Source organism: Molossus molossus, unplaced genomic scaffold, assembly GCF_014108415.1.
Source record: "Molossus molossus isolate mMolMol1 unplaced genomic scaffold, mMolMol1.p scaffold_m16_p_23, whole genome shotgun sequence".
NCBI lineage: Eukaryota > Metazoa > Chordata > Mammalia > Chiroptera > Molossidae > Molossus > Molossus molossus.
Window position 1 is genome coordinate 2,313,856 of NW_023425359.1, and position 58,135 is coordinate 2,371,990.

The window sequence follows — 58,135 nt, forward strand, 5'->3', positions numbered from 1 at the left end:
GCCCAGTGAAGTTAAGGCATTGAGAAACCAAGAGACAACGTGAGGCACAAAGACTCAATCCAGAACTGTGGATGGAGGTGGTGATACTAATGGCTGGAAAGCTTAAGAAGTGAACAAGTGGCCCAGGCCGGTTTGGTTCAGCGGTTAGGGTTATGGGTTTGAGTCCTGGTCAAGGGCACATACCTAGGTTGCAGGTTCGATCCCCAGCCCTGGTCGGGGTTGTGCGAGAGGCAACCAATTGATGTGTCTTTCTCACATGGACCTCTCTCTCTTTCTCTCCCTCCCTCTCCCTTCCTCCCTCCCTTTCTAACTAAAAATCAATGGAAAAATGTCCTCGGTTGAGGATTAACAACAACAAAAAGAAGTGAACAAGTGAACCGCAGGGTCTTGAATTCTGGTTTAAGTCTGAAAACCAGGGACTTTCACTGACTGTAAAAAGAATATCTGACCTTTTGCAACTGCACTAAACCGAAAGGGAGATCTGTGGGTTCCTGATTCACAATATCTATTAGCTTCACAACCTCCTCTTGTCCCATTGAAATTAGGGAACTGACTGGAAAAGGTGAGCATCAGGAGGCTCTGACTGGGGACATGTGAGACAGAGGACGCACAGCGTACAAAGTTTCCCTTCTCCCTGTACAGACACTGTTCCTTACTTGTTTCCAAACCTATCATGTTCTTGCCCCAGGAAGTCACTTTGCAAGGGGGAGAGCAAGTTCCTTTATACCCACCTCTTCTCTCTGTCTTCAGACCAAAGCCATTGCTAGATACTAGCATGCACTACATGTTATAAAACCAAACCTGGACAGAGGAGACTTTTATACCAGAGAAACTGCAAGATTTTGCTCTTTCTCTTGGTAAAATCTTGGGAGTACACATGGGAAACAATACTGAGGGTGCTGAACCGGGGAGAGACAAACAGGATGTTGCCTTCCCAAGACAGTGTAGCTCAGCGTACTTCCTGGAGCTGATGGCGGCGTGGTGCTGACCCCTGTCTTGCTTGATTGGTTGAATGAATCCTGGTGGCCCACACCAAGAAAACTCCAGGTGACTGAAATTTTTGGCTAATGTAGGAGCAGGAATCTAAGGAAACAGGAATGTTGGTGTGGATATATTGTGTAAGACCAATCGTCTAACCTGTCCCACGAGGGACCAGGAGATACTTCATCAAGGCATTGAGGAACACAGCGCCTCCACCTCTCAAAGGGACTGCCATGGCTATTTATGTACATCAGGGGTGCTATGGAGAGCTGCTGACATTAAATAGACCCCCTTACAGTCACCAGGATCCTAGGTGTCAGAGGCCAGCGGGGCTGCAGCCACCAAGAGAAGTGAGGTCATCTCAGTAGAAGTCATGGTGACCATGACCATTCCCAGGGCCAGTCTGGGGATCAGAATTTTCTGCACATCAGGTAGCTTTGACAAAAGAATTGATCATGAGCCCCAGGACCAAAGTAGATGGGCAGCCCTGTGTGGTCCACATAATCCATGTGATGGAAGCAGACCTAAAGCTCTCTAGGTCTGACTTAGGTCATCAACAGACAATCTGGTACCCATAGCAATTCTTACACCTAAACTTGCATGGTACAGGAGTGGAAAATTCCTACAACATCCCTACTTAACTGTCCAGTTGATGGAGAAGATTCACAGGTCTGGAAGAGTGGCCACGGGTTATCGTAAACATAATAAGGTGGTGATGCCAATATAGCCCGTCAAGGAAAATGATGTTTTCTCATTCCCAGTAAGCAACACATTGCAAAAGCTGCTTTGTCTCATCTGGCAAGGATGGCTTTCCATCCTGCTTCAGAGTTATGTCAACTCTGGCGCCAAGCCACAGTTTGATCTGTGGAAACGGTAATCACCTTGATGTTGCTTCGGACATACATCACAGTGGTGATCTCATGCTATGAAAATCTCAAGACCAAGAATAGTAGTTACTCTTGGCGTTAGTAAGAAACATGGAAATTGTGTGAGAAATGAATCTATAGGGGCTATGACCTTAGAGAGTTGTTTAGGGGTCCATAATCTAGGGGGAGAAATCGCCTCTGAAGTGAAGGATGTGCTGTTGCACCTCACACCACTGACCACAGAAAAGAGAGATACAATGCGTGGAGGTCCTCTTCATGAAAGCAGCATTTGTCATAGCCTGGGCCTCTGATGACAGACTACATTCTTTCAGTATAATGAGATAGAAAGATAGTTGTGGATGTCCAAGCAAGCACAGGGAAGACATTGGTAAACAACACACAGTTTCTATCCTAAGAAAACGTCCAAACAAGGGGAGTGACTGACAATTATGCCAGGATGCTTTGTAAGTACACAGTGCCGCACCTAGCAGAGGCCTGAGTGGGTGATGGGTGGCATCGTCTGGGAAGAGTTCCTGGAGGAAGTGACTCCCTTACAGACGAGGATTTGTTCGGTATTTGGAGGGTAGTGTGGAGAGAGTCTTCTCGGTGTGGGGAGTTAGAGGTCAGGTGGGTAAGCTAAGGTAGGAGTTTGGACTTCATCCTCAGCACAAGGGGGCAGGTGAAAGGGATGTAAGCACAGGAGTGACATGGTCAGATTTCTTCTTTAGAAAGAGCATTCCAGTTGCTCTGTGCAGAATGGACTGAGGGAACAAAATCGGAGGTGGGAAGACCAATTCCATCCTTTTTCTTTAAATAGTGATAGGGAGAGAGGGGACAGGTAGAGGAACTAGAAAAGGAACTTGATACTCAAGGCACACTTGGCCCTCATGAAGCACCGGAAACATACTTGGAGGGTGTAAATAATCGGGAGGAAAAGTGGGGCTGTGTCCAGGCTCCCAGAGGCCCCTTTTAGGAAAAAGACCAGTCAGGTAGGAAGTTGACTACAGATATATTTTCTTTTACTGAGCTTCGCTTTATCAGGCTTCACAGGTTTTGTTTTCTACAGTCTGAAAGTAAGACTCTCCGCAAGCTAAAAGATTAGCACTGGAGCCAAACCGGCAGTATCTCCAAGGTCGGCCTTTCTTCATCTAACACGACAAACGAAATCACAGGACTCGGGCCCCTTTCTTCTGTATCCCCGAACTGCTCACCTGGAACTGCTTTCAGAAGCAGCTCAGCGACCCCTCCTTGCGCAGAGCGCTCTACCCCAGTACCCCCAGGGTAAGGCTAGAGAAGCGCCCTGGGGCGTAAATGCAGCCAACCTCACCACCTCTGAGCAGCCACCCACTCCACAGCCAATGAGGGGTTCGTTGGTTGGGCGGAGGGCCCATGGGCGGGTTGGATTGAAATGGGAGGCAGGACCGGAGAGCGGTGCCACTTCCCTCGGAAGTCCTGTGGCTCAGGCCGCAGACGCCCTGCGCTCTTGGGGTCCCCGCTGCGCTGTGGGAGGTGAGGGGAGCTGCGTCCCGGCCACCCGCACTTTGCGCTAGGGCGCGCGGCGCGGGTCCGGGAGCAAACGGGCGCCAGCGGGACCAGGTCTTCCTTCCGAGTTCACAAACTTGACCTCAAAAACACAACTGTGTTTGGCATTTCTGGATTTGGAAATACACATCACCCCAGCATGAGCAGCCACGGAGTCCTAAAGTTCTATTTTTAAAGGAGGGGACTTGCAAAGTGTGTTTCAGAAATAAAATATTTCACTTCTGCAAAACAAGTAATTATAAGAAAGCGCGAGGCGCGGACTTCTGCCTCCGAAGAGGACAAGGCCGGGAGGTCTAGGGGACCTCGGGGACTAGGGGCGCGGAACCGGGGGCTTCGGGGGCACGCGAGGCGGAGACGCGCAGGGCCAGACGCGCGGCACCTGGGGACGCGCGGGGCGGAGACGCCAAGTGCGGGGGGGCGGGGCGCACGGGGCGGAGACGCGCAGTGTGGGGCGGGGCCGGGGCGCACGGGGCGGGGCGCGCAGTGTGGGGCACGTCGGTGGGCGCACAGAGCTGGCCGTGGGGCGCGCATTGCAGGGCGCGCGCGGGGCGGGGGCGCGCAGTGCGTGCGGGGGCGCGCGGGGCGGGGGTGCGGCGCCGCCAATCCCAGACAAAGGCCGCCCCGTAAATCATGTGGTGCCGGGAGGAAGTCAGCTTGTTGTTTTTCCTCCCGCAGCAGGCCCGGGCGGAGCGATGCGCGGAGACCCCCACGGGGGCGGCCAACCCAGATGAGGACCGACCTCCTGGTCGCGCCTCTGCGCCCCCGGCCCGATGGCGGCTCCGCGCTGGGACCCGCTCCGAAACGACTCGCTGCCGCCCACGCTGACCCCCGCTGTGCCCCCCTACGTGAAGCTCGGCCTCACCAGCGTCTACACCGCGTTCTACTCGCTGCTCTTCGTGTTCATCTACTTGCAGCTCTGGCTGGTGCTGCGCTACGGCCACAAACGGCTCAGCTACCAGAGCGTCTTCCTCTTCCTCTGCCTCCTCTGGGCCTCCCTCCGGACGGTCCTCTTCTCCTTCTACTTCAGGGACTTCGTGGCGGCCAATGCGCTCAGCCCCTTCGTCTTCTGGCTTCTCTACTGCTTCCCCGTGTGTCTCCAGTTCTTCACCCTCACACTCATGAACTTGTACTTCACGCAGGTGAGCTGGGCGGGCGGGAGGCACCTGAGAGGACTCGCCTGGCAGGTGGCCCCACGCGGCACTTGGTGCGGGGGCGATGGCAACGCGGGGGCGGGTCGCAGAACCACAGGGCTGAGTGGCGGAAAGGTTCTGGGGTCGTCCGAGCCTGCAGGCCTTTCTCAGGTAACGCCCTCCCATCCTCAAAACTGTTGGAGGACAAGGAGGGTGGAGGCCACCCGTAACTCTGTGCCCTTAGCGAAACGCCATCCGACTGGTGTGGGTCCTCTCCGCGCCGGGCGTGCGCAGCATCTTCGTGCAAGTGTCAGAATAGGTACTGATGGCAGGTGTGCCCACTGGAAGACTTGAACTCTAAAACTCCCCTCCATCCTTTCACCCCGGCCTGGAAAGGTAATCTGCACGTTTGGACGAGACTGACTTTTTTTGAGTGGTAGCAGGTGGAACCGTCCTTGTTTGGATGAGCAGTTTAGAACGCCCCCCCCCCCCCCCCCCCCCCCCCCCCGCGCTACAACTTACTAACTCACTCCCCAGAAGTGCTAAAGAGCAGTCCTGGTGACACCCAGCTCCCTGAGCTGCTGCACGGGGCAGACCCCAAGCACAAGCCTAGAGCTTACTGGGGCGCTTTTACAGGAGTCATTTTATGGGGAGTATTGTTAATAAGCTAATGGGAGAACATGCAGATTGGCTTGGCTGCTGTCACCTTTGAGTTAATGAAAGTAGAGTAATTGTAAAGTACTTTGCAAATGCTGTGTTAAGCACTGCATAAAGTTTAATAACACTGCCACCATTACCATCCTTGTACTCTCTGACTCATGAGCTTTCCAAGCACTGATATGTCCCTTTTCACTAGGACTCTGCCCAAAGGGAAGGCAGCAAGCATGTCACCTGATGAGGGTCATTTAAGAGCTGTCTCATGGGCAGAGACTTGGTGCAAGCAGGCATTCCATTCCTTTTAACAGTGTCTATTTGTCTAGAGAAAGTGTCATTGATTAAAAAAGAACAATAAGCCCTGGCTGCTTTGGCTCAGCAGTTAGAGCATCTATCCATGGACCAAAGAGTCAGGGGTTCAATTCCCAGTAAAGGGCATGTACCTGGGTTGTAGGTTCAATCCCCCGTCCCTTGTCAGGGTCGTTTGGGAGGCAGCCAGTCGATGTGCCTCTCTCACATCGATGTTTCTCTCCCCACCTGCCCCTTCCACTCTGTCTGAAAATTAATGAAAAAATATCAGTGAAAAAATTTGGAGGAAATACTTGTGGCTAAAAAACAGCATATGTACTATTTAGTAGCTGTTATGTAAAAATGGATATACACTAAAGCCTTCTTACTAGTCCTGTGTATCAGCATATTTTCCAGTCCATGAGTAATGTGTGTTATCTCTCCAAATACTACTGTTAAGCCCGAAAACCAGTTCAGGCAGCAGGACCCTGTGCAGACACTCCAGCTTTTTAATTGGATTGAAAGGGTTGGTTCCAGCAAGACACAAAGGCAGGTGGGCTGATGTTACTTCAAGAACTGTGACAACGGTCATACTGCACACTGAGATCTTAATTTGTGTCCCTTTGTGAGGCTGCCATGGCTCTGGTAACCACATGCAGATTCTGCTGGATGAGGGCCAGGCTGCACATTTTTTGCACCATCTGCTCGTTGGGGAGTAAATGCTGATCTAGGGAAAGAGTGACCAGGCAGACAGCGCTCAAGCCCGGAGGCCTCAAGCCATGGCCCTGCCTTCTCTGTGTCTCCTGGTCCCTTGTTCTGTCTCCAGGTGGCTGGAGGACAAGGTGGTGGTACCTTATGTGCTGGCGTCTCGGATGCTGGCAGGACAAAGCCATTCCCAGGCTCCCTGACAAAACTGATGCTCTGGGAAGTCACAAAGGAGTCGCCCTTTGGCTACCAGCTGTGACACCACTCTGTCCCTCTCCCCCCACACCTGCTGTTAGACTTACACAGGTTTCCACCACCAGAAGTGCCAGGGGAGCTTAGGAATTACTGTTGCCAGGCCAGTCTCATAGCAGGTAAATCAGATTTTGGAGGGAGGGGGTAGTAGCTACCAATTAGGAAGCAGGTACCATGTGGTAGACACAGTTCTAAGTGGAATGTCTTATTTATTCTTTACAACAACCCTGTGAAGAAAGTAAGTACAGTGTCCCTATTTTATAGAGGAGGGCCAGAGAAATTAAATGATTTGCTCAAAGTCACAGAGTCCATGCATGGTGGAGCTGTGGTCACCCACGTCTGTGACATCTGAGTGTCAGGCTTATCCCTTATGGTACAGTATTTGAAACCTCTTACTACAGAAAACATACCCTCCTCTGATGTAATACCTGGTTCGTCAGGAGCTGGTTACCAGGGTAGGAATGCAGTTCAGGAATAACTCTAGGGATTTCCAGGGGTCATCCAAGCTTTGGGAGACCTGAGTGGGACCTGCGTCCTCAGGGAAGAGGGGGATTTGCACTAGGTCCTGAGGCCGGAGGACAAGGCATGGAATGAATTGGAAGGGAGTCCCGAGAGGTGGAGGAAGGTTCTTTCTGTGATGGTGACACCCTTCCACTTCCCAGCACCTGGGCCTACCCGCTCACCTCCCTCACGGCCCTGAAGGAGGGTATTGGCACTCTCTGAAGTCTGGAGCCTGGAGACTGCGTGCCCACAGAGCAGCCCGAGTGGCACTGCTGTGAGGCGGCCATGCGTGCCTGTCTGCCATTGCAGCCGCAGTCCAGCCCGTCCAGGGCCTGCGTGCAGGGTGTGTCTTGTGCTCTTAGCCTCTCCCCGTCGTCATCTTTGGAATCTGGCTCTTCTGGGACTGGCCCAGGGAGGGGCAGGATTGTCTCACGTGACTGCCTGTCCATCTCCGGGTCGTGGCTCTGTCTGTGTGTGCCTCTGCTATGTGGCCGTGTGTACATCATGGGGCCGACTTCACCCTCGCTGCCTCCCTCTGTCTGTGTCTCCCTTCCATCCCCACCCCTTTTTCAGGTGGGGCCACACAGGTGATGGGCTGCTGTCCATCCAGTGTCTGCTCCTAGGCTGCCACCTGCCCCTTTTCATTCTCTGCCTGCCCAGGGGCCTTGCCACCTGCAGATCCCAGGCGGAAACAGGTGACACCCTCCAAGTTCTGGGACCCTCATACCTGCCTGGCACAGGTTGGCCTCTGCCAGGACCCTCTGCTTTGCTCTGATGTCTGCACGTGTTGGGCAGCACGTTCCCGGCTGAGCAAGGATCTGCCTGGGGAGCGGAGACCAGGCCCTCCGTCTTCGTAACCCCTGCGTCGGCCTATGGTGCCTTCTCCTCCGTGGCCCGAGGCAAGGGCCAGCATTTCCCACCTGAACACGGCCGCCTGCCCACAGGCTGACGACTTCTCCGCTCTCCTCCTCAGACAGGCTGTGAAGGAGGGAGGTGGTGGCTGGACTGGTTCTGCTGAGTCTCAGCAGGCCCTGTGCACGCGTATGTGTGTGTGCGTGTGTGTGTACGTGTGCATACGTCTGGCCCAAAGGCTTGCAGCTCTCCGGGGAACATAGAGCGTGAGGACCCGTTGTTGCCAGCTCGGCCCTCGTGCCAGTTCCAGGGGACACTTGGCTCCCTGCTGCCCCAGCCGTGGTTGGGCCGAGGCTTGCACCGGCCTTTCCTCCAGGGTCTGACCCTCCCAGCATCGTGTTAATGTGCTTCTTTGATGGGGTTTTGCGTGGGGCAGGACCTGGGGGCCTGAGCATGAGGTACGTGGTGCCCTCTGCCCCAGCCCGTGCCGTGGATGCTGCTCTGTGCCTGGCAGCCCCGGGCAAGCAGGTCTGTGGAGCTGGGCAGAGGGCTGTGGGGTGGCGGGCCATGGGGTGGCGGGCTTGGTGATGCCAGGCAGTGCGTCCCCTGCTGTTCTCAGGATCGAAGGTCGGCCCCAGACTCTTGGGTTCCTGAGTTTGGTTGAATGGAGCGGCCCAGCTTCTCCTTTGCTCAGCCTCGCCTTGAAACCCATGACAGACTCCTGCCGTCACCGAGGGTAGTTTGGGGAAGGGAAGGAGAAGTGAACCCTCTTGACAGGAAGAGGACTGACGGACGTGGTGCAGGAGCCGGGCCTGTGCCCTCCTTAGAGGGCGAGTGGGAAGCCCGAGGGGTTGCTGTGCGGGCTGGGGTGTGTGGTGGGTGCTGGGGCTCACTGTGGGGCTTGGGTTATGATGTGCCAGAGAAGGCCTGTGACTCAGGAGGTGGCCTGGGAATGGAAGAAGCAGGGACCTTGTGGGCAGAGCTGGGTTCAAATCCTGACCTGGTCCCCAGGGTGGCTCCCAGGCCTGTGTCAACCTTCCTCGCCAGGAATATGGCATCCATGGTGCTCACGCTAGCTGGAGTCGGTGAAGGGGATACTTCTGCTTCTCCTCCCCCAGTTAGGCCGCAGCTTCGACTCCTCCCCCTTGGTTACACCATAGCCTCCCCCCCCCCCCTTTAGGCCACAGCCTCGGCTCCCCCCTCCTTGGTTACACCGCAGCCTCGCACCCCCTCCCCCCGTTAGGCTGCAGCCTCGGCTCCCCCCTTGGTTACACCGCAGCCTCGCACCCCCTCCCCCCGTTAGGCTGCAGCCTCGGCTCCCCCCCCCCGTTACACCGCCGCCTCGTTCCCCCCTCCCCCCCGTTAGGCTACAACCTCGGCTCCCCCCCCCCCCCAGTTAGGCTGCTCTTTCTGCATCTGTAGCAGGAGCCCAGGCTCCTGCTCTGACCATCCTGAGGCCCAGTGCCCTGCCTGCCCCACCCCCGTCCTCGGAGCGGCTCTCACCACCACGGGGCCCTGGTGTGAGGCAGTGAGGACGCTGGCCTTCCCGAGGGGGTGAGGTGCCAGCGCCTCGCAGCGCAGCCCGCAGGTCGGGAGTGGAACGGATCAGGAGGTCCAGCAGCCGAGCCTCCAGGGCCTGGAGGATTCTGCCCAAGTCACCAGCCAGGTGGGCAGAGCCAGGCCAGGGCCGGCGCCTTGCTGCCCTCGACACCCCCCTCTTGAACCCCATCTTGAAGTGGGTGCCGGTCCTCACCCTGCTGACTGAGAACTGGGTGGCAGCCGCACATCTAGGCCGCAGCCCTCTCTCCACCCACCGGGAAGGGGCAGTGGGTGTCGTGGTGGCTGTTTTTTCGGGGATGTTCACTGAACACCTGTTGTGGGCCAGCCTGGGGGCTGTGAAGGGGACCTTAGGCCTCTTGGAGATTATGAGGAGAGAAGTTTAGAAATTCACGAGCCTTGCCAGCCCCAGGTGCCTGGCTTCAGAGCTGGGACCCCACGGTCGTACAGGACCAGGGTGTAGGCTCTGTGCTCACGCCATGGCCTCCCAGCAGGCCCTGGCTCCTTTTGGTCACTTGGTGGGCTTACAGCCACCAGAGCTGTGGATGCAGGGTGGGCAAAAGTAGGTTTACAGTTGTTCGTATGGAAAATAATAATAAATAATACAAGAATAAACTGTTTCGCATACAACTGTAAACCTGCTTTTGCCCCATAACTGTGTACCTGTGTGCATACCTCTGTGTACCTGTGTGTGTGCCTCAGTGTGTGTACCTGTGTGCATGCCAGAGTACATGACTGTTGAGCACCTGTGTGTCTGTGTACACCCTGTGTGATACACCTGTGCACATGTGTGTGAGTACACACTCACAGGACTAGGAAAAGTTTCCTTATTAGCATTCAGTCTTCCATCTGCCTTCCCGAGGGGGTGGAGGTGCCAGCACCCTGAGGAAGCAGCTTCCTAATTTCCCTTCTAATTCTAAAACTTCTCTCCAAGAAGAAGCTTTCTGATTTGCAACCCACTTTTCCAAGACCTCTCCTCAAACACTGGCTTCTCTCTGCCCACTGTCGCGGCTGCAGTGCCGGGGTCCCTGTCAACCTGCGGTGGCCAGATTTTATGAATGTCCTCAGGGCTCTTGGGGACAGTTAGACTCTCACAGTGTAACTGAAGTCCAACCCGACTGACCATGAAGCCTGGGTTTCCCACCAGCAGAGGCTAAGCTGGTGCTGCCGCGTCGTCCTGTGCGGGGCCACCGCCAGCCCTGGACCTGCCGGCAGCCTGCTCTGGGCCCCACACACCCTGGTACCTGCCCGGTTTTGCTCCCCAGCCTTCCCCACAAGCAGGGACTAGCAGAATGTTGGGGACAGAGCCCAGTGCTGAGGCCGGCCTCATTCCTCCGGGGGCTCTCTGTGGCTGTGTCTATTGGCAGAGGCCCCTCCCGAGCAGGGGGCTGTGCTGTGTTCTTCAGGGCACACCCAAGGCTGCCAGTCCCGGGAGGGCATCATCTAGAGGTGGTGTGTGAGGCGGTGAGAGACAGGCTGACCAGAGAACATGACAAAACTGAAACCTACTCTTCCAAAACATCACATGATGTGATCCCCAGTATGGCTTTGTCTATCGGCTCCTGGTTACCTTGTCCAGTGAGAGGGGACAACGTCTTCCTGGTTTGTGGGGCTGCCTCAGCAGACAGGTCAGACGCCTGGCACAGAGGTCGCCTGGACAGAGGTCGCCTCAGCAGACAATTCAGAGGCCTGGCACCCAGCACCACGGAAGTCTGCGAAGGCCCTAAGTCAAGGGTGGGGAATGTCTGGCCCACAGGCCATGGAAGGCCCTCGAAATCATTTGTTCTGGCCCTGCCAAGGCGACTGTAGGCGGGACTCAAAATTCAATAAATCTAGGAGCTTTTTTCATAGCAACATAAATTTATGTTTAGTGAATCATAATACTAATGTAATTTTGAGGGACAAGCAAGAAACGTCCATTACGGGATGGACAGGACACATATGAGTATGTGACGACACAGACACGCATACTTCTCGTTGGCTCCCCGCGGCCCGTCTGCCTGCACCGCAGGGACTCAGAGGACAGACAGTCAGTGCAAGGCAGGCAGGGAGTGTCCACGTTGGGAAAGTGCTAACACGGTGGCCAAACTATGGTGGTCTGGTGACGATGAGACGAGGTGTGATGAGATGATCCCTCGAGACATCGATGACCTTGCCTCCGATGACTGACCACGATGTTGTCGACTTCTCTGTTGACACAGACAATAACGCCAACCCAGCCTTTATCCACACGTCCATGATCAACAATCCTCACAAAAACTGAATCTCAGATGAAGATGAAGGGAATTATAGTACACAGAAAAGACCTCAAGAGTCGATGATACAAATGTTGGTTATGTTCCAAATCCAAGGTGCAGGACTAGAACAGCGATCCAAGCAAAATAATCATGTCGCTGGCGACACATGCTGGACAGTTATTACAACTTAAGTGATGTGACATCCCACAGAGAACAGCCAATGCAGAGAGTGGGTCTTCCGAGAGAGATGGAGTCACAGGCAACCCTGTGGCCTAGTGTGTGGCGGTGCATCAGCAGTGCTGAAAAAGCCCCTCTGGAGCGTCGTGACAGCTCGAAACATGCTGGCTCAGTGCATTGGGAGGCCAGATGCCTCTGGATGAAATCAGTGCCCCTCAGTGGAGTTTGGAATCACAACAAGCCGATTTCACTAGGCCTCCTTGTGACGGGGACAGCAGTACTCAGATGAATTGTGTAGTGAGCGAGCTAATGGCAAAGAAGCTGAGGCCTCTGTAGGGAGTCTGTGGGAGTGCGTGGTGGCTGCTGCGGAGTTGTTGGCACCAGACAGAGTAACATTGTTCAGTGTTAGTTTGTCTCGGAGACCATCTCAGATCGGATTCCTGACTTAGCACAAGACACGGAAAAAACACAAGGATTCTGCAGGAGAGTTCCAGGTTTTCTCTCTGGCCTGTGACAAGACAACAGACATAACAAATGCTGCCGAACTGGCCATTTTTGTTCGTGGGATAACTGCAGAGTTTGACACGCGAGAGGAGCTGCTGTCCCTGGAAGCCATGCATGGCCCTGCAGGACGCGAGGACTTCTTTGAGGGACTCGTTTTATCAATGAAAAAATGAGCCAGCATTTGAGAAGTTAGGTGGCCTTGCTACAGATGGAGCTCAGCCATGGCTGGCTCACGAAAAGGGTTAATTACATTTGTCAAGAAGAACTGAATCTCTCAGTGTTGATCCAAGTGATGTAATTTGATGCTACCGCATCCTACACCAAGACAGTCTCTGTGCCCAGTCGTGCGGCTCAATAACGTGATGTCAACAGTGTGTCATGCATACATTTTGTCAAAAGCAGAGGGTTTAACAGCCGCCAGTTTGAGGAGTTACTGAATGATCTTGACTCTGAGTGCGGTGATCGTTTATCACTGTGAAGTGCGGTGGCTGAGTCCCGGGCACATGCTCATGAGGGTTCACAAACTGGGATGAAGTCCAGCAGTCCATGGAGATGAAGGGGAAACCTGTCAGGGAACCCAGTGACAGCAAGTGACTGTGTGACTGAGTGTTCACGGTGGACATCACCAAGTCCCTCTCAGCTGAACGTCCAGCTGTGGGCCCCAGCCAGCTTCTCCGCTCCCTGCTTCAAACATGAAATCATCTGAAGCTAAATTACAGCTGTGGGAAGTGCGACTGGGAAGGAATAACACGGTGCATGTCCCACTCTGGAAGGACAGAAGCCTCTGCGACACTGGACATGCCGGTGAATGTACTGAACTAATGGAGGCATTTAATGGAAGATTCAGGGAGGTGAAAAGTGAACGGATGGAACTGAACCTCTTTGCTGCACCATGCAGTGTGGAACCGGCTGCTGTGCCTGATGACCTGCAGCACAGCATTCAGCTGCAGAGCGATGATGAGCTGAAAGCTGGTCCAGCCGCCTCCCGCGGCCTGGGTCCTGTCGGTGTTACACAAGCAGTGATGAACTCCCACTTGGAGGAGACACGCGCTGAAATGTGCGTCTGTGTTCGGAACAACCTCCTGCTGCGAGCAGTCTTTTCAGAGTCCACTGCGCTCCAGACCGACGGACGCAAACCTGAAGAGCATTGCAGTAGCAGCGCCACCAGTACCAGCTGACATCACAGCCTCACCACAGAGAAGCAGGTCCGGCCGTCACCTTAGGGTGAGTTAAATGTTTGGCCAAACATAGCGGGCTAATTTTTACGTTGATGATTTTGTCTGGCCCAAAGATGATGTTTTAAATATCCAAAGAGCCCTTGGCAGAAGAAGGTTCCCCACCCCTGCTGTAAATCTTTCACTTCGTTTTATCTACGGCTGAGGCTTGGAGGACAGAGGAAGTTGCTGGTTTCACTGTCCAGCGGGTTTACTTCCTCAGGCGTGGGTGCGGGGCTTCCAGAGAGGACATCTGGTCGGGTTGAGTCAGGAGTCAGACCTGGGGAGCCCTGTATGGAGCCTGTTGCATATTTTTGTAGCATCTTTTTGAAAAGGTAAAAACCTTTTTTTTTTTTTTTAATTTTTAAATTTTTAAATTTTTAAATTTTTTAATCTTTATTGTTGAATATATTACAGATGTTCCTCATTTTTCCCCTGTTGACCCCTCCTCCCCACTCCCACCCCCCTCCTGCTTTTCCCCACACTGTTGTCTGTGTCCATTGGTTATGCATATAAGTTCTTTGGTTTATTTCTTCCCACCCCCCAGCCCCTTCCCTTTGAGGTTTGTCAGTCTAGCAACCAATTTGTACTTCTCAATCCCTTCACCTTTTTCACCCATTTCCCCAACCCCCCTCCTATCTGGCAACCAACAAAATGTCTGTATCTATGAGAATGTTTCTGTTCTGCCTGTTCATTTTGTTTGTAGATTTGTCGATAGATATGTATTCGTTGCCATTTTGTTTGTTCATATATTTTATCTTTTTCTTCAAAAAGACCCTTCAACATATCATATAATAATGGTTTGGTGGTGATGAACTCCTTTAACTTTTTCTTGTCTGGGAAACTCTCTATATGGCCATCGATTCTAAATGACAGCTTTGCAGGATAGAGTAATCTTGGTTGTAGGTTCTTGCTTTTCATCACTCTGAATATTTCTTGCCACTCCCTTCTGGCCTGCAAAGTTTCTTTTGAGAAATCAGCTGACAGTCTTATGGGAACTCCCTTGTAGGTAATTATCTGCTTTTTTCTTGCTGCTTTAAGATTCTCTCTTTGTCTTGAACCTTTTGCATTTTGATGATGATGTGTCTTGGTGTGGGCCTCTTGGGGTTCACCTTGTTTGGGAGTCTCTGTGCTTCCTGGATGTATGTCTGTTTTCCTTCACCAAGTTAGGGAAGTTTTCTGCCATTATTGTTTCAAATAGGTTTTCGATTTCTTGTTCTCTCTCTTCTCCTTCTGGCACCCCCAAGATGCGAATGTTGGCACGCTTGAAATTGTCCCAGAGGCTCCTTACACTCTCCTCATTTTTTTTTGATTCTTTTTTCTTTTTGCTGTTCTGATTGGGTGTTTTTTGCTGCCTTATATTCCAAATTGATGGTTTGCTTCTTGGCTTTACCTACTATTGAAAATGTGTAAATTATTCTTTATTTCAGTTAATGCCTCCTTCATTTCTGACTGTGCATCCTTTATTTCTGATTGGTCCTTTTTTTATGCTCTTGAGGCCCTCACTAAGTTCACTGAGGTTCTCACTAAGTTCATTGAGCATCTTTATAAGCAGTATTTTGAACTCAGCATCTGTTAGGTTGCTTATCTCCATTTTGCTTAGTTCTTTTCCTGAGGTTTTGTTCTGTTCTTTCATTTGGAACCTGTTTCTTTGTCTCCTCATTTTGGCTGCCTCCCTGTGTTTGTTTCTCTGTATTAACGAGAGGTTTGGGGATAGTTGAGACCAGATGCTGCTTGTTTGAAACAATTTAGGAAAACCTGAAGCAGGATCCAAGACAGGCCAATCCTATGGTTAAGCAACTGGCAACAGCTTGGGTGGGCCTGAAAGTTGGGTGGGGCGGGGCCTCAGGGAATCACCAGGGCGGGGCTACCAGTGTGAGCCAGGTTGCTGGAGTCCCAGATATGGCGGCTGTCTGCCACCCCAGGGAAGGGCTCACCAAAGGAACAAAGGCCTCTGACAGCACGTTTGTCCCCGAGGAAGCTCCCTCTCCAGCCCCAAACAGCTCAGTTCTTCCCTGTGTGTCTCTGGTGCCCCTCGAGCTGCCTCCCCTCCAAGCTTAGAGGAAGTGAGTCCGATAAGTCCATGCGCGGGCCCTTTAAGGAGCTGCATGGGGCTCGAGCTGCCTGGGGCTCCAGCCGCCTCAGCCTCCCTGAGCCTCATCCCACTGCTTTTTCCAGCCAGAAGTGATGGGGATTCCTTTCCTGGCACTGGAACCCTGAGCGGGGCGCTTGGTGTGGGACGAGGACCCCCCAGTCCTCAGGGAGGACCTTCCCAGCCGAGGTGTCCTCCTGATTTTTATCCGCCACACGTGGGTGTGGGACCAGCCCGCCCCCTCCGCCCCTCCTACCAGTCTCGATGCTGCTTCTCCTTTAATCTCGTGGTTGTAGGACTTCCATTCAGCTTGATGTCAGGCGGTTCTGAATGATGATTGTTCTGTAGTTTAGTTGTAACTTTGATGTGGCTGTGGGAGGACGGATACCGCATTTACCTACCCGCCATCCTGACCGGAAGTCAGTAAAAACCGTTTTAAGTTCACAGTTTGTACAAACACCAGCTGCGTGTGGACTTGGTCCTTGGAATGAGGTTCGGACAAGCCCGGCATTTGTCTCGAGCTGTCCCACCTTTGCCCTGTGACTTTCACTGGGACACGTTGGAAACAGGCTCTGGAGTCTCTCCTGGTCAGGGAGTGTCATTGAGCACGTCTGGCCTGTCACCCATCCACCGGTGTCTGGGGTCAGACAGTAAGCTGGGATTTCTGCCCTGAAGGGCCACCTTCTCTTGTGAAGGACAGACGGAAGCAGAAACAAGAGTGCCCTGGGCCATGCACCCACCACGGCACACGAGGGAGCCTCTCCCCGCTGCCAGGGGCTCAGGACCTGCAGGCCGGGGCCCAGATGGGCTGACGTCTTTCGATGGTTTCAGCAGCCCCGTCAGTGGCAGACACACCTGCTGGGCTCTGCAGCCAGCAGAGCACCAAGTAAGAGTCTGCACACCGTGAAACCACTCCTGGCCACCCCAGCTCAAACTCCGCTCTCCCTGCCCCCACACCGCAGAGGGCCAGGGTGGTGGCCAGTCGGATGATGTGGCGGTTCCTTTGTCTTGTGTGGCCTGAGGCAGACGGGGAGAGTGGGCAGGACTGCCTCCCCATCCTGCCCAGGCGCACGCAGCTGTCCCTGCAAAGTTCCCGGGCCTCCTGGCTTCCACACAGTGACATGGTTTCCATCAGAACATGGAGCTTCATTCATTCAACAAGCGTGTTTTTTAAATTGGGGTGAAATTCATATAAAATCAACCTTTAAGTAAATACAGCTTAGTAGCATTTTGTATATTCATAGTATTACGAAACTGTCACTTCTATTTAGTTACAGAACATTTTCGTCACGCCTGAGCGCTCACTCCCCAGCCCCTCACCGGCCCCTGGCAGCCACCAACCTGCTGGTCTCTGTGGGGTTGCCAGTCCGGATATTTCACACTGAAGGAATCATACACTGTGCTACCCCTCGTGTCTTCACGCCTGGCGCGAAGCCTCGAGGTCCCTCTGGGTTGTGCACGTCAGTCCCCAGCGTGCTGTGAGCCGGTTTGCCTACCCGGCCGTCGCAGCTCTGAGCAGACTGGGTGAGGTCATGTGTGCACCCTGCCGTCCTGGACCTCAGCACAGGCAGGACGCAGGGCACCTGTACTTGAGGGACGTGCCGTCCAGTGCCACTTAGTGACCGTCTTTCAGTGGTGACGAGAAGTGTGCACATTTCCAGGTGAAGGTTGGGGGCTTCCTTCACCCCTTTAGTCCTGTGTGAATCTCCCCCTGGGATATGTGTTTCAGAAAGAACCAGCGGTTTGGCTCAGTGGTCAGAGCGTCAGCCCATGGACCAGAGGCCTGGGTTCCGTTCCCGCTAAGGGCACGTACATCAGTTGCAGCTGTGCTTTCTCAGAGAGTGGGCCCGACAGGCTGCGCACAGGGAGGAGGCTGCATGTGGGTGTCAGACGCAGATTGGGCAGCTGATGAATGACGGTCACCAGGACAGTAGGCCCCTAGGTTTGCGGAACTTCTGCAATTTGTCTGGAAGTGGCAGCACAGGAGAAAATAGCGAATTGTCAGTGGCGCCTGGCTGTTTGGATGTGGAGGTCCCTTTCGTGGTCCAGAAAGCGTCTGTGCTCACAGTTCAGCAGCTGAGCACCTAGCACCATGTTTGGGAACAGACACGAGACACTGGCGGCAGGGGTGGCAGACGCAGTGTCCACATCCTAACCCACCTAATGCTCACAAACCCCACAAGGTGGGTGCTGTTCTTCATCCCACTCTACAGATGAGGGACTTGAGGCACAGAGAGGTTAGGTAATGGTTCCAGAGTCACACAGCTGCTCATTGGTGGAGCAGGATTCAAAGCCAGGTAAATGAGCTCCAGAGTCCACACTTGACCATCTCTGGATGTCCCTGTGCCCTAGGTGGACACAGCTGTGGCCTGTAGAGGGTGGGACACCACGCCTCAGTGAGGATGTGTGCCCTAGAGCTGTGTTTCGGCATCCACATGTGCAAACCTGTCGCGATGGCTGAGCAGACAGGTTGCAGAGGGCATGGAGATCATGCACAGTGTGACCGGATGCTGTTTGTGCACACGCAGTAAGAGTGGACGCCTGCCTGGTGTAGCAGCGCTGAGTCCAGCTACTGATGACCGTGGCGGAGGAGGGAGCATTAGGGCCTCGGAGGGGCTTGCTGGGGCTTGGAGGGTGCCCACGGCTGTACTACGGCTGCCTGAGCGGCGTGGTGGGTACAGGAGTATTTGCCATGTTATTTCTTTGTGTGACTTGACATATTTTATAGTAAAGTTTAAACCTACCATAAATTTGTAACATTTCAAATAAATTTGCATGGATACTGATTTAAAAGTTTCGTGAGAGAGAGACTGGTTTCTTTTTTTAAAATGTTGCCCAATATTCTCCTTTTCCTTCAGCAATGGGCACTGCTCCCCACCTGGTCTCCCCACCCCACCCCCCGCCTCCGGCAACCATCGGCTTATTCCCTATATCCACGGGCTGGTTTCTGATCGTTTGGCTTATTCATTTGTTTTATTTTTATTTTTTGGATTCCACTTATAAGTGAGATCATATAGTATTTGTCTTTCTCCGTCTGGCTTATCATTTGGCCTGGTACTCATGTCCTTCGATTTGTCGCAGATGGCGAGATGCCACTCTGTCGTACCGTTGTGTACGTTCACCACATCTCGACCGTCGTCAGTCAGTGGCTCCGAGGCTGCTTCCGTGCCTCGGCTCAGTAATAACACACTGGTTTCTCCAGATTCTGGTCTGTACTCGGGGCATTGTATTCCCAGGGTTCCCCAGTCCTCAGTCCACATGGGGTCGGGCTCCAGCTTTGGGGCCTGGAGCCTGTTAAGGAGGGAGGCTGTGAGTGTACAGGGGGCATCACTTCAGGGAGGGCCAGCAGTGGGGACCCGGAGACACAGGTCGTGTCTGTTGGGGTGTTTGTAGACCAGAATGGCTACATAGCGGGTCTGAATCAAGCCCGTGTCTGGACACACAGAGCTTCATTCAGTCGTCACACGCCGCCTCGGGACCGACGCGGTTACTTTTGTTAGTGTGCTGAATGCACAAGGAACACTCACACCCACAAAGCGCCTTGGGACTTCATGACGTCAGGAGCAGTGAGAGATGGTGCATGCCAACTCGAGCTGGCAGGAGGAAACAGGCCGGCTTCCAGGGCCTGCTTTACCCGGGGCGGGGGCAGAAGTCAGCGGCTGCCTCTCCACCCTTCTGCTCAAGTGCGTCACACTGACCCCTGGGACTCCTCGTCTGGAAGGTGGTGTGAAGGTCCGGGGTCACCAAGGGCTCCGAGCGAGCGGGGGCCTGGGCCCCCAGAGGAGGGAGTGGGGCAAGCGAGGGCCTGCCTGGGGCCTAGTCCTGAGCTACACCTGGGGGTGTCACTGGCTTTCCTCTCCTCTCCTTGACGGTAGTTCTAGGTAGGACCTCAGCCGCAGGAGAAATGACGCTGACACCGAAGGGATGTGTGATCTGGGGAAAATGCTTTATTTCCACAAGGTGATGGCGTTTCCTATGGAAGCTGCTGCCCCCCCCCACACCCAGCCCTCCCATCCCTTCAACACGGGGGACCCTACAAACGCTGCTGTTTTCACAGACGGTGTAGATGAGGGGAGGGGAGGGGAGCCTGGGCCCTCCTCTACTCTCTCTGGGGTCCTCCTCCGGTTTCCCTGAGAAGCTGGGCTTTCCCTCCACATCGGGGTTCCAGCCCCACCTCACTGTCCAGGAGCAAGCGGCCACCCCCCACTGCTCCCACCTTCCTGCCTCAGTTTCCAGCTTGTCTGTCTCCCCCACAGGCCCCTCCACTGCGCCTCTGCTCTGCCGTTCAGGGGCCCTCCTCACACGGGTCTCCCAGTGCCCTTGGAGAACCGTCCATGTGGCAAACACATTTTCACTGAGCAGCTGGTGCGGGAATGGACGCATTGTGCCCACTTCCCCCTGCCCACGTCCATGCGGCCCTCTGCCTCTCCAGGCACCCCGTCTGCAGACCAGTGGCCAGTTGCCAGGGTGACGCTGTCAAGCCCTGGTCAGCAGGGGCACCCCGAGCGTCCCCCTCCTGGGGTCTCTCGGGGCTGACCACCAGGCGGCGCCCTGCCGCTGGCCTGCTCCCCGCCGTCCTCTGCACGACTGGACGCAGTGCCCATTGCACGCATCCCCACTCCGTGTGCTGTGTTCCCTGCCACACCGTCCGCGTTAGGGCATTCGGCCCGGAAGAAACCGGAGCATCAGCTGTCACTTCCCCCATCCAGGCTGCTGGAACTTGCCTGCACCGCGCTCCTGTGGTCCCCGCTCCTGTGCTTCCCGCCCCGCCCTTGCCTTGTCTGAAAGCCCGCGGCGCCCAGTCCTGAAACCCAGCGAACTGTGGGCTCCCGAACTCGGGGAGCTGGTCCTTGCCTGACCTCAGGCTTTTCCTCCACACAGACCTGCCCCCCAGCCTTTCGCTGCAGGCACGGCCCCAGGGCTGGGAGGCTCCTCGGGTTCTAGCTCCACTTTCCTCACCTCCATGCACCTCCAAACACCTCCCCACATCACATCACATCTCCCCACACCTCCCCACGTCTCCCCACGTCTCCCACGTCTCCCCACGTCTCCCCACTCCCCACTCTCTCTGGACCACTGGCATGTCTGTCTGGCTGTGAGCTCCTCAAGTCAGGGACCAGCTTCCTCATTTTCACAATTCTTGAATCCAGATTTGGTCTCATTTTTAGCTGAACCATTGTGACCCCCCCAGTGTGCATAAGGGAACATTTGAGTTTTTGTCTGGTTTCACGTGTCCCCTGTCTGCCCCCCCCCCCCCCCTTGGGCCTGGTTTTACAGCCGGCAGCACTGCAGTGGTCTTTCCCTCCCCCAGGAGCCTGCTCCGCCCGCCAGGTCCCGGTGGGCAGCCCATCCAGGTCCCAGGCCCTGGCTGGGAAGTTGGCTCCAGCTCTGCCTCTCGCCTCTCAGAGCACAGAGGGGTGGGGGTGGGGGGATGGGCGAGGTTGGATTTGGTTTGCAAACTTGGTCCAGACATTTTTGCACTTTAATTACTGAGGACAAAAGTTGTACTGTAATTAATATATATCAGTTTCATGTGCCAGGGACCTAAGTACAACTTTGAGGAACTTAAGTTTAAAGATTAGTTTGAAGGATAAAGGAAGTGTTTCCCAGCACAGCCTGGATAGGCCCAGCTGAAGTGGAAGCATTTCGTTGCCAGGGCGACAGAAGGTTCAGACCAGGGTCAAGGCCTCTGCGGTCCTGCTGTACCACCTTTGCGTGTAGCTGGCCTGTTGAGTTTTCAGCTGTTCTTTCAGGGATGACCGTCTCCCTCAGGGCAGGGAGGGACGGAATGATTTGAGTTTGAATTTTGCAGGGTCGCCCCATCTTTTGCGCAAATCATTCTAAGGGGTGGGGTTCTGCGGCCCTTTCGAGTCCCTCACCCCTTGGACCCTCAGCGGTTGATTGGTGCCCATGTTCATGGGACATGCGCTCAGTGTCATCTTAAAGTTGTTACTGCTTCTCATTTGTTGTGGTGGCTTTATTATTATTGTCAGTGTCACTACTAAGGCTGCAGTGACCATTCCACCCGTGCTCAGCACCACAGGGCAGTGTTTCCCAAACTCTGTTCCTGGAACATTGCCGGGAAGACCAGTCTGGGAACTGCCACGACCCCATGCTTCGCTGGAAGGGTCACAGCACATGAGCCTTTCCGAGGCCCGGGGGTCACTGCAGGGAAAGGCTGGTTAGCCCACCAGCTCTAAGTAAGTTTGATCACAACACTTATTTCCAGTAACATTTGAAAAGAGATTTTAAATAGATTTTTAGAGAGAAAGAAGGGGAGAGAGAAGCATCAGCTGCCTCCTGCACACCCCCTACCCAGGATCAAGCCTGAAACTGGGCATGTGCCCTGACCAGGAAGCGAACCGGGACCTGTCAGTCCATGGGACGACGCTCAATCCACTGAGCCACACTGACCTACAGTATATTTTTTTTGTGTGTTTATTTTTGTTTTGTTTTTTTAATCCTCACCCAAGGATATTTTTCCATTGCTTTCTTGACAGAGTGGAAGGGGGAGAGAGAGAAACATTGATGTGAGAGAGACTCACCGATTGGCTGTCTCCTGCATGACTCCCACCAGGGCCAGGGATCAAACCTGCAACCTGGGTATGTGCCCTTGACCAGGAATCGAACCCATGACCCCTCAGTCTGCAGGCTGATGCTCCAACCGCTGAACTAAACTGGCTAGGGCTCCAGTAGCATTTTAAATTCCAATTTCTGTGAGAAGCCCTGCCCCTGAATGGTTTCTTACAAGTGGAATTGTTGAGGCAAAGAGTCTGATTATTTATGGGGCTTAATTACTGGACCAAGTATTTGACAGTCCTGGAGGGACTGCTGTCCTTCACCATGTTCTGGGGGGGTGTTCTGGGGCCCAGGCCGACCTTCCAGGTAGTCTGCTGCACTTGACTTCGGTCAGTCCACCTGCCCCCAGCGTGTGGAGGGAGCTGCAGGGTGGGACTGGGGCCGGCAAGAGCATCCTTCTGTTTATAAGGGGGATGGCGGGTGGGACGGTGCTTCCAGTTGGGCGTGTCACCTGCCTTTGCAGCCCTTTGCTGCTGGGCGTGTCATTCTTCGGGTCCCAGGTCCCAAAGACCCAGCCCTGGCTGAGGGATGGGAGCCAGCCCGGAGCCGAGTAACCTTGAGTTGACCCTGATCCACCCACCGCTCGCTGACCTCGGGTGACCAGGAGCTGCATGTGGGAGCTGGGGCAGCGTGTGGCCAAGGCGCAGAGACGGGCTGGCGTCTCCACGGGGCTGAGCCCAAGACCTGCAACTGGGCTGAGCTCCCAGGAGCGGAGGCTGGAGCCTCGTCTGTCCGTCTGACCTCCTCACTTCACCTCCGAGCCTGTGGAAGGCAGGACTGGTCATGTTTTTCTTCTGCTCCTGACAACACTTTGCACAGAGCCGAGTCCGTAGGCGGAGGGTACTGTGGGGGGGGGTGGGGGCGTTGTGATAGGTGGTGGCGGGTGAGAGTACACAGCCACTCCGGTGGAAGTTACTTGTCACTGACTGAGTATACCTAAGTGCGCAAACTTAACGTTTGCATATTCCCTTGACAAGGTCAAACACGTGCTAAATACTGGAGTTTCTTCTCACTTTGATATCTATGAAGAATACTCCTGGTTATTGAAAGTGAGGCCCCAGCGCCGTTCAGCAGGAGCGTGTTCCTGAGACCTGTGTCCTGCGGTGCATGAGTCGGGGTTGTATTTGCAACAGCACTTCTGAGACATGTATTCATCTATTCCTTGTTCCCAAGAGAGGTGGATTTGTGACGTTTCTCCTCCTCATGGGCTGCAGAGAAATAGCAGAGGTGGTGTGAGCCCCAGGGAGGCGTTCAGACAAACCTGACCTCACACTCCTTTCAAGTAAGGGCCCCGTGCTCACGTCCTCTGTTGTATTACTAGATACTTTAATTTGTTTATGATGTAACCCCTGCCTCCTACCTGCTTCCAACAAGAATTTGGGGCAGAGATAAAACTCATGTCAGAGACCAGGTAATTCTCCCATCAGTTTGGAAAGCTTAGCTGGGAGGCTCTGCACAGGGGTTTTTCTAAGGGAGGGTGGGTTTGCTTATTGTAACGTCTGTGGGAACCCCCCTGGGGCAGTAACCCTGTGGGTTAGTCCTCCCTGGTGGCACATAATTGGAAGTGGGGGTGTGAGTGTGTGGGTGGGGCTGCCTGAGGACCTTGAGCTTTTAATCTCTGTCTTCACTGTCTGCCTCCGGTGTCGTCTGGTTACTGCGCTTGCCTGCTACACCCATGTGTTTTTATGTTAGCGATTGCAAAGCTATTCCAGCATGGTAGGGCAGGCAGTTTCCTCCTCCATCCGTCGGTATTTCTCAGGAGGTGGGCCTTGGGCTGGCTGTCAGTCACTCACGGGGGCAGCTTATTAAAATGCACATTCCTGAGCCCTGCCCTAGACCCACAGGGTTGGCATCTCTGAAGGTCAGATTTGCCTCTTTAACAAGGTCCCCATGAAAGTCCAAGAATCACAACTGAAGGTTCTCAGAAGAATGCCTCTGAAAGGCTCCGAGGGGTGGGGCTTCTCCTGCAGGTGTGCAGTGTGTTCTGGGAGTCTGCTGTAGGTTTGAGGGGCGGGGCTTCTCCTGCAGGTGTGCAGTGTGTTCTGGGAGTCTGCTGTAGGCTCGAGGGGCGGGGCTTCTCCTGCAGGTGTGCAGTGTGTTCTGGGAGTCTGCTGTAGGCTCGAGGGGCGGGGCTTCTCCTGCAGGTGTGCAGTGTGTTCTGGGAGTCTGCTGTAGGCTCGAGGGGCGGGGCTTCTCCTGCAGGTGTGCAGTGTGTTCTGGGAGTCTGCTGTAGGCTCGAGGGGCGGGGCTTCTCCTGCAGGTGTGCAGTGTGTTCTGGGAGTCTGCTGTAGGCTCGAGGGGCGGGGCTTCTCCTGTAGATGTGCGGTGTGTTCTGGGAGTCTGCTGTAGGCTCGAGGGGCGGGGCTTCTCCTGCAGGTGTGCAGTGTGTTCTGGGAGTCTGCTGTAGGCTCCGAGGGGCGGGGCTTCTCCTGTAGATGTGCGGTGTGTTCTGGGAGTCTCCTGTAGGCTCCGAGGGGCGGGGCTTCTCCTGTAGATGTGCGGTGTGTTCTGGGAGTCTGCTGTAGGCTCCGAGGAGCGGGGCTTCTCCTGTAGATGTGCGGTGTGTTCTGGGAGTCTCCTGTAGGCTCCGAGGGGCGGGGCTTCTCCTGTAGATGTGCGGTGTGTTCTGGGAGTCTCCTGTAGGCTCTGAGGGGCGGGGCTTCTCCTGCAGGTGTGCAGTGTGTTCTGGGAGTCTCCTGTAGGCTCTGAGGGGCGGGGCTTCTCCTGCAGGTGTGCAGTGTGTTCTGGGAGTCTGCTGTAGGCTCGAGGGGCGGGGCTTCTCCTGTAGATGTGCAGTGTGTTCTGGGAATCTCCTGTAGGCTCGAGGGGCGGGGCTTCTCCTGCAGGTGTGCAGTGTGTTCTGGGAGTCTCCTGTAGGCTCCGAGGGGCGGGGCTTCTCCTGTAGATGTGCAGTGTGTTCTGGGAGTCTGCTGTAGGCTCGAGGGGCGGGGCTTCTCCTGTAGATGTGCAGTGTGTTCTGGGAGTCTCCTGTAGGCTCTGAGGGGCGGGGCTTCTCCTGCAGGTGTGCAGTGTGTTCTGGGAGTCTCCTGTAGGCTCTGAGGGGCGGGGCTTCTCCTGCAGGTGTGCAGTGTGTTCTGGGAGTCTCCTGTAGGCTCCGAGGGGCGGGGCTTCTCCTGCATGTGTGCAGGTGTGTTCTGGGAGTCCACCAGCAGTGTCAGGCGGAGTGTCCCCACCCCTTGTGACAGCTGCTGCAGCTGACTTGGCCAGACCCTAGGGATGCACCGGGTGATTTCTGGGGTTACTTTCCAGTATTCCTGGAAGGAGCTGATTTCTCACTGCTTCCTCCCCAGCCAAAGGGTCCAGAATATCTGACCCCCATGTGCCTCCACCGGTCCCAGAGTGTCTTGTCCCTGCCTCCACTCCCACCAGGACCAGGCTCCTGCTCCCCACCCTGTTTTTCACTGTCCTGCACTCCCTGCAACTTGGGTAATCACACCTCAAGCAACATCTTTTTCCTCTTAGATATTTGCAGACTGAGCAGAACCCGGAGAAGTTCCAAGAGAGCTGAGCAGCAGGGAGGGCGGTGGGGGGTCACTGAGCAGACACCAGAACAGGTTGTGGCCCCGGGGCATGTGGGGGAGCTCTGCGCAGACTTCACTTGGAAGCAGGGCTGCAGGTCTTGTAACACTCACCAGATCTTCTCTGAAAAATGTCCCCTTCTCTGCTTTTCCAAGCCTTTACCTCTCTCCCCCAGTGCTTCCCACCCTCCCTCCAGGACCCAGGATGGCAAATGCAGGAGCATGTACCCTGCTGCCCCACCTCCCCTCCAGCTCTCAGCCAGCCCCCCACCCTGTGGTCTACCTGGACAGACCAGCCCGTGGGCTGGGGCCAGAGCCCCCTCTCTGCCTTCTCAGTGCCCTGCCAGGTGGGAGCCGTCTGCGGGCAGGGGGCCGGCTGTGGGCACAGGGCCGTCTGCGGGCAGGGGGCCGTCTGTGGCACGTTGGCGGTGTGCAGGCTGAATATCCGGCACATGTTTCTCCTGCAGAGAGCAGTTGAGCTTAACTCATCTATCGTCCAGAGACAGCTCCATGTGCCGCCAAGTGTGGTGCCTGGGGAGGTGGACACCTCCAGTCCAACTACATGGAGTTGGTGCCCGTGAGACTTCTAGTGACATGTGAGGGTGGGTGGTTCCTCTCTGGGGGTGGGAGAAAAGGAGAGAGAAACATCGACGTAAGAGGGACACATTGACTGCTTGCCTCCTGTATGATCCTAACCAGGGTCGGGGATGAACTGCAACTGAGGTACGTGCCCTTGGCCGGAATCGAACCCATGACGCATTGGTCTGTGGGCCAACCTCTAACCGCTGAGCCAAACCAGCCAGGGCTTGCAGGCAAGTCTTAAAGTAGGGGAAGACCAGTGATGCCGTTACCTTATTTTTCTCTTTTACCATTTTAAATACCTTTATTTTAAAGTTGTATGCACGGCCTAAAAAGCAGTTTGTTAGGAGCAAGCTGAATCACGGAGGACCGCCAGCGCAGGGTCCTGAGGAGGGTCGGGGAGGGTCCTGAGCAGTGACGTCAGCTCCTCCGGGTCAGCTTGCTGCGTCCCCAACCTGCCATGTTCTTCTGTCATTGCAGGTGATTTTCAAAGCCAAGTCAAAATACTCTCCAGAATTACTCAGATATCGGTAAGTACCGGGGTGTTTTCCCGAGGAAGCAGGTGAAAGGCCCACAGGTGAGCCGCCCCGACAGCAGCAGGACCTTCTGGGTCTCACAGCATGTCCACCTGGTGTAGGACTGAGAGCCCAGTGCCTTTCGGAACCAGGGAGAACGGGGCGGGGAGTGAACCCGAAGCCCGAGGTCCGAGCCTGTGGGAGGTGCTGGGAGTGCAGGCTCGGCAGAGGCAGAGGGTCCCTGAGGCCGCATGGGCCAGGCGTCCCCCCTGCCTCCTGTCCCCTCCCCCCTCCAGTGCAGCAGCGGTACAGTCCGAGCCCTGTCTGGCCACCACCTGCCAGTGGGCTCTGTTCTCGAAAGCAGCAGGCTGGGCACCGTGCTGACTCCGCACTTGGCGAACAGCGTGGCCCCTTAGTGCTCGGCTGGGGCCTGGGGCGAGCGCTGACGGTAGAGGTGTCCTAAGCGCGGACACACTCAGGATCGGCCGTGCCATCCACGGTGGGTCGGCTGCGTGGGCGATCTGTGCTGTGGCCTCTGGGGTCGTGGGGTCACAGGAGTGTGGTGGAAGAAGCCAGGCCTGTGCGGGGTGAAAGGGGACTCGCAGGCTGGAAGAGAAGGCCCACGCCCACCCCACGTTCCTGTGTGTGTGTGTGGGGGGGGGGCGGTGCCTGGGGCGGCCGCAGCTCTCCCAAGTTTGCAGAGAGCTCGGACTCCCAGCAGAGGGCCGGGCTGGGAGGACCCACTTGGGCAGAGGGGAAGGGAGACCAGGCGTCCCCGGACTTGAGGTGGGTGCTGCATGAGTCAGGGTGTCCTGCTGTCCCTGCCCAGGAGACCTGCACCCTGAGGGCAGACATTTCTGGAAAGACAACTGTGGCCACTGATTTTCTTGAATCAAAATGAAAAGTTCATTATTTTGTTACTTTAAAAATATGAAAACGTATACATGTTATGTTTTATTTAAATATATATCTTAAATTTATAAAGACTTTTTAGTTAAAATTCTGAAAGCGTATATTTTAATCCTCATTTTATATCCAAAGAAGCGGAGTTTAGGAAGTTAAGAGACAGTATGCACCGAGGTCCACGCGAGGAGACTGCCGGCATCATGTCCGTTGTCTCCGATCTTGGTGCTCCCTTCATCGGGTGGTTTGGTTCATGTTTCTACCAGACTGTCTGGCTAGGATTTCGGAGTGCGCCCTGCAGTGACTCGGGTCCCAAGGAGGGAGTTTGAAGTGTCGGGTCCTAGTAGACAGTCCCTCCTCTGCCCCCACCCACAGTGCAGGCCGCTGGGGTGGGGGCTGGGAGCAGAGAGTGAGTGGAGGTTGTAGTTGGAGGATGGGGTCTTTCAGGTGAGAAGGTGGGGTGCAGAGACGGGCTGCCCTGGGGAGGGGTTTGCAGAGTCAAGGGAGAAATGCACTAGGAGTCCGATTGTCAGAGGTGAGACCTTGGGCCGGGAAGGGCGTGTCCTCGGCCAGGAGGCTCAGGTCTCACAGAGGGGAGCCCGGCAACTTGGAGCTGCTCATCCCGGCCAAGCGTGAAGAAGTCCTGGGAGCTCTGACTGCCCGTCTCTAACCCTGTTCCGCTTAAGCCAGGTGCACTGCGGCAGACGCTTAGACTTGTCAGCTTACCTGGTCACAGGCCATGAGTCTCGAGCTGCGTGAAACCCCCCCCGCACGCTGCCCCATGCAGTCCGTGTGTCTGAGGGCAGTACCCGTCCCAGGCCCGGCCCGTCCCACTCGCCATCTGCCAGCTCTTAGATTTGGAAAGTCGTTGCCCATTTAATTTGGTCTCTTTCTCCGTCCATGTGTTTTTAATCTTTGGATCAGGAGACGTGAGCACTGGGTGTGGGCGTGCACAAGACTACGTTAATTGTAAACACATTCAACTGTTTTCCCTCCACCTTTCACTTTTGTAAAATGCCCAGCTGGTGTGGCGCAGTGGATTGAGTGTCGTCCCTGCACCAAGAAGTCACTGATTTGATTCCCAGCCAGGGCTCGATCCCCAGTAGGGGGCGTGCAAGAAGCTGCCAAAGGATGTTTCTGTCTCACATCGATGTTTCTCTCTCTCCCCCCCCTTCGTCTCTGTCTAAAAAATCAATAGAAACATAATAATATCTATCTATCTGTCTATCTATCTATCCATGTATCTGTCTATCATCTATCTATCTACCTATGTATCTATCTATGTATTTATCTATGTATGTTTGTATGTATTTATATATCTATCTGTCTGTCTATCTATCTATCTATCTATCTATCTATCTATCTATCTATGTATCTATACCTGTAAAACACTCCAGGCTTTGCTTTTCGCTCTCTGTAAAAAATTAAAAGTATTGAAATTTGTTCATACTGTCCCCTCATGGTAGGAGGAGGTGAGGTACCCAAGTCTGGCAGTTCCTGTCCCCAGGACAAGAGGGTCAGAGCAGGGTCCATGGGGCTGTCTTGAGGACTCGCCTGGGCTCTGCCTGCTCCCCTGTTAGAAGCAGAGTCTTCTGGTCTACAAGCGAAGTGGTCTTCCCAGATGCCGGGTCCCCTTGACTGTCTTATCCTTTGGCCTTCTCTGTCATCGTGGGCTGTTTATCCTGACCCTGTGGTTTGGGTTGAAAGGAAGTTGCTTCTAGGCAGTGTCCAGAGTGTGGCTCCCGGGGAAGCCCTGTGGTGCGTCTGCCCGCCCCTGTGGAAGGCGCTCACACTGCGGACCGCTCCTTCCTCCATAGCTGCAGGCCTGGGGGAAGTTAAGTTCTTAAGGGACTTTTTTCATTATAAAAGTTATGTAAATACAAGCTCATTAGAAAAAAGTATAAAATAGAAAAAAGTAAACGTACACACGTGGAATGATGTGGAGCAAATCTACTGAGCTCCTACCCTTGTCAACCCCTCGGAACCCAAGGGAGTGAAGAGACATCTTTCCTTGTAGGTTTTCATGATACGGACTGTGTTGGTGTTTTATCTCATTTTCAGTGTTGCTTTCTGACTTGTATTTTAATGCTAGGTCATAAGTCCTTTTCCACGTTGTCTCAGGTCTCACAACACAGCCTGTTTCTTTAAGACAATAGGCCCTTGTTTAGCAGGTGGTCCTAGGGGCACTGCGTGTTGGGTTACACAGAAGTCAAAAGGCAGGAAGGTTTTAGGTGAAAAAATTGGCTTGTGTAAGGACAGGAGGCAGGGACGCAGGACAGATTTAGGGACAGCGAGTAGACTGGTTTCATTAGTACTCCAGGTGCCCATAGTTGATCTGGCTCTGGACTGGAGGGTGGAGGGTTGGATGGAGGTGAATTAGGACATGTGGGTTCTGGTCAGAAGGCGTGAGGCACGACTGTGGTGGCAAGGATGGCAAAGGGGCAGCGATGGGAGCAGGAGTGAGGAGTCTGCGCAACTTGACTGTGTGCATGAGTGTGAGTGTACATGAGTGTGTGTGTGCATGAGTATGTGTGACTGTGAGTGCATGTGTGTATATGAGTGTGTGCCTGTTTATATTGGACTCCATGAGTGAGTGTATGAGTGTGCATGAATGTGTGTGTTTGTGCGTGACTGCATGAGTATGAGTGTGTGTGCATGAGTGAGTGTGTATGTGAGTGTGCTTATGTGAGTGACTGCATGAGTGTGTGTACATGTGTGAGTGCATGAGTGTGAGTGTATGTATGTGCGTGAGTGTATGAGTGTGAGCACGAGTGTGTTTATGTGCGTGACTGCATGAGTGTGTGAGTATGTGCGTGACTGCATGAGTGCGTGTGTGTGTATATGAGTGAGATCAAAGAAGATCTTTACAGTGAGGAGTCTGAAAAGTCGCTCGAAGTGATGGTGGCGTGTGGTCATTTGGAACACTGCAGGAGGAACACGAGCAGCTAAGTGTGGACATGGTCTGAGGTGACCTCGCTGGCAGGCCAGCTGGAACGTGACAGAGGCAGCGGCTTGAGACAGTTTTCATACCGTGGCGGTACAGAAGCTCTCACTGAAGAAAGAGGGTGTCGAGGAGAGAGCCCAGGGCGTGGTCATCACTCCGGGAAAGAAGAGGAAGAGGAAGCAGGGGCTCCCCAGGGCAGGCTCAGAAGAGGAGGAGGGGGGGAGCTCAGGAAGGTTGGGGAGATGGTGCCCGAGAGTTAACCTTTGAGTTAGCGAGCTGGTCATGGGGCCTGAGAGCGTGGGGTTGGCAAAGGAGGCTTGCACCCCGTGGAGGGAGTCCTTTTCTAGAACTTGCTGTTGATGAAAGAAGGGGCCCCGTGGGTGAGGATACAGGGGGCGGCAGGAGCAGAGGACCAGGACCCCTGAATCCTCCAGCAGCTCTGAGGTGGAGAGGAGAGTTCTCTGCATTTCACAAGTGAGGACGCAAGCCCCGAGTGGCCAGGAGCTCCCGTCTGTGCCACATCATCTCGCACGCCAGGCGGACGAGCGGGAGGGGCACCAGGCGGCAGGGCCTGGGGGGCGGGGGGCACACAGAGTGGTGGAGCCACGTTGGGGTGCGGTGACCCCTGGTTCCTGGCCCGTCCTCTCTCGGAGTCTCCCAGTGTCCTGCAGTGGCTGTGGACTGCTTTCAACACAGAGGAAGAGGACTGAGAGTTTCTCCCCAGTCGTCTGCACGGCCACACCCACGGGGAGACATCTGGAAAAGCCAGGCATCCGGGGTGCTTGTTCCAGAGGCTGGCGTGTGGGTGGGAGTGCACACGAGCCAGGACCACCTGTCACAAAGGCGGGCAGGTGGTACTGGAACAATAAAAAAGAGGGCTTTCAAGGAACCAGAATGCAGATTTTTGGTGACCCTGCCTCTACTCTCTCCACTGCCCCTGACTCCACGCGAACACGGTGAGAGCAGATAACCCGTGAGCCGCGCTGCCGGCTGCCTCGACATCCTGTGCGCGGCCTCCTGCAGCCCTGCGTGACCGCACGGGTCAGTAAGGGAGGAAGCAGAAGCTTGGCCTGGTTGGGCACCTGGCCCAAGGTCACCCGCAGATTTTATGTTTCCCTGACTCCGTTGGACACTCTCCCCTAAGGCACACCATGGGCCTTAGGGAGCCTTTAGGAAGAGAGGAAAGATTTCCGCATCGATGTGCAGGGTTCCACGTGGCAGGAGGAGCCTGACCTACGGGGAATGTGCAGCGGTGTCCTGAGCTGAACTAGGGACCGTACACCGAGCACTCGCCGGGGCCCGGCCTGACCTTACGGGGAATGTGCAGCGGTGTCCTGAGCTGAACTAGGGACCGTACACCGAGCACTCGCCGGGGCCCGGCCTGACCTTACGGGGAATGTGCAGCGGTGTCCTGAGCTGAACTAGGGACCGTACACCGAGCACTCGCCGGGGCCCAGCCTGACCTTACGGGGAATGTGCAGCGGTGTCCTGAGCTGAACTAGGGACCGTACGCCGAACACTCGCCAGGGCCCAGCCTGACCTTACGGGGAATGTGCAGCGGTGTCCCTGAGCTGAACTAGGGACCGTACACCGAGCACATCCGCCGGGGCCCAGCCTGGACTCTTCGGGGAATGTGCAGCGGTGTCCTGAGCTGAACTAGGGGCCGTACACCGAGCACTCGCCGGGGCCCGGCCTGACCTTACGGGGAATGTGCAGCGGTGTCCTGAGCTGAACTAGGGACCGTACACCGAGCACTCGCCGGGGCCCAGCCTGACCTACGGGGAATGTGCAGCGGTGTCCTGAGCTGAACTAGGGGCCGTACACCGAGCACTCGCCGGGGCCCGGCCTGACCTTACGGGGAATGTGCAGCGGTGTCCTGAGCTGAACTAGGGGCCGTACACCGAGCACTCGCCGGGGCCCGGCCTGACTCTACGGGGAATGTGCAGCGGTGTCCTGAGCTGAACTAGGGGCCGTACACCGAGCACTCGCCGGGGCCCAGCCTGACCTTACGGGGAATGTGCAGCGGTGTCCTGAGCTGAACTAGGGACCGTACGCCGAACACTCGCCAGGGCCCAGCCTGACCTTACGGGGAATGTGCAGCGGTGTCCTGAGCTGAACTAGGGACCGTACACCGAGCACTCGCCGGGGCCCGGCCTGACTCTACGGGGAATGTGCAGCGGTGTCCTGAGCTGAACTAGGGACCGTACACCGAGCACTCGCCGGGGCCCAGCCTGACCTACGGGGAATGTGCAGCGGTGTCCTGAGCTGAACTAGGGACCGTACACCGAGCACTCGCCGGGGCCCGGCCTGACTCTACGGGGAATGTGCAGCGGTGTCCTGAGCTGAACTAGGGACCGTACACCGAGCACTCGCCGGGGCCCAGCCTGACTCTACGGGGAATGTGCAGCGGTGTCCTGAGCTGAACTAGGGGCCGTACACCGAGCACTCGCCGGGGCCCGGCCTGACCTTACGGGGAATGTGCAGCGGTGTCCTGAGCTGAACTAGGGGCCGTACACCGAACACTCGCCAGGGCCCAGCCTGACCTTACGGGGAATGTGCAGCGGTGTCCTGAGCTGAACTAGGGGCCGTACACCGAGCACTCGCCGGGGCCCGGCCTGACCTTACGGGGAATGTGCAGCGGTGTCCTGAGCTGAACTAGGGACCGTACACCGAGCACTCGCCGGGGCCCAGCCTGACCTTACGGGGAATGTGCAGCGGTGTCCTGAGCTGAACTAGGGACCGTACACCGAGCACTCGCCGGGGCCCAGCCTGACCTTACGGGGAATGTGCAGCGGTGTCCTGAGCTGAACTAGGGGCCGTACACCGAGCACTCGCCGGGGCCCGGCCTGACCTTACGGGGAATGTGCAGCGGTGTCCTGAGCTGAACTAGGGACCGTACACCGAGCACTCGCCAGGGCCCAGCCTGACCTTACGGGGAATGTGCAGCGGTGTCCTGAGCTGAACTAGGGACCGTACGCCGAGCACTCGCCGGGGCCCAGCCTGACTCTACGGGGAATGTGCAGCGGTGTCCTGAGCTGAACTAGGGACCGTACACCGAGCACTCGCCAGGGCCCAGCCTGACCTTACGGGGAATGTGCAGCGATGTCCTGAGCTGAACTAGGGACCGTACACCGAGCACTCGCCGGGGCCCAGCCTGACCTATGGGGAATGTGCAGCGATGTCCTGAGCTGAACTAGGGACCGTACACCGAGCACTCGCCGGGGCCCAGCCTGACCTTACGGGGAATGTGCAGCGATGTCCTGAGCTGAACTAGGGACCGTACACCGAGCACTCGCCGGGGCCCAGCCTGACCTTACGGGGAATGTGCAGCGGTGTCCTGACCTGAACTAGGGACCGTACACCGAGCACTCGCCGGGGCCCAGCCTGGTGTTTGGTGCTGGGGACCCAGTGGGGGAGCGTGCGTTCCTGAGCTGTCTGCTGGGGGAGATGGTGGCCCCAGATCTGAGCACCTGTGCCAGTGTGCCCCTGGCGATGGGACAGTGGACAGCTCGAGGGCCTGCTGGCCGTGAGGAGCTGGGGCACCCCACGCGGAGGGCCCAGCAGGGACTGTGAGAGTCCGGGAGAGACGTGGATTGGAGGGGCCTTGACCAGTGATCACATCCTGGGAAAGAACCTGACTAGCAACTAACTCATATTCCTTTTCCCAAAAACATTTGTTGCCGCTTGAAAAGCTTTCAGTGCGTAACTGCACGTGAACTGGAATCTCTGAGACAGCAAACGACCCCCGGTGGGCTGCCCCCTCCCAGCACCACTGCAGACAGCGGTCCTGGGACCCGGGGTGGGGGTGGGGTGTGTGTGTGGCTCTGAGTCCTGGCCCCTCCTGCACTGCTTCTATCTCTTAGCACAGCCTGTGGGCCGCGACCCGGTTGGGGCTCGAACGACCCTTTCACAGGGGTCGCCTAAGACATAACAGAAAAATTACAGTTATGAAGTAGCAACGAAAATAATTTTATGGTTGGGGGTCAGCACAACAGTGGGAACTGGATTGAAGGGCCGCGGCACCAGGAAGGTTGAGAACCACTGTTTCAGTGGCACCGCCTGTCCAGGGCCCGCTGGTCACGCTCCCCCGTCAGCTCTGGGGTTGTCTTCTGACTGGAGTCCCTCCGTCCTGTCCCAGCTTCTCCCCCCACCTGCCCCTGCAGTTGTGACCAGGCCCAGCAAACGTGCCAGCTCAGACCCAGTGTGGTCCCTCCTGCCTCCCCAACGTCACGAGTCGCACCCCCTCTCTCCCGGGGGCGAGGTCCACCCCTCCAGCATCCTTCCCTCCGCCCCGGGCGCCGGGCTCAGGCCACATATTTCTACTGGCACCGCTGCACCAGCCTGCGGAGTGAGCACCCCGCACGGGGCTGCAGAGGGAAGGGCCTCCGTCCTCCTCTCCACCTTGAACGATGCAGCTGCGCACGTTCGGGTTGTTTCCCCGAGAAGGGACTGTGCCATGGGGCTGCAGTGGCGTGTGTGCGGGAAAGGGCCTGGCGTGCTTCTGACTCAGATGCTCGTCTTCACCCACACTCACCCTTCCCTCCCTCCCTCCCTCCCTCTCAAGCATGTATTGAGCTCCTACTGTCTGCAGTGTGGACAGAGGGGTGACGGAAAGAGCCAAAGTCTCCATCTTCCTGGAGCTCACCACCCAGATAGGAGGCGCATTGGTCAAACCGAGTCCAGGTGCTTTAGTGTGAACTCTGAGCAGTCTGTGAAGTTCAGGTGCAGGGATCAGGAAGACATGTCAGACCTGATGGTGTGCGTGTGTGCATGCGTCTGCGTGCAAGGGGTGCAGGAGTCAGGAGTCTTCTGGGAAGAAGTGATATTGGAGCTGGGACTAGGTGAGGAGTGGATTTGCAATGTTCCTTTGGTAGAATGTGGGTTCTGAAAAACTAGGTGAGAAAACTTGCCAGTGGGCCGTCAATTATTAATTGCAAGATGAAACCACATTCAGGTTAGCTGGGGTACGTGGGGGGTTTATTATACGGCCCTGACACCTGCGAGGGAAAGACAGCTGCAGCTGCACCTCTGTCTCTCTGTCTCCCCCTTCCCCGTCGTTACCCAGCTCCTGTCAGCGATGAGGTGTCTGGAGCTGGGACTAGAACCCAGATTTTCATGTCCTGGTCAGTGATGGCTTTGAAAACACTGTCACTGTGTGGCTTCAGAACCACTTTGGGTCGATGGTTTTCTGCTTTTGGACTCGCAGTCAGCTGAAACCAGTCTGGGTTGGAGCGCAGCGAGCCTGCGCCTTGTCTGCGTGTCTGTTGAGTGATGTCTGCCCCAGGACACGTGATGGGGACAGGCTGCTGACTGGTTTCAGCAAGTCTGAGCACTCTTCGTGCAGACCTTACACAGGCCACTGAGGAAGTGTGTAGCTCCGAGGAGCTGCAAGTTCAAAGTGGCCGGCAACCAGGACAGCCGGTAGCATTCAGCCTTGGGCAAGGTGCTGTGACCGCTTTTTTTTTTTAATTTTTTAAATTTTTTCTTTATTGATTTTAGAGAGGAAGGGAGAGGGAGAGAGAGAAACATCCATGAAGGAGGACATTGACTGGCCACCTCCTGCACGCCCCCCACTGGGGATTGGGTGCACAACCTGGGCATGTGCCCTGACCAGGAATCGAACCGGCGACCTCTTAGTGCATGGGTCGACGTTCAACCCCTGAGCCACCCCAGCCAGGCTCTGGCTGCTTGTTTTTTTTTTTTTTTTTATCCTCACCCGAGGACATTTTTCCATTTTTTGTTCAGCTAGAGCGGGAGGGAGAGAGAGGAAGAGAGAGAGAGAGAAACATCAATGTGAAGGGACACATCGAGTGGCTGCCACCCGCACGACCAACCAGGGCCGGGGACAAACTGCAACCGAGGTACATGCCCTTAGCGGGAACCGAACCCGGGTCTCTCTGTACTGCAGGCTGATGCTCCAACCACTGAGCCAAACCGGTCAGGGCTGTGGCTGCTTTTTAATCCGAGCATCCAGGAGTGAGGGTTCCCAGGCACAAGTGCTACCGGACTCCCACTTCGTCAGTGACTTCTTAGGGCAAAACCCTTTATAAACATGATCTCAGTCCTCAGAGGCAACCTGCGAGGTAGAGGTTGTTGGGTGTGTTCAGTCGAGGACTCCGAGGCTCCTGCAGGTTCATTGCCCCGGTTTGCGGAGCACAGGGTAGTGCGCGTGCTCGAACTCGGGCAAGTCTGCGTGGGCAGTGAGTGAGCCCTCCCGTCCCCTCCAGTCCTCAGACCACCCGGGCACCGAGGAGCGGGGCTCCGACAGCTCAGGCGCCCTCCTGAAGCACCGTGTGCTGTCAGTCTGTAATTCGAGTCCTGGACCAGCCACCTCCCAAGTCCACCTCTGAAGTGTTCATTAACTTTGGCACCTTCTACTTTAGCACTTCACCAAAAACCATCAGTTTTCTTCTAGATTGACCCAAAATATGCAGCCAGTGTGCAGGTCACGGTGCCTTGACCTTCTCTCTCGCCCGCAGGTTCCCCCTCTACCTGGCCTCACTCTTCGTCAGCCTCATTTTCCTGTTGGTGAATCTCACCTGCGCCGTGTTGGTGAGGACAGGGAGTTGGGAGAGGAAGGCCATTGTCTCCGTGCGAGTGGCCATCAATGACACACTCTTCGTGCTGTGTGCCGTCTCGCTCTCCATCTGCCTTTACAAAATCTCGAAGATGTCCCTGGCCAACATTTACTTGGAGTCCAAGGTAAGGGACACATGTGTCCAAGAGCCCTCATTCACCTGGTTCTAAAAACAGTTTCCTGGTTTGCACCTTTCACGCCTGACCTGCAGGTGATTAGCCACACTGGTGGCCAACGGAGGGGCGTAGGTCACTGGCTTTGTGTGCGCCAAGCCTTCCGTCTGGGTGGTCGGTGCATCGGGGTGAGCGGGGTTCGCGCCTGCGTTACACCTGCTGTGGCCCGACCGCTGTTCGAAAGGACGCGTGCGGTTGATTGTGCTAAAACGGAGATGAGACGACTCCCAGTCCTGGGGCTACACGTGCTGAGTGCTTAGAACAGTGCCCACGAGGTCTCTGTCTCGGTGGGAGCTGCCCCTGGACTTCAGGACTTTTAATCCCAGCATCCAGGAGTTCCTGTCGGGACTGTTCAGGGTGGAGCCAGACAAGCCCCCTCCCCCGCTCTCATCACTGTCGCACCCCACACCCCAGAATGTTTTGCCCGTGTCTTTCCCACAGGCACAGGGGGGCTGATGCGCTGCCCTGGCTGCGGCGCAAGAGCTCCAAGCAGCCCCCCCCGCCCCCCCCCACAGGCAGCCTCGCTGAGCGGAGGGCGGGAGCAGACCGCGCTGCTGCTGGGGACCCCAGCCCCTTGTCTCGGGGCCTCTGGCCTTGCTTCCCTCACGTGGTTTCTGGGGCACTTCTGCCCCTAGAATTTCGGGGTGCTGTCCTGGGGCATACCCTGGCCTCCGCCACATGGCCTTGCCGGCCGTGAGACCGCTGTCTCCCAGGGTCTTGTCTTCAGTGGCCAGTAACTCAGACCTGCCTCTCACTGCAGAATACAAGGCCTTAGTCAGCGTCCTGTGAATTGGCTGAACTCTTGCGAAGTCCTGAAGGTCAGTGCAGCAGGCTGGTTTTCATCTGTAGATGTCGATGGGCTTTACACTTGGTTTTGCCTTAACTCTCTCTGGTACATTGTCTCACACACAGGGGCTCTGCAAGGCTTTTAAAAACAGAACTGAGGTTTTAAGAGCAGGGTTAAGTTTTAAATGGTCAGACAGATAATGTTGAGGTCGCTCCCTCAGCAAACAAGCTGACACAGCACTACTGGCGGAACGAAATGCCTCCGATTGAGTTAGTGATTTCCAAATGCAAAACTTAGATGAGAATTTTAGCTTTTTCATTAACTGTGTTGTTTTTTTTTTATCCTCACCCGAGGATATTTTTCCATTTTTTGTACAGATAGAGTGGGAGGGAGAGAGAGGAAGGGAGAGAGAGAGAGAAACATCGACGTGAAGAGACACATCGAGTGGCTGCCACCCGCACGACCAACCAGGGCCCGGGACAAACTGCAACCGAGGTACATGCCCTTAGCGGGAACCGAACCCGGGTCTCTCCGGACCGCAGGCCGACGCTCTAACCGCTGAGCCAAACTGGCCAGGGCTATTAACTGTGTTTTAACTGACTTTGGAAATTGACTGCTTCAGAATTTGGGTCACAAATCGCTGATTTCCACCTAACTCCAAGCCCAGAGTCACATTGGAACCCCATTCTCCCAGCCTGGAAGGCACTGGGTTCTGGGGTCACGCTCCCTGCCCGGAGCCACTGCCTCAGCTCGGCCCTCTCCAGGCTGCCAGCCCTTGAGCCTGTTCGGGTGACCCCCCGCAACAGCCGGGTGCTGGGCTCACAGGCCGAGAGGGTCCTCGGGGGCTGTTCTCACACGCCTAGGCCTCAGGCAAATGGCCCACACTTGAACCCTGTTACAGGCACCTCCAGATCAGCTCCCAGGCTTTGAAGCGTCTCTGTGCAGATAATTTGACATTTTAGGAGGGATGTGAGGTCTGAGGCCTGAGGGTTAGGGATCTGACAGGGGTCAGAACACAGGTGGTGTTCTGGGAGGAGGTGGTGTCAGCACCTGGAATGGGCGTGCCCCTCATAGCTCCTGATTTTCCAGGGCTCCTCCGTGTGTCAAGTGACCGCCGTCGGGGTGACCGTCATCCTGCTGTACACCTCCCGAGCCTGCTACAACCTGTTCATCTTAACATTTTCTCAGAGCAAGAACATCCATTCCTTCGACTACGACTGGTACAACGTGTCAGACCAGGTCAGCGGGTGCGAGGGGGTGTCCCCTGAATGCGACTCTGCAGCACCCCATGTGGCAGAGTTCGAAGCTGTGCGCTTTTGCTGTAAAGTAGCTGGGTGACCTTGAGAGTCACCTCTGTGGTAGCTGCGTCCTCGACTGTAAATGGGATTGTAGCACCTGGCAACCAGGACACACGCACACACACACGCACACACACACACACACACACACACACAGTGCTTCCATGTAAAGGTACATGAACTTATTGAAGGGTGAAATTTGCACAGATGAAACAAATTATATTTAGGTTTTAGAAAATACACAAAACTACCAAGTTATGAGAATTTGTTTCTTGTGGGTTTTTTTTTTTCGGTACATGCCCCTAGCGGGAACCGAACCCGGGACTCTCTAGTCCGCAGGCCGACGCTCCAACCGCTGAGCCAAACCGGCCAGGGCATGAGAATTTGTTTAATGGGATATGACTACCAGCAGCACCTGGGGAAGTCTAGACGAAGTGATTGAGGACGTTGAGGTGCTAGTAAAAGCTCATTTTACCAGTGGTCTCATATGATACTCTCTCTTTGTAATCTGTTCTGGAAATTCATAAATTATAAAGCAAATGAACAAAGACAGCAAAATACTGTCAGGCATCCATGTTCACAAAAGTTCAAAATACAAAAGGATGAGAATAAGTCTGCATTCTTCGTCTCCAGCCCTGGACACGAGGTCTCCTCCCCCCTGCAGGAGTCGATGCCCACGAGGAAGAGAGACAGAGAAGCCATCACAGCAAAGAGATAGAACCTCTGGAAAAGACTATTGGATTAGATCGCAAAAACTCCTTAGCTTTTCTTGGAAAAATACTGAATACCCAATGGTACACAAGCTGACGTCTAAAATCCCGGCAGTGCTCAGAGCCTGTATTACATTAGGACTGGGAATGAAATGACCATGACAGGTTAACCTGTGAGGACAAGATGTCCTCAGGAGAGGCACGAGCAAGGTGTTACAGTTAGAAAGGACTGAAGCAACAGTACAACCACCACCACCCCAGCTCAGGCAGTGCCACAGACGCAGGGAGGGAGGATGGGCAAGGCCCTGCCGACGGGGTGCCCCATTTGGAGAGTAGCAACTATATTAAAATATATAAAAATCTAAACTTTAGCCCTGGCCAGTTTGGCTCAGCGGTTAGAGTGTCGGCCTGTGGTCTGGAGAGACCCGGGTTCGGTTCCCGCTAAGGGCACGTACTTCGGTTGCAGTTTGTCCCCGGCCCTGGTTGGTCGTGCGGGTGGCAGCCACTCGATGTGTCCCTTCACGTCGATGTTTCTCTCTCTCTCCCTTCCTCTCTCTCCCTCCCACTCTATCTGTACAAAAAATGGAAAAATATCCTCGGGTGAGGATAAAAAAAAAAAATCTAAACTTTAAATAATGATAGAGACTTACTCATACCGTACAAAATATTTTTGTAGTAAAATATGAAATTTACTTTTCTAGCCCTTTGTGAACGTGCAGCTCAGTGGCATTAGGGACAGTGACATTGCGCTGCTTCAACGACACCATCACCTCCAGAACGTCGTCTGCCCAGCTGACACTCCCAGCCCTTCAACACAGAGATTTGGCTTTAACAAAATAATTATTTCAATTTTTCTTTCAAGTAAGAGCTTATAATAAGTTTAAAGTATCACAGTTTTTAAAATTCTGTTGTTTTCAGGGCATGTTTAGTTGTAGATGTCGCAGCCAGTAGAATCCAGGAACAAAACAAAGGGCCACAAGTTGCACGTGTCATTTGTGTAGGATGGGAAAAGAACACTGCTATCGAGACCTGTTATACATGGAATGCGAGATGCGAAATTTCTGACAAGTACATGATTCGTTTTGGTCACTGTACGTAAATATGATGTCATAGAGAAGGAAAAGGATTCAGTTTAGGTGATTGGCCCTTTCAGTGCGTGGGATGTCCTTCCGACCAGCTGAGCCACACAGGCCCAGGTGATTGGCCTTTTAGGACTTGATTTTGGTAACACTGTCTTTCTTTGGGACGATGCCTGCCTGGTAGTTGCTCAAACACTGACTCTTTTTAGGCGCCTTCCACCTGCCCCCCAGGGAGAGAAACTCCACACCAAGGCCACTCAGCCGTCTCTGATCCAGACGCCCAGCATCCTGGACTCAGATTGTTTTCTAGACAGTCTCACCTGCAATGAGCTTTACAGGGTAACGAACAGAATGAAGTTTCTGTGACAAGGAGTTTAAAAACGATGTTTATCCCAAGGCTGAGACTAAGGGTCACAGTTACCTGCTGCTCGCAAGAATTTGGGCAAAGGCAACATATTCTCATTATTCAATTGTGGAAGAAAAGAAAATCCGCTTCAGTTTGATACTCAGTCTGGACATAAGGAAGATTTTGGAGGTGAAGTCGTAAAACACCAGAGAGCAGCAGTTTCTGAAGAGGAGGACCTATGGTCTGGACCATTAGCGTTATCGTTTCAGTATGCACGTCTTCGGGGAAAGGGGTGCACTGTCTCAGAGGGGTCTCTGTTCACTTAGAAAGACTCGGGTCCCACTCATTTCCTCTGCCCTCGGTCCGTGACCACCTCCTCCCTCTCAACAGGCGGATCTGAAGAGCCAGCTGGGAGATGCTGGCTACGTCGTGTTCGGGGTGGTCCTGTTCGTGTGGGAGCTCTTGCCCACCACCTTAGTCGTTTACTTCTTCCGTGTTAGAAATCCTGCCAAGGACCTTGTAAGTAAACCGTTTTATATTTGCAGAAAATATCACCTCATTCTAATCACAAACATACCATGACATTTTTTTTCTTAGATTTTCATTAGAAAGCCTCTTCCCTCCTGTTTGTGATGTAAAACGTTCCCTTATTTAATCGAGCCTTTTTTTTACCCTTGATTCTCTTCCGAGGGAAATGTGTTTTTCAGCTTAGCTTTATTTCACAAGAGGAATGGAAGTGAGTTGCACCTGCGGGTCCGGAGAGACCGTGTCCTTTGCGGCAGCAGGCCCGCTGTGTCTGAGCCTTGGCTTGCTGCGGCCAAGCCGGCTTTCCTTTACCAAGGGAACTAGAGAATGGTCAGTTCAGTTCTTCATCCCCGTCTTATGCTGAATGGGGTGCTAGGGAATTAAGAGCATCGGAAAGGATGCTCGAGCCCCTCCCCCAGTCTGGTCACATCTCTGCTGACAGACTTCACATGAATGTCCTCATGAGGGCAGCGCAGAAGACAGAACCCTTTGCTGCACAAATGAGCCCAACCACATTAACTAGCAGTAGAATTTTGAATCACTAGTATATGAAACCCATAAAGAGTGGCTTTTGTCCCCTGTGAGCAAAATGTGGGTGGTAAGGAAAACAAAGATCTAGCAACCAATCTGTTGTGTTTTGTTTCTCTTACTCATCTCTGGATAGTCACTGATGAGCCAGGAATAGAAAAAACATGAGACTGGAGTGGGGCAGGGCAGGTGGTGAAGCCAGCCTGATGGATGGGCCCTTGAGAGAGAATGCACCCTCCTTGGATTGTTTGGTAAACTTGTCCTGTGAAGCCACCTGGGCAGTTTCCGAGACCTCAGGATCCGTTTCTGCCCTTTCGTTATTGCTATCTGACCTTAATGTGCCTGGGGACCCCTGGAGGCTTCTGTAAAGTCAGACTCTGAACACTTCCTCGTTGGATCTGTAGATTGCTTTGGGTAGTGTGGACATTTTAACAATGTTAATTCGTCCTATTCATTAGGACGGTATGTGCCTCCATTTATTTGTATCTTCAATTTGTGTTATAGTTTTCTGAATACAGGTCTTTTACTTCCTTGGTTAAATATATTCGTAGGTGCTTTACGCTTTTTGAGGCAGTTGTAAAGGGCATTATTTTCTTAATTTCTCTTTCTGATCGTTTGTATTGGTGTATAAAAATGCAGCCAAGTTCTGAATATTAATTTTGTATCCGGTTACTTTACTGAATTTGTTTACTAGTGGAATCTTTAGTGTTCTCTCTATATAGGATCATGTCATCTGCAAATAATGAGTTTTGCTTCTTCCTTTCCAATTTCGATGCCTTTTGTTTCTTCTTCTGGTCCGATCCGTGGCCAGCACTGTGTTGAGTGAGTGGTGAAAGTGGACGTCCTTGTCGTGTTGCTGATACAAGGAAAACGCTTTTAGCTTTTCCCCACTGAGTACGATGTTGGCTGTAGGTTTGTCATAATGTTGAGATAAGTTCCCTCTGTCCCCACTTTGCTGAGAGTTTTTATATAAAAGGATGTAAGATTTGGTCAAATGCCTTTTTGTATCTATTGATATAATCATATGATTTTTATCTTTCTTTTTTTAATACTTAATTTATTATTATTTTTTTTTTATTACAGATGTCCTTCCTTTTTCCCCCTCTGACAGCTACCTCCCTGCTCCTGCCCCCCCTTCACCTTACTGTTGTCTGCATCCATTGGTTATGCATATATGCATGTAAGTTGTTTATCTCCTGTCCCCCACCCCCTTCCCTCTGAGGTTTGTCAGTCTGTTCCCTACTTCCATGTCTCTGGATCTATTTTGATTGACAGCTTATTTTGTTCATTATATTCCATTAATAAGTGAGATTGTGTGGTACTTGTCTTTCTCTGACTGGCTTATTTCACTCAGCATAATACTCTCCAGGTCCGTCAATGTCATTTCAAAGGGTAAGAGATCTTTCTTACAGCTGCATAGTACTCCATTGTGTATATGTACCACAGCTTTTTTATCCACTCATCTACTGATGGACACTTTGGCTGTTTCCATGTCTTAGCTATTGTAAATAGCGCTGCTGTGAACATAGGGGTGTATATATTCCTTCTGATTGGTGTTTCAGGCTTCTTAGGATGTATTCCTAGAAGTGGAATCCCTGGGTCAGATGGCAGTTCCATTTTTAATTTTTTTAGGAAACACCATATTGTTTTCCATAGTGGCTGCACCAGTCTGCATTCCCACCAGCAGTGTACTAGGGTCCCCTTTTCTCCACACCCTAACCAGCACTTGTTTGAGGATTTGTTGATGACAGCCATTCTGGCAGGTGTGAGGTGATACCTCATAGTTGTTTTAATTTGCATCTCTCTGATGATTAGTGATGTTAAGCATTTTTTCATATGCCTCTTGGCCATTGGTATGTCCTGTTTGGAAAAGTGTCTATTCAGGTCCCAATTTTTTAATTGGGTTATCTGTCTTCCTTTTGTTGAGTTGTATGAATACTCTATATATGTTGGAAATTAACTCATTATCCGATATATCATTGGCAGATATGTTCTCCCATACAGTGAGTTCCCTTTTCATTTTGATGCCAGTTTCTTTTGCATTTTAGTTTGATGTAGTCCCAGTTATTAATTTTTTTTCTTTGTTTATCTTATCCTAGGCAATGTATCAGTGAAAATTCTGCTACATGTGATGTCTGAGATTTTGCTGCCTTCATTTTCTTCTAGGATTTTTATGGCTTCACAAGTGACATTTAAGCCTTCTATCCATTTTGAATTTATTCTTGTGTGTGGTATAAGTTGGTGGTCTAGTTTCTTTATTTTTTGCATGTAGCTGTCTAATTTTCCCAACACCATTTATTGAAGAAGCTGTGTTTACTCTATTGTATGCTCTTGCCTCCTTTGTCAAATATTAATTGAGCATGTCTTGGATTGATTTTTGGGTTCTCTGTTCTGTTCCACTGGTCTATCTGCCTGTTCTTGTGCCAGTACCAGGCAGTTTTGATTACAATGGCTTTGTAGTATAACCTGATATCCGGTATTATGATCCCTCCTACTTTGCTCTTTTCAAGATTGCTGTGGCTTTTCAGGGTCTTTTTTGGTTCCATATAAACTCTTGTAGTATTTGTTCTAGATCTGTGAAGTATGCAATTGGTATTTTAGTAGGGATTCCATTGGGTCTATAGATTGCTTTGGGTAGCATGGACATTTTAATGATGTTGATTCTTCCAATCCATGAATATGGTATGTGCTTTCACTTTTATATCTTCCTATATTTCTTTTTTCAATGTCCTGTAGTTTTCTAGAACAGGTCTTTTACCTCCTTGGTTAGATTTATTTCTAGGTATCTTAATTTTTTTGTTGTTGCAATGGTAAATGGGTTTGTGTGTGTGTGTTTTAGTTTCTCTTTCTGTGTGTTCATTATTGGTGTATAAAAATGCCAGTGATTTCTGGGTGTTGATTTTGTATCCTGCTATTTTGCCAAATTCACTTATTAAATCTAGTAGTTTTTTTTTTTTTTGGTGGAGTCCTTAGGATTGTCTACGTATAATACCATATCATCTGCAAGTAATGATCGTTCTACTTCCTCCTTTCTAATTTGGATGCCTTCTACTTTTTCTTCTTGTCTGATTGCTGTGGCTAAGACTTCCAGTACTATGTTGAATGAGAGTGGCAAAAGCAGACATCCCTGTTTTATTCCTGTTCTTAAGGGAAATAAAAGCTTTTAGGTATTGCCCTATATTGGTATTGCCCTATGAGTATGATGTTGGTTATAGGTTTGTCATACGTGGCCTTTATTATGTTGAGGTATGATCCTTCTGTTCCCTCTTTGCTGAGAATTTTTATCAAAAATGGGTGCTGGGTTTTGTCAAATGCTTTTTTAGCACTTATTGATATGATCATATGATTTTTATGTTTAATTCTATTTATGTGGTGTATCTCATTTATTGATTTGTGAATATTGTAACCAGCCTTGCATCACTGAGATAAATCCCACTTGGTCATGGGATTTATAGTTTTTTCATTGTATTGCTGGATTTGATTTGCTAAGATTTTATTTTATCCTCATCTGAGGTCATTTTGCATTTACCTGAGGTCATTTTTGCATTTATCTTCAAACAGAGTGGGAGGGAGAGAGGAGGGAACAGAGAGAGAGAGAAACATTGATGTGAGAGAGACACATCAAGTGGTTTCCACCCATACAACCCCAACCGAAGCCAGGGACAAATTGCAACCGAGGTACCTTAGCGGTAACCGAACCCGGGACTCTCTGGTCCATGGGCCGACGCTCTAACCGCTGAGCCAAACCAACCAGGGCCGATTTGCTAAGATTTTGTTGAGGATTTTGGCACCTATATTCATCAGGGATATTGGCCTGTAATTTCCTTTCTTTGTTGTATCTTTAGCTGGTTTTGGGACTAGGATTATGCTGGCCTCATAAAAAAAGCTTGGAAGTCTTCCTTCCTCTTGAGTTTTTTGGAATAATTTGAAAATAGGTGTTAGTTCTTTTTAGAATGTTTGGTAAGACTCCCCTCTGAAGGTGTTGGACCAGGGCTTTTGTTTGCGGGAGTTTATTGATTACTGTTTCTATTTCTTTAATTGTAATTGGTCTGTTCAGGTTTTCTGAGTTTGTCGTTTTTTCTTACAATCCTTTGTATTTCTGCAGTGTCAGTTGTTACTTCACCTCTTTCATTTCTGATTGTATTAATTTGGGTCCTCTTTGTTTCTTGGAGAGTTATGACTAAAGTTTGATCAATCTTGTTTATCTTTTCAAAGAAGCAGCTCTTGGTTTCATTGCTCTTTTGGTTTTTTAAGTCTCTATGTTGTCTATTGCTGCTCTGGTCTTTATTATTTCCTTCCTTCTACTAACTATGGGTTTTTCTTTTTGTTCGCCTTCTAACTCTTTAAGTTGTAGGGTTAATTTGTTAGAAATTTTTCTTGTTTCTTGAGAAAATTTTCTTTTTTCTGTAGTGCTATGAACTTCCTTCTCAGGACTGCTTTTGCTGTGTCCCATAGATTTTGTGTTGTTGTGTGTTCATTTTCATTAGTTTCCTGGAAGTTTATTTCTTTCTTGATCTCATTGGTAATCCATTTATTGTTTAATAACATGCTGTTTAGCTTCCAAGTGTTTGAATGTTTTTGAGTGTTTTTATTGTAATTTATTTCTAGTTTCATGGCATTGTGATCTGAGAAGATGCTTGATATGATTTCAGTCTTCTTGAACTTGTAGAGACTTAGTGTATGTCCTAACGTGGTCTGTCTTTGAGAATGTCTTGTGTGCACTTGAGAAAAATGTATATTCTGCAGCTTTAGGGTGAAATGTTCTGTAAATATCAATTACATGCAGTTGATCTAGTGTGTCATTTAGAGTCTCTGTTTCCTTGTTAATTTTTTGTCTAGAAGATCTATCCAGTGATGTCATTGGGGTGTTAAAGTCCCCTACTATGATTGTACTGCTGTTAATTTCTCCCTTGAAGTCCTCCAGAAGTTTAAAAATATATTTTGGTGCATACATGTTTACCAGGGTTATATTTTCTTGTTGGATTGATTTTTTTAATACTATGTAGTGACCTTCTTTGTTTGTCTCTTATTGTGGCCTTTATTTTGAAATCTATCTATACCAGCCTTTTTTCGTTTCCATTTGCATGGAAAATTTTTTTCCATCCCTTCACTTTCATCCTGTGTGAGTCTTTTGTTCTGAGTGAGTCTCTTGTAGACAGCATATATATGGGTCATGTTTTCTTATCCAATCTGCTACCCTATGTCTTTTGATTGGAGCATTTAAGCCATTTACATTTAAGGTTATTATCGATAGGTATTTATTTGTTGCCATTTTTATTCTTTTTTTTTTTTTTTTTTTTATCCTCACCCGAGGACATTTTTCCATTTTTTGTACAGACATAGTGGGAGAGAGAGAGAGGAAGAGAAAGAGAGGGAAACATCGATGTGAAAGGGACACATCGAGTGGCTGCCACCCGCACGATCAACCAGGGCTGGGGACAAACTGCAACCGAGGTACATGCCCTTAGCGGGAACCGAACCCGGGTCTCTCCTGACCGCAGGCGGACGCTCTAACCGCTGAGCCAAACTGGCCAGGGCCATTTTTATTCTTTATGCCTGTGTTCCTCTTTCTCTCTTTCTTCTTTTTCTTCCAACAGTCCCTTTAGCATTTCTTGCAGTAATGGTTTGGTGGTAGTTGATTCTTTTAGCCTTTTTTTTTGTCTGTGAAGCTCTTTATTTCACCTTCAATTTTGAATGTTAGCCTTGCTGGAAAGAGTAGTCTTGGATTCAGACCCTTGCTTTTCGTTACTTTGAATACTTCATGCCACTCCCTTCTGGCCTGCAGTGTTTGTATTGAGAAATCAGCTGACAGTCTAATGGGAGCTTCCTTGTTGGTAACTTTCTGTCTCTCTCTTTTTGCCTCTAAGGTTCTTTGTCTTTAATGTTTGCCATTTTAATTATGTCATGTCCGGATGTGGGTCTTTTTTGGTTCATCTTGATTGGACTCTGTGTTTCCTGGACTTGTGTGACTTTTTCCTTCACCAGGTTAGGGAGGTTTTCTATTGTTATTTCTTCAAACAGGTTCTCTATTACTTTCTCTGATTCTTCTCCTTCTGGTACCCCTATGATTTGAATATTGTTATGTTTCATATTGTCCCAGAGCTCCCTTAAACTCTCCTCTTGCTTTTTAATTTGTTTTCCATATGCTGCTCCAATTGGGTGTTTTTTTCCTACCTTGTCTTCAATTTTACTGATTTGGCCTTCAGCTTCTTCTAATCTACTATTGAATTCTTCCAAGGTATTTTATTATATCAGCTATGCCATTCTTAATTTCTACTTGATTTTTATTCATAGCTTCTATCTCTTTTATGCTGGTGTAGTTCTCATTCAGTTGCTTATAATTCTCACTGAGTTGTTTGAGCACCCTTAAAACCACTGCTTTGAATTGTTTATTTGACGAACTGCTTGCCTCTGTTTCATGTAGTTCCTTTTCTGGTGATTCCTCCTTTTCTATCATTTGGGAGTTATTTCTTTGTCTCACCATTTTAGTAGTCTGGTAGTTTGGGGCCAGGTGAGGCGTGTTGGGCCATGTAGGCAGGTTGGTGCAGATCAGATAAGACTGCTGTGCCTCCCAGTCTGTTCTGGTGCATGGCCCTCCAGCTGGCGCCTCTCATCTGCTGTGAGCCTGGGAGGATTGACAGCTGGTGGCTCATGTTTGTTTGTTTTTGTAGGTGCTGCTGGGATGTGGGTGTGGCTGGTACGCTGCTGGGGTGCAAGGGTCCCCAGGCACTGCTGCTGCCTGGTGGAGCTCAGCGCCCAATCTTTGTTGCTGCTGTTGCCAGGGGATGGGTCTCAGCTCCCAAGCCTCTGTTGCTGCTGGGCACAGGGGTGGTGCTTGGCTCCAGAGCCTCAGCTGCTCCTGGGGGTGGTGCTCGGCTCCCGAGCCCTGCCGCTCTGCTGGGAGCAATTGCCTTCACAGCACCAACACTGTGCACTGGCCCCCATCGGCACAGCGGGGGCCACTGGTCCGATGGTGCAAGGCACATTGGTGGCCATGAGTCGCTAGGCCTTAGCCACTCTCTGCTGCCTCCTCCCAGAGGACCCAGTGGATCTTCCAAAATGGCAGGGTCTTCCAGCCCTGAGCAGGGAGAAGGCCCGGCCAAGCAGTGCACAGCTGTAGCAGGCTGCTCCCCCATCCACAGCACAGGAACCCTCAGCCCTAAGTTTCCACACTGCTGCATGGTTGCTCATCCACACTCAAATCCACTCACACTCTCTCACACTTGCTCACACCCTCACACACTCACCCTGGCTCTGGTCCTGCCCAATGCCATGTTCCTTTTTTATCTGTCTTTCATTTTGTTTATGCGGTATACCATGTTAATTTATCTGTGAATATTATCCAACCTTGCATCCCAGGAATACATCCCACTTGATATTGGTATATGATCTTTATAATGTACTGAATTCAGTTTGCAAATATTTTGTTGAGGATGTTTGCATCTATGTTCATCTAAGATATTGGCCTGTAATTTTATTTTTTTGTAATTAGTCTGGTTTTGGTGTCAGGGTACTGCTGGCCTCAGAAAATGGGTTTTGGAGCCTTCCCTCCTCTTGAATTTTCTAGAATAGTTTGAGAGGATAAATATTAATTCTTCTTTGAATGTTTGGTAAAATTCACCTGGTCTTTTGTCTGTTGGGAGTTTTTATTATTGCTTCAACTTTGTTAGCAGTTATTGGTCTGTTCAGATTTTGTTTCTTCCTGATTTGGCCCTGGGAGATTGTATGTTTCTAGGAATGTATCCATTTCTTCCAGGTTGTTTATTTTGTTGACATATACTTTTTAGGGGTATTTTCTGATAATCCATGTACTAGACCCAAGTCAGAGTTTCTGGGGTAAAGTTTGAGATTCTCCATATATATTTTTTGTTTAAACAGCTTTGAGATATAATTTTCATACCATATAATTCACCTATTCCACGTGTACAAGCCAGTGGCTTTTTGGATATTCAGACACGTACAACCATAACCAGTTTTTAGAACATCTTATCACCTCACAGAGAAACCCTGTACCCTTTGTCTATCACTCCCATCCCCTCCGCAACCCCAGCTCACCCTCAGGGTACTTTCTGTCTATAGATTTCCCTTTCTTGACTTTCATACAAGTGGTTTATATCGTATGTGGTTTTCTGTCAGGGTTCATCCATGTTGTAGTATGTATCAGGACTTCATTCCTTTTTATGACAATAATATTTCATTGTATGGATATACCATATCTTGTTTATCCATTCATCTGCTGGTGGACATTTGGGTTGTTTCCATCTTTTGGCTATTGTGAATAATGCTGCTATAAATAGTCACGTACAGGTTTCGCCCTGGCCGGTTTGGCTTAGCAGTTAGAGCGTCGTCCCACGGACCAGAGAGTCCCGGGTTTGGTTCCCGCTAAGGGCACATACCTCGGTTGCAATTTGTCCCTGGCTCTGGTTGGGGTTGTGTGGGTGGCAACCACTTGATATGTCTCTCTCACATCGATGTTTCTCTCTCTCTCTCTCTCTCTCTCTCTCTCTCTCTTAAAAAAAAAAGTCACGTACAGGTTTCTGTGTGAAAATGAATGTCTTCATTTCTCTTGGGATTATATCTCGGAGTACAAATTGCTGGGTCATATGGTAACTGTGTTTAACTTTTTGAAAAATTGCCCCTCTTTTCCACAGAGGGCATACCATCTTACATTCACAGAGGCTGGTCGGATGGCCTGGCTCCCCCACATCCTCCCCAGCACTTCTCTGACTCTTTGATGCCAGACTCTGCGGGTGTGCGTGCCGCCTCCCTGTGGCTTTCGCGTTGCCGTTCCGATGCCGGGTGATGTCAGGCAGCGTTTCATGTGCTCATTGGCTTTCCTGGAGAAATGCCTCTTCAGATCCTTTGCCCATTTTTAAATTGAGTTGCCTTTTTTTTATTGAGTTATAAGAGTTCTTTATATATTTTAGATGTTCCTTGTCAAATACATGATTTGCAAATATTTTCTCCTTTTCTGTGGGTTTTTATGCTTCAAAGGACACCATTGAGAAATTTAAAAAGTTTTAATTTTGATGCGAAGCAGTGTATGTTTTTTCTTTTGTCACTCATGCTTTTGGTGTCATATCTGAGGTTTCTTTGTCAAAGTCTGGGTCATGAAGATTTGCCCGTGTTTTCTTCTAAGAGTTTTATGGTTTTTACTTTAACATTTAGGTCCTTGGTCCATTTTGAGTTACTTTTTATATGAGGTCAGGGTCCAACTTCAATCTTTTGCGTAGACATTCTTGAGCCGCTACAGCAGTTCATTGTCGGGCACCACCTTGTAGGATCCACTTTGCCCCTGGATTTGGTACATTAGCCGTGGAAACGCAGGAATTCACGTATAGATACCCTCGTGTGACAGCTGTGTTTCATCCTCTTCGGTTAACCTTGAGCTAGACCACTGATGACATGTACAAGGATGTCAGGCAAGTACGGGCTGCGAAGCCAGGTGAGGTTTGCCGAGCCGGGCAGGTCTCATCTGCTCACCTGAAACCAGGCATTTGAAACTTTCTGAGAGGCAAACTCAGCTTGGGGACAGAAACAGGATGAAATAATTACAGAGTCAGGGTATAGAAATGGGATAAGAAACTTTTTCAAAATTATTTCATCATTATTTTATTATTTAAAATTGCTCTGAATGCCCACATTGTCATATAGGTTTATATCCAGTTTGGGACCATCTAGTGTGGCTGATTTGAGCATTGTCCGGTTTTCTGTTATGATTAATACTATGGTAGTTCATTGTTGAAAGCAGAACTCTGAAAGATTTTGTCCATACTGATAAAAGAAACAGAACTTCTTAAAAATATAGGCAAGAGAAATGACCACTGTGGCTGACGGAGAGCCTCTGTCCAGAGGGGCAGGACGTCTTTTGTCTCCCGCAGGACATCTTGTTTTCCTGTCGTGGGAGACCCGGTGTCTGAGCACGCACTGAACGGTAACTGTCTTTCTAGACCAGCCCTGGAATGGTCCCTGGCCATGGGTTCAGTCCCAGGTCCTACTTCTTTGACAACCCTCGAAGATACGACAGTGATGACGACCTTGCCTGGAACATCGCCCCTCAGGGCCTTCAGGGAAGGTGAGCCCCTCTTCATGGAGGCATGGGTAGGAGGGGAGGGCAGCCCTGGTGCATGGATTCCAGCGGGAACAAAGCGCCCTGTGGAAACCCTGCAGCTGCAGGTAGGGTGAGAAGCAGAGAGGATGCACCTGTGTGTGAGACTAACTGCAGCCAGAGCACAGACCCGCTCCCGGGGTTATGTGCCTCTCACCTGGGCCAGGCCACCAGCACAGTCTGAGGACAGGAGAGCGGATTCCCTTCCCCTGTCCGCAGCCCTGATGTTTCAGCCACACACCACTGTGCATCTGGGACTGGGAGGCCAGCGGGCCAGAGGAGGACACTGGCTGCCCTGTGCTTGTCCCAGGACCCTGCACTGTTCCTGGGAAGGGGAAGCTTCAGGCCCAGTGCTTCTTAGAAGTGAGAGCTTATTGGACGCGATCCTTTGTGGACTTAAAGACCTGTCATTAGCATTTTACCCCAAGGCGCACCCCTTCCACAGCTACCCCACCATTACCCCCGCCCAGGAGGAAATGAAAAAGATGTGCAAGTCCTTAGAAAACCTTAAAAGAGCTTGAAGGGAGCCCTTGTTTAGGGGCAAGGAACTGAGGAAGAGCTGGGAGAACAGCCTTCCCGGTGGATTGGGAGGCAGACATCCGTCAGATGAAATAGAAGATGGTGCTGGGAAAGCGGCCGCAGACCAGCCCGCAGATGCAGGCAGCACAGCCCGTCTGCCAGCGAGCAGGGGGCAAGGGCGTCCTGAGGTCCAGCGCTGTCCTAACCTAACCCTGAAACTGGCCCCTGACCCCGCCGCATTTCGCACGGCGTGTGTGTTCTCTGTGGATGCGCCCTCCCCCTCCCCTGCCGGAAGCCAGAGCCGCGGGAGTCCCCCCTGCCTCCGTGGGGAAGACCCGTCCCCTACACAGAGGAAAATAACAATAAGTGTACACTGTGAGTGCTAACTCTGTATTGATACTGTTCTAAGCAATTTATAGGTATTAACTCAAAAAAGCCCAACAAGGTAGTCGCAGATGATGAAGCAGGGCACAGAGGTGCCTGTCCAAAGACTCACAGGCATGAATGATACGCACTCTGCGTTAGGGTCCACGTACAGGTTGTTGCGAGGACATTTTGTTACATGTTGTCACTGGTTTATGGTTCTAGTAATTCTGTGCTGTGGGCTCTAAAAGTTCAGCAGACTTTTGTGAGTGGACTTTTGGCTGCTGTGCAGAGCACTGTCTGATGGAAAAATGGGCTTTAAGAAGCTGCCTTAAAAAACCTTGGAACTGCCTGGCTGGTGTGGCTCAGCGGTTGAGCGTGGACCCGTGCACCAAGAGGTCGCCGGTTCAGTTCCCAGTTAGGTTGTGGGCCCGGTCCCCAGTCGGGGGCTTGCAGGAGGAGGCCAGTCATTGTTCTCTCTCATCGATGTTTCTATCTCTTCCTCTTTCTCTAAAAATTAATAAAGAAAAAAAATTAAAAAAGAACACCTTGGAATTGTGGGTAGTTTATACAAAGTCATCAGTAATAAGAATGATGTTCGAGTCACCGAAATGCGTCTTTTTCTTTGCAGTGTTCCTCCGGACTACTGCGACTGGGCACAGGCCAGCGGCCTCCTGGCACACGCGGCAGCCTCACCGCCGGACTCGCTCGGGTCCTGACACACCAGGCCGTGGGCAGCACCGTTCAGGTTTATGGAAGATTCTCCTTTGAAAGGCCTCGGAAGGACTAACTTAGACAGCTGAATCTAGGGCACTTTTCCTTAGGAAATAGGACTTGATCTTATTTTTCACAGGTTTCTGATGGCTCCATAGGACTAAGCAATAAGTTAGACTGATAAAACCTTATTTTAGTACTAAAAAGGGAGCCTGGCAGCCTGTTTCAGTGGGTATAATTTAAACTTTAAAAATTCCGTGCTTTGATAAAAATGTATTTTATATAACTTAAATAATAATGCTAAAATATACTAGGGGTTTTTGAGAATGTTACTGCAATACATGTTATAGTTTGCACAGACTTTTATGCATAATTCACTTTAAAAGTATACAGTCTGTGGTCTGAGGGTTCTTTAAGGGTTTTGGGCCAAAGCGCTCCTCAGACCCCTACCTCGCGGCCGCTCAGTCTGAGTGCTGGGGCTGCGTGCGCTCGGGGCCAGAGCGGAGCCGTGTCAGCAGGCTCCCGGCCAGGGCCCTGGCTCCTTCGCGCTCACCGCGGCCGGGTGGTGGGTCCCTCCAGGAACCTCGGTGCTGCCAGAAGTTCGGTGCTCCTGTTCAGGAGGGCGCTCACCCGCACGCTCAGATGACAGTGTCGGAACGTCGGCAGAGCTCGCTCACGTTCGCAAGCTCCTCTGCTCTGGGCAGGTTTCGCAGTGTTCAGCCCCATGAAATGTGTCCGTTACCCCAGGGCTGTGGCAGGAATGCGCGTTCCCAACTCTGGACGTCCGTGATGTTGAAGGAGGGATCTCAGAGGGGTCACTAACAAGTACCCTGGCCCCGAGCCCCCAGACTGGGGAATCCTAACAGTGTTCCTTTAATTTCCAACCATATTTAAAACCTCTTTCTGAGTCGCTCCGAAAGCAGCTGCCGGAAGCTGCGCGCTGCCCGGGGACGCCCTCGACACCGCACGGCCCTCGTCCCAGTCCCACAGGAGGGAGGCACGTCCCAGACACCTGCTTCTGCGTCTTTCCTTTGGTGAAACGTCATGAAATTCTGGTTCTCCAACCACAAGGGCCCCCAGGACCTCCGAGACGCTCCTCGGTGCAGCGTGTCCGTGCTTCTGCGCAGGGAGACTGCCTGCTCCGGAGCCCCGGAGCCCCGGAGGTGCGTGCTGACTGCCGCAGAGCAGGGCTGCGGCCCTAGAGCAGCGCTTCTCAGCCTGGGGGTCGCACGACCCTTTCACAGGGGTCGCCTAAGACCATCGGAAAACACACATTCCCGATGGTCTTAGGAACGGAGACACCGCTCCTGCACCGTCTGCAGGCGGCCGCCCACCCGCAGGTGCGCCCACGGACAGCAGGAGCTGTGCGGAAGGGTCCGGCCTAGGGAGGAAGCTCCCCTGCTCTGGAGGAAGTACTGTCCCCCAGGCGGGCCCTGCCTCCCAGGGAGTTCACTCAGGACGGGGAAAGGCGCTCTGACCCTTCAGAGGTCTCTCCCCGCCCTGGGCTTCAGGAAGTTTATCTCGGGCGCTGACTGCACAGCGATCACGTCTACTCTCTGACCCCGGAGGGATTTCAGACGGGGTCTCACGTCTTACCTCGGTCGTGACGGTTTTCATGCGTCCGGAACACCTTCCCCTGCGTAATCCCACTGGACAGTCCCACCCTGCAGTGTAGGGAAGCATCTGGGTCCCACATCATTTAAAATCGTCACTTCAGGGGAAATTTTACACTGAAGCAAACTTTGCACTGATCATTCAGACTGCCTTAAGACATACGCTGTTCATCTAAATAGCTCCAAGAACACCCTTGTCGCCTGTCACACCATCTTTGTCACTGGTACTTAGGATCTCAGGCAGGTTCATATGCTCAGCGCCAAGTCAGCTTTCAGAAAAGCGCTGCAGCTGTTCATGTCAGCTCATCCAAGGGTAGATGTATTCTTACATTTTTAAAAATGTTTTAAAATTTAATTTATTGATTTTAGGGAGAAACATTGATTTGCTGTTCCACCCATTCACTGGTGCTTCCGGGGATGGAGCCGCAGAGTGCTGCCCCGACCAGCTAAGCCTCCCGGCCAGGGCAAGGGTAGATACATTTCTTAAAACAGTAATAAAAAAATCACTAAAATCATGTAATTATTATACTCATCTTATGATGTGTATAAATACTTTATTACTGTTATTACTGGTAGAGAAATTGAAGTACCCAGCATTAATTGGAAAAAGCCATAATCTGTTTTTGTGATAAAGCTGCTAGTACTTATTTGAACTGTTATTTTTTATTAGAAAGGATAAAAATGTTCTAGATGCCTATTTTTCTCTTATTCCCCTTTTTAAAAAGTAATGTTAAAGCACAAGTGTTAGAAACATCCAGAATATTAACAACTGTATCAAACTTTTTCTCTTGTAGTATATAATCATATATACCCTGTGAAATGTTGCAGATTTGGATGGAAAGGAAAATTAAAATTTCCTTTGGTTTCCTGATTTACGTGTGCTAAGTACACTAATAAAGAACTTATGTGGCCCTGGCCAGTTTGGCTCAGCAGTTAGAGCGTCGGCCTGCGGTCCAGAGAGACCCGGGTTCAGTACCCGCTAAGGGCACATACCTCGGTTGCAGTTTGCGGCCCTGGTTGGTCATGTGGGTGGCAGCCACTTGATGTGTCCCTTTCACGTCTATGTTTCTCTCTCTCTCTTCCTCCCACTCTATCTGAACAAAAAATGGAAAAATGTCCTCGGGTGAGGATAAAAACAAAAACAAACTCCTTATGTGAAATATTAAAGGCTAAGAGAAGGCAAGGAATGGCGGTTACTGGTTCTGATGTACCCAAATGTATCTTAAGGACATACAATGTAATTAAAGTTAAAAACACATGGGCAGAGTCTCTCCCTGCACATCTTGGACCTTCTGTCTGCCTGAGTCAGGCAGACAGAAGGTCCAAGATGTGCATTACAGAGCTGTGGACTGCACCAAGTTTTGATTCTTAAAACGTGTACGTCAACCACACGTAGTTATGTCAGTTCCTGCCTGAACGTGTCAGGCATGTTAACTGTGTGGTTACCATGTTTAACTGCAACGATCAGGCACAGTCGCTAGCACACGCCCAGGCTCTCTTTTTCGCCATAATCCAAAAGAACTGCTTTTTGGTGGCCTTGATTGAGCACTTAAGCCTATTAAGAGGAAAGGAAGAAGCATTGGTAGACCCTAGCAGCGGTTCTCAACCTGTGGGTTGCGACCCCTTTGGGGGTCGAAAGACCCTTTCACAGGGGTCGCCTAAGACATAACAGTAGTAAAATTACAGTTATGAAGTAGCAACGAGAATAATTTTATGGTTGGGGGTCAGCACAACGAACTGTATTAAAAGGTCGCGGCCTTAGGAAGGTTGGGAACCCCTGGGCCCAGAGTGTGAGAAGTGCTTTGAGAAGGAGGCTCTCACTTACATAGTTACATAATGGCCATCACTAGAACATTGCTTTTATTTTTTTAACAGTAATGGTGAACATTAGATGTAAATGGGTCTTAATATTTGAAACTTTGTCAAGATTTCCAACTAACGAAACTTGGTTAAAAGGATCCCTTGCTTTCACTTTAGATGACTGCGTGGTAAGATACGGACTAGTACAGGTCCGACCAAAGGCACAGCTAATACGTATTTCCATTTTTATCCCATGTAAGTGAGCATTTTATTTAAAACATTTCTAACTGCATAGTGCTCCTTCAGACTTCTCATGGTCCAGATGGAGGACTTGTTGGAAAGGGACAGGCTAAAACAGAATTCTCATCAGAGACTATAAATGAA

General features: G+C 52.0%; 1 protein-coding gene across 1 annotated transcript; it reads left to right on the plus strand.

The window, feature by feature from the left end:
- The first annotated feature begins 4,045 nt into the window (after positions 1-4,045).
- Positions 4,046-56,410, plus strand: GPR137B (G protein-coupled receptor 137B). Its single transcript, XM_036277647.1, has 7 exons — positions 4,046-4,528; positions 26,730-26,779; positions 37,091-37,313; positions 39,238-39,387; positions 41,972-42,100; positions 52,585-52,709; positions 54,256-56,410. The coding sequence occupies exons 1-7, from the start codon at positions 4,160-4,162 to the stop codon at positions 54,341-54,343; spliced, it is 1,134 nt and encodes a 377-aa protein (XP_036133540.1). The 5' UTR covers positions 4,046-4,159; the 3' UTR covers positions 54,344-56,410.
- The last annotated feature ends 1,725 nt before the right edge of the window (positions 56,411-58,135 follow it).

What these genes read in the sequence shown, in the direction of transcription:
- GPR137B (XM_036277647.1), top strand. Translation starts at nt 4,160, where the DNA reads ATGGCGGCTCCGCGCTGGGACCCGCTCCGAAACGACTCGCTGCCGCCC. An exon ending in CCAGAATTACTCAGATATCG is followed by an intron (nt 26,780 to 37,090) that starts GTAAGTACCGGG and finishes TCTCGCCCGCAG; the next exon opens with GTTCCCCCTCTACCTGGCCT. An exon ending in ACATTTACTTGGAGTCCAAG is followed by an intron (nt 37,314 to 39,237) that starts GTAAGGGACACA and finishes CTGATTTTCCAG; the next exon opens with GGCTCCTCCGTGTGTCAAGT.